The sequence below is a fragment of the Humulus lupulus genome, chromosome 8, assembly GCF_963169125.1.
Source record: "Humulus lupulus chromosome 8, drHumLupu1.1, whole genome shotgun sequence".
Taxonomy (NCBI): domain Eukaryota; kingdom Viridiplantae; phylum Streptophyta; class Magnoliopsida; order Rosales; family Cannabaceae; genus Humulus; species Humulus lupulus.
Window position 1 is genome coordinate 135,492,120 of NC_084800.1, and position 72,089 is coordinate 135,564,208.

General features: G+C 40.8%; 2 protein-coding genes and 1 long non-coding RNA gene across 5 annotated transcripts; 2 read left to right on the plus strand and 1 right to left on the minus strand.

Annotated features, from left to right (window-relative positions):
• The first annotated feature begins 32,282 nt into the window (after window positions 1–32,282).
• Window positions 32,283–32,669, plus strand: LOC133796088 (dirigent protein 10-like). Its single transcript, XM_062233571.1, has one exon. It carries the CDS (start codon window positions 32,283–32,285, stop codon window positions 32,667–32,669), a length of 387 nt encoding a protein of 128 aa, XP_062089555.1.
• Window positions 32,670–33,147: 478 nt separating this feature from the next.
• Window positions 33,148–37,177, minus strand: LOC133798485 (uncharacterized). Of its 3 annotated transcripts, none has more exons than XM_062236768.1 (4): window positions 37,000–37,177; window positions 34,704–36,333; window positions 34,041–34,209; window positions 33,148–33,944 (listed from the first exon to the last, which is right to left on the minus strand). In XM_062236768.1, exons 2-4 carry the CDS (start codon window positions 36,192–36,194, stop codon window positions 33,313–33,315), a joined length of 2,292 nt encoding a protein of 763 aa, XP_062092752.1. In that variant the 5' UTR covers window positions 36,195–36,333; window positions 37,000–37,177; the 3' UTR covers window positions 33,148–33,312. The 3 variants fall into 3 exon arrangements, with proteins under 3 accessions (XP_062092752.1, XP_062092753.1, XP_062092751.1); XM_062236769.1 differs by having other exon boundaries at window positions 34,704–36,196; window positions 36,897–37,177; XM_062236767.1 differs by having other exon boundaries at window positions 36,897–37,177.
• A 4,570-nt stretch (window positions 37,178–41,747) lies between these two features.
• LOC133794252 (uncharacterized) lies at window positions 41,748–42,343 on the plus strand. The gene is made up of 3 exons (XR_009875151.1): window positions 41,748–41,838; window positions 42,069–42,167; window positions 42,252–42,343. It is a non-coding gene; the product is annotated as an uncharacterized LOC133794252 (long non-coding RNA).
• The last annotated feature ends 29,746 nt before the right edge of the window (window positions 42,344–72,089 follow it).

Below are 72,089 nucleotides of genomic sequence, written 5' to 3' on the forward strand. Positions count from 1 at the left end.
CAAACAATGCAGAATACAAAGAACCAGCACTAGAGATCTGACCTGTCACCACTGAGGAGCTAGCCTCAGCCTCAGTCTGTGTCAAAGTGAACACCCTGGCAGAAGCTAGACTATCACTCCGCTTCTGCTCCTCCTTCATTACTTGAGGGCAATCCCTCTTCAAATGGCTGACACTTCCACAAACAAAGCAGGCCCTGATCCTGCACTCACCCTGGTGTCGACGCCTGCACCATGGACACATAGGAAAACTCCTCCAACTATCACTGCCACCCTGACGGCCGGTGGTAGCACCCCGCACTCTCCTATCAGAACCAGGAGAAGTAAATGAATCTGGAACTCTCCTTTTCTGCTCACTGGGGCCACTGCCCCGACTGGTCCCAACAAAAGGAAGCACTGTCCTCCTGGCATCGTGCCTAATAGCGCTGTCCTTCCATATTTGATCCTCAGCCCTCTCAGCAGTAAGGGCCTTATCCACCGCTTGGCCATAAGTGGTAGTCGCTGGATCCAAGGTAATGTTCACATCGCGGGCAATCATAACATTCAACCCCCGCACAAACCTATCCCTCCTAGCTGCATCTGTCGGCACTAGATCTGGCGCAAACTTCGCCAATCTATCAAACTTGATTGCATACTCTGTTACTGTCAATCGATTCTGAGTTAGGTTGATAAACTCATCAACCTTCGCAGGTCGCACTGCCACACTGTAATATTTCTCATTAAAAACACTTTTAAACTCCTCCCATGTCATAACCGCAACATCCCTCCGCTGGCTCACCACATCCCACCAGATGTGAGCATCAGCCCTGAGCATATAGCTTGCACAGTCAACCCTGTCATGTCCTTCGACCCTCATAAAATCCAAGATCACAGAGATCAGGTTCATCCACTGCTCTGCCAGCAATGGGTCCGAACCACCCTCAAAAGTAGGAGGTTGCTGCTTCCTGAACCTTTCATATAATGGTTCCAACCTATTCTCCAGAGTAGACTGAACATGCACTGGCACTGCAGCCTGCTGCATTGGCAGCCCAGTAACCTGAGGCGGGGCCTGCTGCCTCATCTGTCGCAGCTCTTCCTCTGTTCTCTGCAGTCTGGCCTCCATTTCGGCCATAATCTGTTGCTAGTTCTGTGGGGTAGGCGGAGGGTCCTGACCCTGGTTGTCATCCTCAGCCCTACTGCCACGGAGTCTAGCTGATTGACGAGGCATCACAACAAATATGCCTGCAACCATCGACGCCGCTCATTAGGCAAGACAACAACATCCAAAACCACCTCCCAGGCACATCAGAAATCCACACAAAGCAGCTCATATAGCATATAACACACAACGGGCCATGCCCTAACATCATGCATATCTTAACTAATTCATCATGCTATATACAAAACATACAGGCATACAGGGCATTTAAACACGTATCCAAGCATACCAACAAATCTTACCAACCAACCCTGAGTTAAGCCTGTCACTGACTGCGTGTGTACATGTTCGATCAATCTCCAGAACCAATAACCTTGGCCGCTCTGATACCAAGTTGTAATGCCCTACCCCCTTAGAGTCGTCACTAAGTGTGTTTAAAATTGTGCCTCAACTCGCTAATCGAGGTTTTAAATCAAAAACGTGTAACTAAGACATAATTAAAAGAATACATTAGAGAAAGTAGATTTCATTGCTAATCATAAAAGTTTACACTTGGGATCCCAAAACAAAGTTTAGAAAATATTTACAACACAAAACTGATCAGAGTCGACTAGACGACAAAACCTAAGTTCCCTTACAAACATCTCCCAAAATCCCCTAGCTGTGGCAGCCAGGCTGGCCGGACATGTACACGCCGCCTCACGCCAGCTGTGCTCATGGTTGGTTGATCTTCTCTTTACCCTTACCTGCACCATAGAGCATCTGTGAGCCGAAGCCCAGCAAGAAAACCCAAAACAGATAACATATGCAAAATACAAGACAAACATATAAACAGACCACCAATGGCTAAACACATACGGCCTAGCCGCCCAGGCGTTTACCAAGCCCTAGGTTCGCGGACCACGCTGTGAGGATATCCCAGGTATCCTTTTAGGGACTCGCCCTGGCAACTCGCACCCCTCGTGCTCAACGCTGCTCCCGGCCCTTTCCCGTTCTCGGCCTTGCACTCAACGTGTCTGATGCCGTTCCCAGCCCCACGCCGTTCCCAGTCTACACCGTTCCCGGCTCTTTCCGATCACACATATAATATCAAACACGATATAGCAACAAGCACATAATTCAAACATATACAGACAAAGAGCCATGCTCAACAATTCTAGTATTTAGGGCTCGGCCCTGCATGTCATTTCCATTCAATATACTGGGCTCAGCCCTGCACACAAGCTCTAAGGGAACAGGGGTTTTCTTACCTGAGTTCCAAGCTTCCTGAGCACCGATACCCCGAGCACAGTCCGCTAACGTGAGCCTCGCCGAGATCCTAGTCACAACACATAATAATATCCGACCATCAAATTCCAACCCAACAAATAACCACAAACCGTAACCCTAACCTCCGGGATCTTGAATTCTATCAATCCGAATGATAAAATCCATCCCGAGCCTTCCCCTTAAAGTTCCCAAGTCAAAAATATCATTAAATTCCTCACTGACACTAAGGGTCGCGGCCCCACCCCCCTAGAGTCGCGGCTAGCCTCAAAACAGAGGCTAGCTCTCCACTGACCAACACGCGGGCCGCGGCGCGCCCGAATTCCTTCAGCCTCCCACGGCTGTGCGCGCATGCGGGCCGCGGCACACCCCTCCTAGGGCCGCGGCACTAACAGCAAACCCAGAATTTCCATCAACTTTTCATCCCTTCTTCAAGCCAATTATCACCAAAACCAAACTAAGACTCCTAAATATTCAACACAGTTACTCCAGCACAGAAACAACATCAAAACCTCATCAAAGCATGCTCCAAAACTTAGCTAAAACACCCAAAGATTAAGCAAGCTTAACTACATGCAAACCTCTAAACCAGTAGAAAATTAAAGACTAGACCTTAGTGTTTAAAGCTTACCTTGCTGAGCTTAATCCCAGAATTTTGATCCTCAATCCCAAATCTTAAAGCCCCTAGAGTTTCCCAGCAGAACCCCTTCAATTTTCCAAGCAATTCCTTTAAGTTTCTTCAAGTTTAGCCTTAGAGGGAGTGAAAGAGAGAAAAAAAGCTATTTCTCAGTTCCAAGGAAGATATGAGTCGGTTTCCCTCAGTTTCTATACAGTTCCATTTCATTTATTTGTTTTATATGACTTAAGTCTAAAGGTTACCTCAAGGCTCGGGGTACCAAAACGTCCCCGAGGGCAAAAATGGTAAATTCCCCAAATATTCCCGCCTAGACATTCTATCCTCAAATATATCTCCAAATATTTATTTCTATGTCCCGAAAATCCCATAACTCAGCTAATACCAGAATTACCCCTCAACTTGCCCCGAGTCCGAATCTCAACCCCGTTGTGACTCCCTGGCTAACTGCTCCCCAGGACTGTCTCGGATCGTGCTGTATAGACATATCACACATATACAACATATATTTCATTTGTCACATTTAACTCAATTAACATGCATCATAATCATATATACACATAGATTCACATATAAGCATTTCTAAACCACTTATTGCCCTCCAGGCACACTAATCAAGGCCCTAAGCCTGATTAGCAAATTCGGGTCGTTACAGTAAGTTCAAAATAAATAAAAAAAAACTCGAAGTACTTACTAGGAGCTGAGTGAAAGTGCTCACGAACAGAAAGGGGACCTTTCACAAAGAAGAAGTCCTGCTTCCAGGTCCCTGGGTTGGACACAGAACCCTCTATCAAGGCGACCTGAGAATTGGCTTTTTATAGGAAATAAAAGCCTTTGGATCTAGGAGTGGGCATGAGGTTGTACATGTAATGCAGCTCTTGAGCCGAGGGAGCACACCCATTAAGCTTCATATACGCCATAAAGAGGCAGCTCAAAGTCAGCCAGCTGTTGGGTGCCAACTGGAGCGAAGCAATGTCAATATGGTTGAGAACCATGACAAAAAATGGGGGTTATGGAATTGTACCACCTGCCTTCAAGATGTTCTCAGTCATGGCCACATAGCCCTGAGCAAGGTTATCAGCCCAACACTTGTTCGAATGAACATATAGCTTGTACTCCTTGCCAACACTGTATTTCTCTGCTAATTCTAGTAATTTGTTTTCAGACACGTGGGACACTAGGGAAGATGCCAACAAGGGACCAGGGTCTGGCTTCTCAGGGGCCACATGTCGCCGTACTCTCTTTGACATATCTAAAAAACCAAAAGAAAAATGTGAGGTAGAAATAGGGCACTTTACCCTCCATTTTTTCTTCCTAGCAAGGGTCTTCCACCAAGGCACTGAGTGTGGAAGCGCTAAGCAAGGGTAGGCTGAGAACAAGGGTGGGATGACCCCATGGCAATCATAAGGGGAAAACAGGGTAGGAGGTTCAGGCGAGAGATTTCCCTCCATAAACTCCAACTCCATCTGCAGATCTAAAAGGGTCACCCTAAGGTTCACTATATGGTCGTTAAGGTCAAGGGTGAAAAATACTCCGTCGCCCCTCAGTACTGAGTCTATTTCGCTCTCCACCACCCAGATTTTACGTCTAAGTTAGCCATATGCTCAAGATGCCGTATACGGGCCTGCCTCAAAGTGTCATAGTCTTGGTGAGAGTTGTCTTTGGGGGACTCTGAGTCTAAAGATAAGTCTACAAACTCGATCCCCGGAGGAGCACCAGATGATCCTTCACATGCCATGGGACCTCGTCTCGTAAGTAAATAGGGTTCATGTATAAATGAGAGGATTGCTACAAAAAACAAAGGAATGGGCTCAAAACCTCTAGGCACAAGCGCTCTAAATGACCAACTACAAGGTATGAACAAGGGCATGTAACTAGGTTAACTCACGACGAGCTCTGGCCAAAGCACCCCATCCCGAGTGGTGCTAATTTAGACCCAGTAAACATAAGGGAGAAAGAAAGTATACCTCAAGTAAGTAAAATCGGTCGCTGTCACGGTCAAAAGGAGGTCGAGGGTCAAAAGCACCATCACAATCGAAGATAAGCAAAGGGTCGAAAGTACGCGTTTGCAAAGACAAAGGAAAAAGGTGTTTTAGTCCTCAAGTACCTACATGGATAAAGACATACAAGAAACAAAAAAAAAAAAAAAAAAAGGAGATAGCAAAAGTGAGGTTGTGGGGGATTGAACCCCTTACCTCTTGAAAGGAGCAAGGATCCCAAAACCACTAAGCTGAAGATGTAAGATGTAAATAATAGGCTAGATATGAAGGCCTATTTATAGGAGCCACAAGCTCATCTTAACCATCGAACCTAAGGCTTGATCAATGGCCAAGAAGGGAGCTTGGAAACTACATTGGGATCCATGAAGCAAAATGATAGGCTCACGTTCAATCTCAAGAAATCACAAGGATCACCATTAACACCACCTATGCTTTGAAGACACCATACCGAAAAGTCTACCAGAGCGCCTAAAGGCCCTCTCCTAGACTGGGGGGCAAGTGTGGATGCTCAAAATTCCATACTTGTAAAAGATCCAAAGCACGTGCTAAGGTCCCATTAATGCCTAAGTACATACCTGTGCCTACGTCCCTAGGTGTGTATTGGGAAGCCTTGCCGAGCGAAGCCCCAGCAGGTGTGCCACATGGGACCCCCGTCCTGCGCCTCGTGAGCCCAAGAGGTGTGACACGTGAGGCCCTCATGCACCTCCACGAGGCCATCACCCCCACGCCTCTGCAAGGCCGTTATGCCCTCACCTCGCATACCTAGGTCCATACCGTAAGAAGGCATGCATAGCAAGGCCTCTCACCCTTAGGGGTCCCGCAAGGTACGATTTTGCCAAAGTACCACGCGCACCTAGGTCCATGGTTGAAGAAGGCAAGCATCTTGTGGAGGCAGCCGCGTCCCTAGAGACCTCGCAAGAGATGGCCTCGCCACATCCCGTGCATCCAGCCACGTTCCTAGGGCCTCGAGAGAGACGGCCTAGCGCCTTGCGAAAAGGGCCGTCTCGCACGCCTCGTGCCTGCCTCGATGGCCTCACGCCTCACAAAAAGGAGTGTCTCGCATGCCTCGTGCCTGCCCAGACGGCCTAGCACCTTGCGAAAAGGGGCGTGTAACGCCCTACTTCCTTAGAGCCGTTACCATGTGAGTTTTAAGACAAAACAGTGTGCAAAGAACTCGCTAACCGAGGTTTTTAAAATGAAAGTGTGACTAATCAAAAGTTTAAGGCTGTAATCTTTGAAAATGCGTTTCTTCATTAAAACATCTAGTAATAAACATTTGGGATCCCAAAATAAGGTTTGAAAACTAATTACATCTTAAAATCAGTTTACAGTTGATTAGTTATAAAAATCATAGATTATTACAGCCATTTTTTGCATAAACCCCCAACCAAAGCAGTCGGGCAGGCCAAACATGTACGCGTCGCTTCACACTCTCCGTGCTCATGGTTGGTTGACTCAATCTATGCCTGTTATCCAGATTTCCGGATAGCGTTTAGATTGATGTCCTCGGGGAAGCAGAATTATCGATGTCTTTCACGGTAGGTGACCAGAGCTCGCGGATGGACAAAAAGGCTTCGCCTCTCCTGTGTAGTATCCGGATTACTCTTCCAAGCAAGCACAACACGGAAACTCGTCGACTCTCCCGGACTCCCAAAGGATACCCCTCGGGGAGGCCCCTTCCAGGAGAGGCTCTTCGAGTGGTCTCTGCGGAAACAGTTCCGTGCCTCGCACAGAACAAAACCGAACGGTTGAGTCCGGGAGAAGGCACATTTGGAATGATATCCGTCTGACACAGGATCCGGCCTGACACGCCCGTCAGGTCAAAGCCGCACACATCCCAGCACGCCTAAGGATACCTTTTCGCCTACTGTTCCGCTGACAACTTGGAAAAGACGGCTGACTTTGTGTGTTCCCCATACTTTCACGTAAATATACCCACATAGAGTCTTGTAGCCATGCTACTACAGTAATTGTATCCCCTATTTATGGCTGGTGTAATTAAGACTCATGTACGTAGAGAAAAACCCTAATCCGAAACCCTAGCTATAAAGACCCCTTCATTTTACAAGAAGAGAGAGGACGAACAAATCATATAGCAAAAACTCTACAAAAATCTCTCTAGCTTCATCTTCTTCAAGAGAACCCGAGAGAAACACTGTGAGTGTGTGAAGTTCTTGTGCACCAGCCATCTTACTGTAACCTTTTCCAAGTATAATAACATCGACTCGTGGACTAGGGCTTGTTAACGCCTGAACCACGTAAAAACACTGTTTGTTTAGTTACATTTCAGCATTTCTACAGTTCTTATCTTTTTATTATTCTGTTAGTTATTCGTTTCCGAAAAACTCGGTAAACAATGCCCTTACCTGCAACACAGAGCACCCGTGAGCCGAAGCCCAGCAAGAAAACTCATGCAGCTCATAACATATGCAAATTATACAATTAATCATATCAGATAGTCCACAGATAAACAGGTCAACCATTAGACTAAGCAAACACGGCCATGCCGCCCTAGAAGCCTTACCACAGCCTGGGGTCTCGGTCCTCACCGTAGGGATATCACACGTATCCACTGGGTCCTACCCTGACCATAAGCATCCCATGTGCTAAGTGTTACTACCGGCCCCGCTGCCGTTCTCGGCCTTTCGCCGTTCTCGGCTCCATTGCCGTTCTCGGCTCCGCGCCGTATCATTCCACTATAATCACGTATAGTATAACTCAAACAACATTCAAACAAATATCAATTCATTTAAGTCTACACCCTAACATGTAATGCAATATAGGGTCGTGCCCTGTAATCATCTCATCATGCAATGTAGGGTCGTGCCCTGCAATCACACTATGGGCCCATGCCCTATCCTACGGGTGTTATAGTTTTCTTACCTTTCAAATCGATAGCTTCGATCACTTGACTCCTTGAGCACGATCCCACTCGAGCCTTAGCGCACACCTAAGCACAATCATAGGTCAAAGTCAACACCGAACCCCAAGTCCGAAAACCTAGTCTCGGGACCAATCCCGAGCCCCCGGGAAGCCCTAGATCCCCAAAACAAAGTGGCGGAATCGAGCCCCGAACCCTAGGTCAAAATCCCACTCAAATAGCCCAAAAACCCCTTCTGTGAACAGTGCAGCGCTACAGCGCTCTAAAGAGGGCGCTGTAGCGCTACAAGCAGAACCACACCCCCAGGAACAGGGGCTAGCGCTACAGCGCCCACTGACTAGCGCTGTAGCGCTAGTTGCAGACCAGCACTACCCAAAATCGCCTCCTGCAATTTCCTTCTACCATTTCAACCCCAAACTTGTCCAAATCATTACCAAACTCAAAACCAAGCACATAAACACTCTCCATTCATCCCAAGCATCCCCAAATCTCAAAACCCAAGCACACACATCCCAAATCTCAAGATTCACCATAGATGAACCCTAAACCTAGAAATTCAGTCAAACAACATAGTTAAGGACTTAGAAATCATACCATTGATGAAATTTCGACCTTGATTCAACCCTAGGCCTCCTTAGCTTTCTCTCCCTCAAAGCTTGCCTAGAAATTCCCTAAAATTCCCATCAACTCAACTCAAAACACAGCTCAAACCAGCCAAACCCTTAAAACAGAAAAATCTAAAAACTTACCTCAAACATTGATGTGTTCTTGCTAATCCTTGCCAAATCTTCAAGTCCAACTTAAGATCCTTGATGCTCAGCCTATCCTAGCACTCCACTGAGCTTTGCCCCAAGAAATTTGAAGAGAAGAGGTGCTAGAACCCCAAACCGATCCTTTGGAAAAACCCCTCTGTTTTCTCTCTTTTCTTACTTTCTCTCCACAGCCAACACACTTTCTCTATAAATCCCACTAAGTGTATAAAGCCCCAATAATCAATCTCTAGAAATCCAATTGACCAAAATTCCCTCCCTATTAATTCTAAACCCTTTTGTCCATGTAGGGCCATTTTAGTCAATTTACCCAATTCCCGCTAATCCTCAAGTGTCTCTAATATTTTCCCATTGCTTTCCAACATCTGATAAATCACCAAATAAGTATTCCTCGATATCAAAGTAAACCCCAATATACTCATTAGCTTCCTATTTATACCCCCAGGCTCGCCCCGAGCCGGGTATAAATCTCTGCCTCGACTTTCCGCTAGACTGCTCACTGGGATCGTCTCGAGTCACAAATCACAGATACATCCACATCACAATGTGGTCTCAACAATCATCACATATCAATACAGTTATGCCCAACATGGCCAAAATTACAATTATGCCCTTCTAACACAGTCCGGGCCTACATGCATACTAATATACATAGTCATGCATCTCAAATAATCAAATAGTCATATAACACGCTTTAAATCATAATCATGCATTTAACTCATAAAATCACACATAAATCCCATCATGCCCTCCTGGCACGCTAATCAAGGCCCTTAAGCCTTATTAGCGAATTTGGGTCGTTACAAGGCGTCTTACGTGCCTGCCAAGATGCCCTCGCACCTCGTAAGAAGGAGCGTCTCGCGTGCCTCGTGCCTGCCCAGATGGCCTAGCACCTTGCTAGAAGAGGCGTCTCACGCGCCTTGCAAGAAGGAGTGTCTCGCACGCCTCATGCCTGCCCAGATGGTCTCGTGCCTCGCGAGAGTGGCATGCCTTACATAGCCTCGCACCTAAGATCCTACGTGATAGATTCGCACCCAAGCTCATCCGCGATTCGGCCTTGTGCTTAGCACCCCGCGAGACCTCTCGCACTTAGCCCCTTTAACTAAACCAACAAAGCTTACCACCCATATGTATCATTTTTCGTCAATAGGAAATCTGATGCTCGGATAGACAAAAATGGGCTAGATCAACATGCACATCTTTGGAAGGTGAAAACATCCACTAGGTACAGGGTACATGTATAGGTACGGAATGTACGTACCAATCAAGAGGTGTCTGAATTCAAGGACAACACCCGCCCAAAGCAATTAGTGGGAGTTCGACATTGTAGCAAGGAAGGAGTACTTTTGCAGACCCCTGACACTCATACCAAATAAGTTGTGGAGGCACCCCCACGGACCCTGACTATGTACTAGAGCTGACACCACTACTCCTGATACCACTCTCCTAAAAATGTGCTTGTGTATAATCTGGTCCCCTGGACCACAATGTATCAAGGACCATTAGAGCCCACTATATAGGGAACCCCACTTCAACATTGAAGGGGGTGGGAAAAAACACTGTAGCTAGACACAACAGAGAAATACAAGTTCTTTTCCCCATTTTTCTTCTGCAACTGTTTTCTAAGTTTCTGTTTAGATTTTTGAAGTTCTTCATTTATAATCACTATACTTTGATTTTTCTAACTTAACATCGTTGACAAGTTCTCACCATCAAAACTAGTCATCTCCCGCGGACACCGAGCCCGAGGAGCTCTGACCATGTCTCTTGATCTCGAGATGCGAACGGAAGGTCGAGTACCCATACTTGACCTCAGGAAATCCGTGATACGGGAAGCTTGGCTAATCGACGAGCGAAGCTCCCTTAGTATCACTATATCCCATATTTAGAAAAGCTAGTATAATAGTCAGGAATTTAGGTTACGTCTCAAGGACAGCGCGCGCCCGGAGAGTAATAATCAAATCCTAATCTGTACAATACAAATGGAAACACAGGCGGCCTATGCCTGGGCATCTCCATAACCTCGCCTCCCGAGAACACAGCCTAGAAAGTAGGCATGCACTCGGGGGGCAGTGTCGAAATCCACGGCCTCTCGAGTAGTGCACACTCGGGGCCAGCTGCTTTCGCATGCCAGGACCCCTGGAGGCCCAAGCCTTCAGGACATAGGGACTTGAGACAATGAATAAAATCCCATGGTGAATTTCATGTCAAGGCTACTTCTAAGACTAGACCTACAAGAGACTAAACGCGATAACCCGATGTCTAAAAATTTGAGTTCTTATTCTTGTGATATTCGTGTTACGTTGAATTTATAGAACCAAGTTTTTAAAACAAGTGTGAGTTCTTATTCTCATGACATTCGTGTTGCGTTGAATTTAATAGAACCAAGTTTTTAAAAAAAAGTGTGAGTTCTTGTTCTCGTGACATTCGTGTTATGTTGAATTTATAGAACCAAGCTTTTTAAAACAAGTGTGAGTTCTTGTTCCCAGGACATTCGTCTTACGTTGAATTTATAGAACCAAGTTTTTTAGAAAACAAGTGTGAGTTCTTGTTCTCATGACATTGGTGTTACGTTGAATTTATAGAACCAAGTTTTTTAAAAACAAGTGTGAGTTCTTGTTCTTGTAACATTCATATTATGATGAACTTATAAAACCAAGACCTTGGGTTATTGTTCTCGTGACCTTCGTGTTACACTGAATGTATAGAACTAAGAGTTTAAAAACAGTTTGAGTGCTTATTCGCATGACAATTTAAGTTGTGGTGAATTCATAGAACAAAACCAAATAAAAAGTAGGGCAAGAGGTTCGAGTGATTTTTTATACCCCACTAAGTTTGTGGCACAAAGGCACAAATGCAAAAATTATACTCAGTCTTTGGGAACCTCCTCCACCAGTTCAATGACCGGATCCCCGCTCGGGGCACCACTCGCTTGGGCCACCTCAGTAGCTGGGGTTGCTTCGGCAGCTTGGGAAGCTCAGAGGCGCTCGTTGAAAATGAACTTGTACTTCTCGAGCTTCCCGGTGAAGTCCAGGTTCATGTCCTGATATTGGTACCAGGCTACATAAAAGGTGTCCTCAGCTATAGACTCGGTCTCCTGCTTAAGCTTCTCCACCTGGCACATGGTAGACCTATTCATCTCCATGGCTTGGAGGGTCTTCCTCTCGGCTAGCTCAGCTCGATCTATAGCCTCCTTAGCCTGCTCCTGGATTTGAGAATTCTCCAAGGCCACCTGGGCAATCTCAGCAGTAGCTTTCTTGGCCTCCTCCTGAGCTCGTTGCATGCCGTCAATGACTGCCTGTTTTTCCCTTTCGGCCTATTGAAAATCCTCAGAGGCTTTATGTAGAGCTCTCGAGAGCGTTTTCGCTCAGCCTCGAGAGCAGCGCTGGCTCGGGCAAGTTCTTCTCGAGAACCCTTTATTTTCTCCTTGAGGGAGGCAATCTTATCCTGGGATCTCCAGAGCTCATATGATTTCTCCATCATAATGTCTCCCAGACGTTGGCAGGCTAAGGCGGACTGGGAAAAAAATAGAGTAAGACAAATTTGTTAGCTCAATAACATCTGGTTAAGTTGAATCCAAACATGGGAGTAATTAATTTACCCAGACAGAAGCGTACCGACACGAGGCCACAAGAGACGCCTCGTTACTATCGCCAAGTTGTGAGAAGTTTCGGGCGGTCAACTTGTACATGGTGGAGCTAACCCCCTGAAGGAGCTCGGCGACGAGAGGGGCAGCTATGTCTCCTAACTTAGCAGAGAACAAGGTCTCCAGCTCAACCCGACCAATTGGGGGGACCATGGGCCTCTCTCGATGTGGCTTGATTTGCTGGAGGGCCTCGGCTGTCTCGTGCAAGGCTTTTTTACCTTCTTCCAGCCTAGCTTCAAAGTGTTGAAGCATCCTCTTATACTGCTCCAACAAGTCCCCCTTGTACTTCTCAAGATACACAAGGAGACAGATGTGGGGTGGCACCGCCTCCTACTCCGAGTCGTGGACCGCCCCTTGGTCCAACTCGGGTACCTCCTTCGGCCTTACCTCTTGTACCACCTCCGGCCTTACATCTTGTGTCACCTCGTCTGACCTGGGCGAGGAGGGGATCTCCACCACCCGGGGCAAGTCAATTGTATGGGACTCCACGAGAGGAGTGGAAATTCTCTGCTTCTTGGCTGGAGGAGAAAGACCAAGGCACTCCCGAGGATGTGATGACCCCTGCCTTGCTGAAGAGCCAGGGGCGCTCCTAACCTTGGTAGACCGAGCAATGTCCGCCAATCCCATGTGAGTTGCAGGAACAAGGCAAACGAATAGTATACATACTACACAAGGATAATACAATAAAATAAGCTACTCAGAGGCTCACCATGAGATGAGCCTCGGTGCAAACAGTGAGGGTGTACTATCCTATTCCTTGCATCACAGCTCATATTGGAGCCACATTGGCAAAACCTGCTTGAGGTCAAGGATGTCACTTGATCTAAGGGTACGAACCCGCGAGAGGTAGGTTGCCTCCTAAGGTGGTGGTGGTAAACATTTATGAGATCTAGTTAGTCTTGGAATTCTTCCCTAGTCCAACGTTGATGTGAGATTTGACCAAAACGGAGGAGTGCTGGGGAAGCCCAGACATGCCCGGGACTTATCCTATCACCCACTCGGGAAGCAGACATCAGAATGAGAGGTGAGTTACCTGAGTCCAGGTGGGGAGCTTCCATCCCTACCTGAAGCTCTTCCTCGAGCTCCTAGTCCTCTTGGGCCTCTCGCATCTCTTCTATGGCCTGAGCGTTCACCATCCTTTCCTCCACCAATCGTCTATGAAATGCTTTTTTGGCCAGCCCTTCTATGTAGTTGATATAGTGAGACGCCAACTCCCGAGACTTTTTGGATTGGCAGTATTTGGTCAACTCCAGGTTTCTTATTCATTGTTCAACGCTGAGAAGCCCCAACCTAATGAGACTCATCTCTATTACCAGGGTGCTAAGGTCCAAATCTCGGTTGGGGAGAGCCTTCATTGCCTGGAGATGATCATCGAAGAGCTGGACATATTGGGTTCTATGAAAGGGACTTATTCAAAGTAAATGACTAAGTATCGAATACAGAAAGGCCCTAGTGAGGCAAAGAATAAGTGGGTTCGGAAAGATACTCACTTACCCAAGCAAAGTCAAGAATTAGGGTCGGGTCATTACGGGTCAGGAAGTTGTCCGTGAAGAAGAAGGCATCCTTGTAGTCCCTAGCGTGATTCTCATTATGATGGGGAGCCTTGTAGCTGAATGACAAAGCTGGGTACTTGTAACGCCCTGGATAGCCATGACCGCTACAATGTGTACTTATAAAGGTGCAGGACTTGCTAATCAAGTCATTTAGTCAAAACGTGTCACTAAACTATAAATGTGCTAAGGTTAAAATGGTTTTGGCCTCAAAAGATGCATTTCATATATATTCAAACAAATTTACATATGGGATCCCAAAAAGGAATAATGTTTAAAAGTTGGTTTACAAAATTTCCACAATACAAACTACCGTCAGCCACTCTAAGGCAAAACAAATATTTATAGCTCTTCTGTTCCTGTTATCCTCTCAACCGTGGCGGCTGAGCAGCTAGTCATGTACATTGCGCTAACAGAGCTCTCCAAGTCAGGGCTAATCAAGTTTGTCCTTGCCTTTACCTGCACCACGTAGCACCTGTGAGCCAAGGCCCAACAAGAAAACATAATACACATCTCAACAATCATAACAAAAGAGTAATCCTTTAAGCATGATCAAACACTTAACATTCCACATTAATCACATAGCATGTAACCGGAATCAAAGATGCAACCAATCATTAATAACAGTCAAGTCACATAATAACTAGGGCCGACAACTTAGGTCGCACCCTCTGTTTACCCCACTGACTCCGGCCCGCTTAAATTGAGATCAGTGTATAATAAGCTGTCCTCGGCTACCAGTGGCCGAGCCACGCTCTGTGCGCTAGTGTAACCTTTGGCACTCTTAGGCCGTTGGTTTACTATTTACATGACATAATACCATCCTTTCCAAAGCATACATATTAGGGAACCCTTAGTCCCATTACAAATACACAACCTGGTGCAGTTTTCTTACCTTTGGCTTCCAAGTGTACTAGCTACGAGCGATGCTCCTTGAGCGCGATTCGATCCCCGAGCCCTAGCTTAGCACCTAGTCACAACCAAGATAAAGGATACCATCAACAATATTAAAAGAGCTTCTAGACAAAGTTCTAGTCTCCCGAACATTGACCTTCACCAAACATGGTAAAAGATTCAATCCCGAGCACCCTAGGTTAAATTCCCAAGGCTAGAATCTCAAAATCCCAAAAGCTCTTAAGGGTCGCGGCATTAGCACCCATGTCGTGGCATGGCCCCAACCAAAGGCCTCCCAATGCCCAAAAACAGACACGGACCGCTCTCCTTCCTCAGAACACTTCAGCTTCGAAGGGCCACGACTCACCAAGAACTATGTCGCGGCCCGACCCCTTCGAACCTAGAAAAACCTCCATTTTTGACTCTCAAACCTCATGCAAACTCATCCAAAACTACCCCAATTCCACAACTCAACTATCCAAAAAATTCCAACAAGATTCCAGCGACATAACCCAATTGCAACCTAGAATAGAAACCCATCAAAAACCTATTTTAATCACTGAAACTATCTAACTCAAGAACGCAAAACCCATCCATGGAAAAACTATAATTCAGCCATTAAACCTTGAATTCGAGCTTACCTCAACTACAGAACCACTCCTCCAAGAGATTTCAGGGCTAACTTCCAAGGTTCTAGCTACAATTTAATCTTCAAATCAAAAAACCCAAAACCTCTTAGAACACACTCAAAAACACATAATTTCAACCACAGAAAATGGGATTCAATGCTACCTCATCCTTGATTAAGTTCCTTTGATAATCCTTGAGCTAATCCTCTAAATCCCAACTTTAATCTTCAGAATTCCAGCCACAATTCTATGTTCTATTGTTTTTTCCTTTTAGAGAGAAAGAGAGAAGGAAGGAGAGGGTCGGTCTATTTTATGTTCCACTATTTTCTAAAATTTTATTTACGTCTATCCTTAAGCAATAAGGCTAATCCCAAAGCTCGGGGTACCAGAAACGTCCCCGAGCCAAAATGGTAAAATTCCCCAATGTTCCCACCTAGACTTCCTAACCTCAAATTTATCTCCAATTATTTATTTTCATAACCCGGTAATCTAAATTACCACCCGATACCTGAAATACCCCTTGACTTATCCAAAGTCAAACGTTAGGCCCCGTTGTGACTTTTCCGCTATCTAGCTCCCTAGGATCGCGTCAAGTCGCCCGCTACAGATTTACCCACATAATAATGTGGTTCTCACAAATATAACATTTAACCACATTTACATATATATAATCATACAAGCATGCTTATCATGTAATCACGCAGTAAATCAATAAATTCACACATAAGCCAATTATGCCCTCCTGGCATACTAATCAAGGCCTTTAAGCCATATTAGTGATTTTGGGTCGTTACAGTACTTCACCAAGGAGTAATATCCATCTCACTTGGGGACCTTTTTCCGAGGCGTGGTTTTGAAACTGTAGAAGTAGAGAATCTCGGCTGGTGAGGGCTTGACTATTTCTGCTTCCAGTACAAAATGTACTGTTGGGAAAACTTATACAAGATCTTTATTTATTTTCATGTAAATCTAATATTAAACAAATTAATATGAGATAACCTAGAACATGTTTCTAAAATTGAATTCAAAGAGAAACAACAATAAGAATACTTGAATGAATGAGTCCTTCCTTCAGTTTCACTAACCCTTGTATCATTTCTGTCGCAGAGTATTATCAAGAAACTGAACCATTCTTCTAATTTCTTCACAGTCTTCCATTGCATCCTTAGAATCACCTAGACTAGTATGGGAAATTATCAACACATGAGATAGATACAGAGAGAAGAAGCGAAAAGAATAATAAGAGACTTAGAAAAGGACTTGTGTTTAGAGAGAATCTAAAACCTATTAGAAAATTTGACTTCTGAACTTATGAACTTGTCAGAACTTGTGTTTTGACTTCTCTCTAAGCACTCCTTTTATACACTCAATTAGGCCATTTAATTTAATTAAAAAATCAATAAAATAATAGCCAATTTGAAGCCCTAGGTCAAAATTATCATGGGCTTTAGGCCCGTGAAATTTCCCATTTGATTATAAGGCCGTTGGACTTAAAATCAAGGCCTGTATTATATTCTATTGATTTAATTAATTAAATAGTTATTTAAATCCTTTATCAAATTAATTTTTTATAATTTGAACCTTGATTTAAACTTATGTATTAATTTAGATACCAATTTATCTCAATTAATAAATCTTCCCTAATTTATCTTTTCTTTTCAAAATTACATAACTCTGTGAAACTATCCAAAATTGACCTGATCAACTTTGATACTTCTAATTGATAATTAAATCAATTAATTGAGACTATCTAGATGATTTTATCCAAGGTATAATGGGGACCATGGGCCTATGAAATCAAGCTCCAATAAGTTATCATAAATCTAACAAATAAATTTACTAACTTATTAATTCCTAGTGACTCCACTATAGACTCGGAATTGCACTCTTGAATTCATAGAACGCTCTATCAAAAATATAGATACGCTATTAATTATCCATTGTTACAACCATAATTGTCACTCAATCCTCTATAGACGGTCTACAATGAGATAAGACTAAAATACAGTTTTACCCCTCATTGTATTTTATCCTTAAAACACTTAGTCACTTGTAAATGATATTTCAGTAAACTAATTTAATTACTAAAATGAGATCTCTATCATTTAACACCTTGAACCAAACTAAAAGGAAACCATTGTTTCACTTCTTCATCAGAAGCTATAGATGTTCATATCTATGATTAACACTCCCACTCAATTATACTACCGAGTTTCCAAGATGTAAGTAAGGGCTAGTCCGTAGGGTAAGCTGGTAACAAACAAGTCAAAGAAGTCAAATAATACAATCAGTTAGAATACTAACCACTCAGAATTAAGATTGAATTGACCTATGGTCAACTATATGATATGACTAGAATAGATAATAACTGTATGTTTACTTATCTTATCAACTGTCAATATCGGTCCAGTCTGATGTAACAAATACATCTGATCTTATCTACTTTGCTAATGTTCTGGAAAGAACATAACACTGTAATGTGTAAGTGGATCATATCGTAGATTGGCAAGTCAGTGTAAATCCTGTGCACTGACTAATCTTAGGACTAACTTATTTTGAACATATAATCATATTTATATTCCACTGTGATTACATCAATATAAATAAGATTAGCTATATGCTCGGGATTTAATAGAAGTTTATATTAAACAAATAATCATGAAAATAAAACATGTGAGCAAAGTGATTGACCAAGTCAAAAAATGATATCTTATTCTTTTATTGATAATAAAATGAGATTACAAAGAATTTGGATTTTAATTAGGGCATAAAACCCCAACATGTACATCCCCGCGAGCACTCTGTAGCCATTAGGGGAAAGCTGGAAGGGTGCTATCCCCACGAACTTCAGGAAGTTCGCGAAGTATTGTTTGAGGGGTAGGGTAGCCCCTGCCATCAAGTGGACTTGGCTCCAAGCGCCTAGGCCATAGACGTTGCGATGCACACTCTCAGACTCCCGATAAAGGCGGATGAGGCATTTTTCTCCGACCGAATAATACCTCATGATCACCTCCAGAGCGTCAGGATGTTGGAGCAGAGTGCAATAATCCTCTGCTACGAATGCATCACCCTTGTACCTTTGCAAAGGGTATGGGATAGGGGCTCTGTTTACCTCCTCCACGATGAGCCCTGAGTCTTCGGATACTACGGGCCTCACCACCACCTGGAGATTAGGACGGATGACTTGTTCCCCACTCTGCTCTTGGGGCCCCATCCCTGCACTGCCTTCAGGAGTGTCTCGTGTGTGGGCCATTTCCGTGAGTTCCTGGTCTAAGAGATAGAATATGTGTTCGTGTAGTTGTTGGAGTTCCTCGGACATCTGAGACAAAAAAACCAAGCAGTTAGCATTCTGATCGAAGGAAAGATGGCCAAAACACAAATGACTCTAAGAATATTGCTCGGGAGGAAAAAGAGAGTTTTGGAAATGCAAGGATTCTGAGGCGCCTAATAACAATGATGGACCCAAAACAGGTATGTTTTAAATATTTATACTCGCAAGCGCACAAATCGTATATGGAATATAGTGCTCGTGTAAGCACGAGATCGAACCCAAAGGAGTTGTATAAAATCGAAAAGAAAACTATTTCAAATCAAAATTAATAAATTCTAACCTAGCTCCAAAGATTGATGAAAATTTGTAACAATAAAAATAAAATAAAAGATAATAATAAAGATATTAAAGACAATATATATAACTAAATTAATAATTGTAAACAAGATGGTAGAAGAAAGATTATTAAGATAATAGAATCCACAAAATATAAGTTCAATAATATTTATCAATACATTGATTCCCAAGTTTTAGTAATAGTATAAATTAATCAAACTATCACTTATTCAAATTAGATATTCTATTTAAGCACAAGTTTTTATAAAAATATAGGATCTATCTTCACTTTTCAAAAAGTATAATTTCAAAGCATTTAGTGTAAATCAATCTAATGAAATAACAAATAAATCAATGAACATTATTTATAAGGCAAAACATAATATTTTTGTTCTGAGCATGGATGTGTACAATTTAATGACACATCTTGCACAAAGAATATTATGTTTTTGCACTAATGAAGAACAAAGTGTAAATATGTGCTAAAAATAAAAAAATACATGATATTTAAGATGAAAGAAGATATTTGAAGAAGAAAAACCATAAACTTTATTGCACAAAATGGGAAATCAACACACAACATAAATACTATCTAGTTACATATTGTTTCATCATCACCTTAATAATCTTAAAAAGATTAGAAACTCATAACTAAAATAGCAAATACAAACTAAAAATTACAAACATAAATAGGAAAATTTGGAGGAGAAACCTCCAAATTTTTCCTCTAAAAACTCATAGGAAAAATGACGAAAAAGAAGAAAAAGATGAAGAGAATTGAGAGGTTTTGAAAGTGTAGAACTTGTGGTATGGTAACCTTCTCCAAAATTAAGCACACCAAATGGTCTTCAAAACTCTCTATTTATAGCCAAAATGAGAATATTAAAATAATCAATTTAAATTAATTAAATTGATTAAATTAATAATAATATGGCAAATAGGGGTAAATTACAGGGTGTAATGATAATTTTGGGGTAAAATTTGTAAGAAAGTGTGGGTAAAAAAATGGCATATTTGGACATAAGGGGACAAAGTGACAAGGGGACATTTTTTGTTGGGCTCAAGGGGAAAATAAGGTGAAAGTGGTTGTGGGTGTTGGGCGGCTTTGGGCTTGAATGCAAGCCAGGCGCGGTGTGGCAGGTGGGAGCTTCTGCTTACGGCTGGGCAAGGAAGCTGCTTCAGATGGAATTTGGGTCGACTGGTGAGGTGGCTTGGGAAGGCAGTGGCTGGATGGAGGAAGTCCCACGGCTGCTGGCAAGCTGGGAAGAGGCAGGGAGGTGATGGGCCGCTGGGCTTTGAGTGGGCCGTGAGGTGGCTGACGGGCTGGGCCTGACGCGGGCCCAGGGGGGCTGGTGGTGCTTTAGGCCTTTAATTTTTCAGTATTGCCATTTTTTTCTCCTTTCTTCAACTTTGATTATTTTCTTTTCTCTTCTTTTCAAAGTACCAAAATGCACATTGTTTCCTACAAAATAATCATAAACTAAATTAAAATTAATTATTTTCTCTAATAAAATATACCATATAACTTCCATGAAAATATTAATTAAAATTTAATTTACATAACATTTAAGCTCAAAAATGCATGTTTTTACTTTTAACTTAACAATATTATTTTTAAATAATTAAACTATAACATTTTTCAATAATATAACTATAAAAACACACAAAAATATATAAAATCAAAATAAACCTAGTAAATTCAAAATTACTTAAAAACTTAATAAATCAATTAAAAACTCAAGGATTAAGCAACAATTAGCACATAAAAGTGGCAAAATAACTCTATTTTGTAGAGTTATCAGACAAGCCGGAGGAGATGAACCTACCGGAATTTGGAAAATTCCCAGATTCTGGTCATAGGCCCAGAAATGCAAAGTTAACAGAAAAGACTCTTGAAGGTCATTTCAAACTAGCCTAATGTCAAAATATGCCTAAAACGACTCGTGAAAACAAAAAATAGACTCCAAAATTCTACATCACTGCCATTCCTAAACATATATCGAAAAACACCAAACACACACCAAGGAAAGTGGGTCGAAGATACTTACTCGAGATAAAACGAAGGTAGGTGCTGAGGCGAGTCCTAACCTCGAAGTACTGCTTGTCGTTTGACCAAAAGTAAAAAGATTCACGCCAGTCGTCCAGAACTCTAGGAAGGGGTTAAAGATGAGAGAGAAGAGAGTGCGCTGAGAGGGTTCATGATTTTCGAATAGTTGTAGTATGATACTGAAGGTTTTTTTGGGTTTTTATACCCAGTAAAATGTATCAGAGAGGCAGCGCTCCCACAACCGTCAGATGAGTAGATTTACTAAAATAATCTGACAGTCATGTTTCAAAAGGCGTGGATCACAATCATTGTTTTCTTTGGGATAAGACACCTCGGGCTCAGAGTAGATGTTTGGGATATCGAGGTGACCCCTAATTAAATGCATGGACTGATGGGCCCAACAATGGGGCGTGGACACGTGGTTCTACTTTTCAAAGTTACATTAGCGGAAGTCCAGACGTTTATTATCCGAGGATTCTTTGAAATATTCCTCAGTTGGAAGTCTCTATAGTCCGAGGACGAGCAGAGACTTGGGGGGCAAATGTTGTCCGTATTTTTCACCGCCGACACGTGGCAACCCCCAGTGGTTGGCTAGGATGTTTGTGGACATCCTCGGGGCATGTTACTGCCCAAGGCCTATAGTCGGAGAAAGGGTCTTCATAGATAAGGTTTTATCCAAAGGGGGCAGTAGGTGTCTTGGTGAACTACTTGCTGATGTTCGGTCTTGAAGATGGAAGTTCTTTAGCTCAGATAGTTAAGGCAAGGGGTTTTGTATCTCCATCGCCTCCCAGGTCCAAGGTGCTGGTTCTTGGATCTAGGAGGTGGAGCAACGTGTAAGTGGATGCGGGTTTTCAGAGTCAGAGGATGTACAACTCGACAATTCACACAACTACTTCACTACCTGACACAGGTGTATGTACAACATGCCCTGACAGTCCCAGGGGCATGTTTCCCGTAAAGTAGTTACCTTTATGCAATGGGCCCCACAAATCTCACCTGGGTTGTAGCCTCTATTCAATGCAGCCTAATGCATTGAAGTGTATTAATCCCCCAATAATGGAAATAATGTGTATTAATTATTTATGATTAACATTAATGACCTCAGCCTCTATAATAAGGGTTGGGAGTCTCATTGTAGAAGGTTTGATTTTTTAGAGAGAAAACTACTTGTACTCAGAGCAATTTAAACGCTACCTGAGAAGACAATATAAAAGCTTGCAACCACAAGCTTGCAATCTCCCTAATATTAGAGACTCGTGGGCTAGGGTTCTTTCATAACCTAAACCACGTAAAAATCTTTGCGCTCTTATAGTTATTTCTTTAACCTTTCTTACAAAAGTTGATAGCGAAAAAAGCAGTCAACACAAATAAATAATAGTAAAATAAATATCGACAACGACTTGGTTCCTTGTAATGATGAAACAAATTGTAATTCAAAATAGATATTTATCATGTTTATTCCATGCTGCATTTTCGAGCTAATTTAAACGCGTGAAATTCTATCAAGCTAAATTAGAAAATACACTTCGAGCTGAATATTTGTTGACCAATGACGAACTTGAACTTATATCTGTGAGCTGTTATCACGTCTTTATCGAGCTCATTCTTCAGCATAGTGATAACTCGTGAGCTGATTTATCCTTCTGAAAAATCGAGTACTATCGTAACAACTAATAAAATAGTAAGTAAAGTATCGTTCCCACGAGGACTGTTACTAATTACCAAAAATTAATCTTTGATTCTAATTCATTGACAATTAATAAATTCTAAATTTATAAAACTAAAACACTAAAATAATAAAATAGAACAATAGAGAACTCTATACTAAATATTAATTCAATGGATCAAGAATTAGGGTTATTAACTTCATCAACTATCCACCTATGCTTCTCGAAGGTGAATTTAAGAATTCCTATGTCTATTGTGATAATGGATTACAATTGTAAATTATATTCTTACTATGACTTATAACTCTCTATAATAAGCAAATCTCCTACATCTCTTTGGTAAATTAACATATTGCAGGCCTTAAACATGTAATCACTAAGCTGCACAAATCATACAGGTAGTCTCGTCTAACATAAATTTATGATTATTTGACTATAGCATATTTATCCTTCACTTCTCAGATCTCAGGTTAAAATCATATAGATCCTGCAAATTGTGATCAAGCATTCACAAGCATTAAACACAAGTCAAAAAATTCACAACATTGATAAGAAATTCATAAAAAATTGTATTAGATAGTCATAAGGTTCCAAGAAGAATCCATTAACATCCTAAAATGAAAATTAGTTCATAGAAAGGAATAGAAAGAGAAGAAAGAGAGAAAGAGAGAGGAGTAAGAGAGATGAGAGAAGAGAGATAGAGATCTAAAATAATCTAAAACATTCTTTTTATAGTGATAAGGTTGTGAAAAGAATTTTCTAGATGTTTTCACTTGTTACTTCATAATGCTCCAAAAATATATTCATTTGAATTTCAAATCTTGTAACTCTAGCTAGCATAATCTTGTAGCTCAAATATCACCAGGTAAACGTCTAAATTTGACTTTTCTTATGAGACAAGCTTTCGTAGGACATTGAATAAGCTTTTCAACACCACCAAGAACACATAAATCATATATGTGAGTAAGGAGATATGATCAAAATACTAAAACTATCTCATATTCAAAATATCTCATATTTTTTCTAACAATTTAAGTTTGAATTCTCCATTATTCTCTCCAATCAATTCAAATAAACATAAATTTTGAAATATTTCTCAAATATCCATGTAATAAATAACAATCTAAAAAATACAACAACCACACATAAAAATAACTAAAAATATAAAATAATAATAAAAAATCTAATAAAACTAAGACTAAAAAATATTAAAAATCTATCAATTCACCTTCTCAAAAATCGGGTATAACAAATGTTATTCACGTAAACACTATAATGTTGCACTTGCAAAGCACATGCTTTGCTTATGCGGTGTAATAGTAATATCTTTTGTAGAAAGAATAGTTTTTTTTAAACAATAATAATAAGTAAATAGGCAGTTCTATTACACTTTATCTTTTTTTTTCCTCTATTAATCCCTTTCAATTAAGTATTTATTTATAAATTTATTTTTATTATAGTTGATACAAAACAATTATATATATATCAACATCTTGTCAAATTTATTAATGTACATATTTCATATTATAATATTTAAATAGTCTATTTTAAATTGAAAGAAATAAAAATATAATGAAAAACTTTTATATTTGAAAATAAAAATAAGCATATGTTATAAGGACAATTCTTCTACAGGGACTTCACTTTAAGCTTTACTGGTGGGACTCTCAGTGTTTCTCGACCCATGAACAGTTTTCGGCGCAATTTTTTTCTGACCGTGTATATTGTAGTTATTTACAGCATCCTGCAAATTTTCAGAAAATTCTGAATAGTTTACAGCACCAAAAACTAGGTTCAAATATGTTAATTTCCACGTGAAAAATAAAAATTAGTCACGCGTGCAACAACATTTTGAACTTAGTTTTCGGTACTGTAAACTATTCAGAATTTTCTGAAAATTTGCAGGATGCTCTAAATTGCTACAATATATACAGTCATAAAAAAAATCACGCCGAAAACTGTTCACGGGTCGAGAACACTAAGAGCCCCACCGGTAGGGCTTAAAGTGAAGCCCCTATAAGAGAATTCCCCAATGTTATAAATAGAACTAAAAATTTTATTAAAAAGAATAAGTAGATAAATTTAGATTATATAATCCTCAAATTACTTTTTAAAAATAAGTGTAGTTTAAAAACAAACAAAAAAATATTAAGAAGGATTTATGGGTATATCTAGGTTTAAACCCCAAAACTTTTTTTTTTCTATTTCTATTTTTTCTGTATCAATTAATAATTGAATTTTACTATGGAGTAAATCAAGATATATATCATTAATGTAATAACAAATTACCTTTTCTTAAAAGGAATATTTACACATATGGTTTGGTTGTTTTTCAAAATTTATTTACAAAAATCACTAGGAAATTTTATTTACAAATATACCTTGCTGCATCATCAAAATATATTTTAATTTAAAATAATACTACCTGAAATTGGTAAAGAGAAACTTTGCCAACTCAACATGGAAAAAGAGGCACCAACCTTGGTCGGGTTCCTCTTCTTGGTCATTTTCTTAGGCATTTTCTACATCATGCGTTACAAAAACATTAAGTTCTTTTCTTTTGCATCGATGCCCCACAAGCCCAATATCAAATCGTTCTTTTCCTACATCTAGTTGAGATATTGACTGAATAATTCCTCATGCTCATTAATTTTGAATAAGGGAATATATACATAATTGCCTTACACAGGCCTTAACAAGAATTAGTTAGAAAATAAAACAACCTAACTGATTTAAAGAAAAGAGAATAACAAACTAACAGAAAGTTTAACTATCTTGTACCTAATCCAATTCATGGATATCATCTTATGATATATGCCTAACAGCCCCCCTCAAGCTGTGATTAGAATAATCTAAGTGCAGCTTGTGATAAAGAAACTCAAATTGAGGAGATGATATAGGCTTGGTAAAAAGATCAGCAGGTTGTTCATTGGAAGGCACATATCGAAATTCAAGCTTTCTCTCACAAATAAGTTGTCGAACATACTGAACATCAATTTCGATGTGTTTCGTTCGTGAGTGAAAAACTGGATTGAGAGCCAATGCTTGAGCACCTTGATTGTCACACCATAAAACTGGTGTTATAGGAGAAACTTGAATGTCGATTTCAGAAAGCAGTGAGTGAATCCATACTAATTCGATGGCAGCAGATGCAAGAGCGCGATGCTCTGACTCAATGCTGGATCGGGCGACTGCTTGCTGCTTTTTAGATCCCCAATTGATGAAATTGCCTCCAAGAAAAAGGCAGAAGCCACTTGTGGACTTACGGTCATCCAAGTTAGAGGCCCAATCAGCATCTGAATAAGCTTCTAATGTCATGACAGATTGTGGGGAAAAATGTAAGCCAAGATGTATTGTTCCTCTGATATAGCGAAGAACTCTTTTACATGCATTCCAATGATTTACTGTTGGAGATTTGAGAAACTGGCTGAGTTTATTAACTGAGAACGAGATGTCGAGCCTGGTTAAAGTAAGGTATTGAAGTGCACCAATGACACTTCGATACACTTGTGGATTGGCAAAGAGTGGATTGTCACCGAGGCATAGTTTGTTGCCAAGTATCATGGGTGTTGGAACTTCTTTGGCGGTATGAAAGCTAGTTTTCTGTAGTAATTCAGTAGCATATTTTGATTGAGTAAGACATATACCAGAGGAAGTTCTTGTTGCTTCAAAACCCAGAAAGTAGTGAACCGAGCCAAGAGATTTTAGTTCAAACTGACTATGAAGTTGTTTGATCAGAGCAGCAATGAGATCATTATTTGGTCCTGTTATGAGGATATTGTCCACATAGACAAGGACATACAAAGAAGTAGCCAACTTGTTTTGGTAAAACAGAGAAGTATCTGATGTAGAACATTTGAAACCCCAGTTGAGCAAAGTTTGTTTGAGCTGTTCAAACCAAGCTCTAGGTGCTTGTTTGAGGCCATAGATAGCTTTCTTAAGCAAGCAAACATGATTAGGAAACTCAGAGTTGATGAAGCCAGTAGGTTGTTTCATGTAGACTCTTTCATGAAGAATGCCATTGAGAAAGGCATTATTTACATCAATTTGCTTAATGTCCCAACCATAGGTGACTGTAAGCGAAAAAATTACTCTGATTGTAGAAGCTTTCACAACAGGGTTGTATGTGTCTGAAAAATCAAGGCCTGGTGTTTGTTGGAAGCCTTTTGCTACCAGTCGAGCCTTGTATTTGTCTAAGGACCCATCAGCCTTGTATTTAACCCGAAAGACCCATTTGCAAGTGACTATATGCATATCATCTGTAGGAGGAATTAGAACCCATGTGTTGTTTCGCAGGAGTGCAGTATGTTCAGCAGTCATGGCTTGATTCCAAGCAGGTACTTTTAGTGCTTCCTTGACTGAAGTGGGCACGGGTTCAATGTGAGATGTAGCCAGATACACTTTGGGTTTATAAATACCTGATTTGGACCTTGTTTGCATTGAATGCCCTGAAGGAAGAGGTGGTTGCTCATGAGGTATGACATCAGAGTTTGCGCGGTCTTCATCAGCAGGATTTGAAGAAGGAAACATGTGTGAACTTTGAGCAGAACTGGAGGTTTCAGCAATAGACTGTGTAACAGTAGGCGGTATGGCAGCGTGTGCTTCAGGTGCTACTTCAGGTAAATTATTTGTACCAGCTGAACAAGAAGAAGAAGATGCAGTAATAGAGACTGTGGGTGAGTTGTTAGTGTTAGTTGGGACTGAGGTGGGTATGATGAAAGAAGGAGCATTGAGATTTTTGAATGTTGAAGGTGTAATAGTAGAAGGAAAGAGTTTGGAGTAAGGAAATTCAAACTCATTGAAGTTTACACTCCTAGCTATGCAGATTCGACCACTAGAATGGAGACACCTATACCCTTTGTGAAAGGGGCTGTATCCTAAGAAGACACATTTGGAGGTTTTGAATGCAAACTTTTGTTTATTGTAGGGTCGAAGAAAGGGAAAAACATGAACACCCAAAGACTTTTAAAAAATTATAATCAGGAGGATAGTGATACATGTTTTCAAAGGGAGTTTTGAATTGGCATGTGGTAGTAGGTAACCTGTTTATGAGATAAACGACTGACACAAAGGCATCCCACCAAAAGAATAATGGTAATTCGGCTTGAGCTAAGAGGGTGAGACCGATTTCTGTAGCATGTCTATGTTTGTGTTCTACTCTTCCTTGTTGTTGGTGAGTGTGTGGACAAGGATGTCTAAAAAGAATGCCTAGATTTTGAAGGGGTTTTTGGAAAGAGCGGAATTCACCACCCCAATCTGTTTGGAAGTTCTTTATATGAAGATCGAATTGTTTTTCAACCATTGTTTTGAACTGAAGAAAAATAGGAAGAGCTTCTCCCTTGCTGCGTAAAGGATATATCCAGGAATATTTGGTAAAATCATCTACAAAAAGAATGTAATAATGATATCCTTCAGGAGAGGGGTAGGGAGATGGACCCCAAAGATCCGAACGAACCAACTCTAATGGTTTGACAGATTTTAACGTTGAACTCGAAAAATGCATTAAATGATTCTTGCCATATTGACATGCATCACAGAATTGGATAGAAGATTTTGAACATGAAACATTGATTTTATTTAATACTTTGGACAGAATTACAAATGAAGGATGTCCAAGTCGGTTGTGCCATAAGGCAGCAACACGAGAGGACAGATTACATGATGAAAAAATTACAAGATATTGATGTATTTGTGGCAGGGGTATCGGTCTGTGATGTTGATGTATCACTTAGGTATGCTTGAGGAGAATGATGTGAGGAAATAGAGGGATGTTGCAGCTGATACAGTCCATGTCTAAGTATTCCCTGAAGTAGTACCTGTTTCGAAGCAAGAACCTTAACAAAGCATACGTTAGGTGTGAATTCAATGGTTACATCATTGTCCAAAGTAAATTTAGAAATGCTGAGAAGATTTTTCTTGATTTCTGGTACATGTAGTATATTCTTTAGATGCAAATATATGTTTTCAGTGGGAATAGACGAATCACCTATATTGTGAATAGAGAGTTTAGAAACATTACCTACTACCAGTTTGTCCTTTCCTTTGTAGCTGGTTGGTGTAGTGAGATTGGTTGCTTCAGAGGATATGTGATGCGATGCTCCACTGTCCATGTACCAGTGTGGATTGGAAATAGCAACAGGGGTGGCAAGCAATGCTTGAGGAGAAGTGTTTGCAGTATGTGTTTCAGTGTCAGGATTTGATGCTTCACCTTGATAGCTGAGATCAAAACGGTGATAGCATTTCAATGCAGTATGGCTGGGTTTGCTGCAGACCTGGCAGATTGGTCTGTTGTTGGAGGTGTAGTATGCACGGCCACCATTGGTACGGCCACAATTTTGAGTGCCTCCACGTCCACGACTCCCTGAGTAAGAGTTGTTGTAGGACGGATTTCCAAATCTTTTGTTGGAAGAGGCATAGTTTGCCGATGGATTGTGAAGATCCACGGTTGCAGCAACTAGTTGCTGTTCAAGTCTCATCTCATGATTCTGTAGAACAAATTGAAGCTCAAAGAAAGTTACAGTGGTGCGAGAGGTGAGATTCACCACAACAGATTCATACTCAGGACCTAAACCTCCAAGTATATACAAGATTACTTCATCATCAGTGATGTATTAACCAGCAACCATTAGAGCATCGGCAAGGCACCTCATCTTGAGAATGTATTCGTCGACTAGAGTAGAACCTTTCTTGGTCATTTGAAGATTGATTCGAAGCTGGAGAATACAAGCTCGGGAATGATTGGAGAAGAGTTTATTCAACTCAGACCAGATGTGAGCCGAAGAGGTGCAGCGTGCAACGTGACCTAACATATTTTCCGAATTGGAATTGAACAACCAGCTCATCAAGAATTGATCGAGGCGAAGCCACTGTCCAAACTCAGGGTTAGGGATTTGATGATTTGGATTGGCTGGATCAAGAATATGAAGAGGCGGTCGAGGACGATCTCCAGTGAGGAAGCCTTCAAGGTCATGTGCACGAACTGTTGGTAGCACTTGGGAGCGCCAGTAAGGATAGTTGGTTCGGTTTAGTCGGAGATTGAGTGCCACCATGTTCGCCAGAATTGAGAACTGTGGAGCAGAGTAGGTCGCCTGAGATGAACTGCCAGAGTGAGAAGCCATTGCTGAACTTTCGAGGTCTTGGAAAGGAGAACAGAGGAGCTTCAAGAATCGTTGAGAGAGAAAAAGACAAATACTGGCTAATCTGATACCAGTTGAGATATTGACTGAATAATTCCTCATGCTCATTAATTTTGAATAAGGGAATATATACATAATTGCCTTACACAGGTCTTAACAAGAATTAGTTAGAAAATAAAACAACCTAACTGATTTAAAGAAAAGAGAATAACAAACTAACAGAAAGTTTAACTATCTTGTAACTAATCCAGCTCAGGAATATCATCTTCTGATATATGCCTAACACATCTCGAACTCAGTCAATTTTGGTATTCTCATTCTTTAGGACCACCTCTATAGTTTGGTTTAGGGTGTTCAATTCAAAAAGCACGAGTCTTCCCTGATATTTCACTAGAGCCCATTCAAGAATTCGGTTAGGGTTATGATGTCTGAGACGGTTTCAAAAGGAGTTAGCAATTCAATGAATTATCAGCAGCAAACCAAATCTAGCCAATAATGAATATTACACATTGATTTGCTAGTGGATTTGCTCAACTTTTCCTAATACAAGTGTAGAGAATACATTTTAGTTGGCTTTTGTCGTGGCAATAAAGGAGATGTGAAGTTAGTTTTTATTGTTGGTGTAGCTTGTTGGAAGTTATAAATGACCCGTATAAATGAAAAAAAAATACTTGAAACTATAAAATTGAAAAAACTTGTTTGACATTATTTTATGTTTTTTGTTTTCAAAATTGTATATTCAGAAATGAGAACAGAAAACAGTTTTTGTAATTTAAAAAAAACATGTGTTTGGTTAATGTTTTCTAAAAATAAACTTTTAAGTTTTATTTTAAAAAAATCTTAAATAAAAAATTAATAAATATATTTACAAAGAGAAAAATCTTTTAAAAGTTTGTAATGAATAATGAAATAAAGTAATGTGAAAGAAAAAATGATGAAAAATAAGGAGAGAGAAAGTAAGAAGATAAATTTTGAGGAAGAAAAATTGAGAAAAGAAAAATTGATACAAGAAAAAAAATGAGAGAGAAAATGGCAAGATAGAAAAAATGAAAATAGAGAAAATGAGGATATAAAAAATGATGAGAGAGAAAATAATGAGATATTAAGTGATGAGAAAGAAAATAAGGAGATCAAGAGTGATGTTATAGAAAATGGTGAGAGATAAATTAATAAAAGAGAAAGTAGTGTGAGATAATAATAATTAAAAAGCTTATGTGAAAAAAAAAAATTAAAAAATTTTTTTTGTTGTTCTCAAAATTTTATGTTTGTTTTAACTTTGATTTTAAAAATTATTTTCTGAAAATAATGTCAAACATCCATACTTGTTTTTATAAAATAATTTTTGGTTTTAAAAACAAAAAATAGTTTTTTAGTCCGTGAGCCCAACACACTCTTTGTCTCACCCTGTAAATATAATTGATTTATTAAAAAAAAGTGTAATTTTTGTAAATATCTCTATTTTTTCTTTTGTCGCTTTAAATTTCTGAATGCACGTATGCAATTCGGTCTAAACGACACTAGAAACAACCACTATTGTCAGTGCATATCGTTTATGACATTATGTTACTAAAGAAACCAAAAACCATTGTCTTTTTATTTTAAACAATTTAAAATATAAACGACTAGCCATTTATTTTGAGGTAGCTAGTTAGTTTTTGGTTTTGCATAAGCTGAGGCAGGGCTTTTACGCATAATGACATAAATAGGTTTTTTTTATTGATAACAATACATCAACTTTTCGAAGAAGAAATGCCATGTCAATTGAACCCAAACTCCTTTATATAGTCAAAAGACTTTTATTTTTATATACATGTTTATTTCAAGGCAAACACTTGTACATACATACATACACATATATTTTTATAGTCTTTCACTTGGTGGTTCGCATACTAAATCCTCAAGAACCAACTAATACCTAATCAACTACTTATCCCAAAACATAAACAAACTATATAAAGAGGGACCAAACCACTACATCTAATTTCAAGTCCCTAGCTTATTGTTCAAATTCAACCTTTCATAAAATCAACACAACTCCTAAAACACAAATATCTCACAATAGAATGAGTAAAGAAATGGTGAAGCTTCCCTGCATAGCCTTAGCTTGCATGATCCTTCTCTTGATCGTCAACCAAGCAAACTCAAGCCGTACTCTCGGCAACTCAACTCCAACCCCAACTCACCATCACCACAACCACAACCACAACCACAACCCCAACCATCACAAGATCACATTCTTAATGAGGGACATTTTCAATGTGTCAACCACTAAACTCACAAGCATTACTACTACTACTAATGATCTGCCATTCTCCAAACCACTAGGCCTAATCCCTCCCAAAGGTGGAGTACGTGTCCCCCTCCCGGCCACGACCGGATCGTCCTCTCCGACGCTAAATTTCCCTGGTCTATTCTTCCCTATGGCCAGAGCTACCCTCGAAGAGTTGGAATTTGGGACAGTCACCCCAATTGAGGAGGGAATATACCACTCTCACTCTGTACATAATAATGGTCCACGAGTAGTAATTGGGAAGGCACAAGGGATTTATGTTGCCAGCTCTGAAGAAGGGAGTAGCCACATGATGGCCATAACGGCGAGTTTTGGTGATGAGGCTAATGGTTTGAGGTTCTTTGGGGTGAGAAAGAAGGGTGTCACTGAGTCTCATATTGCTGTTATTGGAGGTGTTGGCAAGTACCAAGGTGCCAATGGTTATGCCACGTTGAAGAGAGTCAATAACTCACAGTCCGGGAAGGAAGAGAACGAAGATTCTAAGCTTTTTAAGTTTAGTGTCTATCTCAGATATTAATACACCAAAACAAATAAAAGACAGGCACTCAAACCTGGTTGAGTTAATTTGCTTTCATTTTTTCATGTTCATATGTTCAATTGAAGAATAATCATAATAGAAAGTAAATGGATACGTCATGTAGACAAATTACGATCCTCTTATTGTTAACCTCTATCATATAATAAACATATAATATATATATATATATATACCATCCTTTGCTTTCGCTCTAGTTCATATTGGTGATCATCAAATTCTGCGAGTTTCAATTGGTTCTATTTTTTAGGAATATACATGAATAAATAAATGTACGTAGATATTATAATTATTGACCTATTTAATTTTAGGATAATGTAGTAATCATTAAAGTGAATCTTTATATATATATATATATATATAAACGAAGCAAAGCTAGGAGGGTAATGCACCAGCAATATGCCTGGAAAAGAAATGAAAAAACGGTGCGAAAGACCCAAGTAAAAACATGAGCAAAGTCTAAAAGAAACATTTTCTCACTATATCAAACTTCTTTCACTCTGATCAAAACTTTTGCAGTGACTGTACACATTTTTTTCTTTCTAACAGGTTCTTGTTTACAAAAATGTTGTGCCAAAACAATATCTAAAAATAACCCAGCAAAAAACTGCTTTAAAATAAAACTCTACATGCTAAAAAGCTCTGCCGCAAACTCATCAAACAACATCTGCTCAATTTCTATACCAATCAAATAAATTTCATCTCCTAAATCTAACTTTCCTAATTCACTTTCCATCACTGTTTCTGTCGAATTCTTGGTATGCTCTTTTTCTTGGCTAACAAGTAACTTCCAGAGATCTTCCACAATCATCTCCTCATCACGAATGGGGCTTAACCTTCTCGACACAGTCTTTTCCCATGTTGGCTCAGCAATGCAGGGCAGGAGCATCTTCACCAGCTCTGCTTTTATGCTGTCAAATAAAAGTAGTCTCTCTGATCTCTTCCAAGACATCTGATCACCATACTTCTTTTCTAAGGTCTCAAAGACTGAGACACTTATTGGGCATTCTGAAGAATCCCAGGTACTAAATTCCTGTAAGTTCTTTCCAAGAAGACCTGCCTCTGTTAGCAATTCGACAAGATATGAAAAGTTCCTGCTCTCTTCAACTTTGAAGACTTTCATAAAAGCATCATTCTCTTTAGAATTGCCGGGAGACCCTTCCTCAGTTTCATCATCACTTGAGACCACCATGCCCGAACCTTCTTTGTACTCTTCTGAGGCTTTTGATTTTAGAAGTTGGAGTTGTCGCTTCAAGTCTAGGAAAAAGAAGAATGTGACGTTTAAGAAGTAAAATTTTCAAAATGGAGTCAATGTTATTAGTGACGAGATAAGGTTTAATTTAGTTAAATTACCACAGATGTCATCCTTGACTCTCCCTAGGCTTTCAGAGCTAAATGGCAGTTCCAGCACAGAAACTGGACTAGGCTGATAAGTCTCCTCAAAACTCATCAGAGATTCTAGTTCAGTGCTGGAGCAATGTGAAAAAACAGAACTTTCTTCTTGGAATCCATTTGATGAATCCTGCAGTTACATAACAGTTTTTAAAAGTGTCATAACATTGGGAACATAAACATGTAAACCTACGAATTATCAACGTTGTGAAGAAATAATAATTGTGTACAAATAACTAGATGCATCAGAAAAAGAACAAAAGGGAAGCGTGTAATAAAAGTTCCTTCAAGAACCAATCAAATAAAGAAAGGAAAAACAAATACACTTTCAAAGACGTTCAAAATAGATATAAGAAATTTAAATTACAAAACAACTAAAATACAAATTAAGCAGGGTAACCAATGGCGCAAATAAGGGCAAACTAAAGTATACAAATACGAAATTCTGAAAAGAAAATTCCGTTTAGTCAATATACATTTAATCATTCATATATGAAGCATCACTTGGCTTTAAAGTTGAGATTAACAGACTCATAGAAAGAGGAATCCTAACATCATAGTTAAGTAAGCCAAAAGAATATCCTATGGAAAAGAAGTGTTCTTATGATAAAAGAAACAACAAACCTGTTGAACTGAAGTATCCGTAGCTAGGCTAGAGGAATCACCATCGTCTTCCTCTAAGCAGATGCACATGGTTGATTCTAATTGCTCACTCTCAGATTCTCCAGAGGGTTTATCTGCAATCTCAGTCTCTGTGTCAACTACCATATCCCTTACAGAGTCTGAATTCAAGTCATTAGATTCTGAACCCTTGTCGATAGAATCATATCTTATCATCTTACTCCTTGCTTGATTAAGGGACTCTTCTAGCCCCAAATACCACCTGTTGCTATAAGCTTCATACCTGGATTGTTGTTTTGCAAACTTACTGAGGACCAGACCTCCCAGGCCATGCCTACCATTACCGGGCTTGCGATTTCTAGGCCAGGAAATTGAAGCTGGTTCGACTTTGCATTTTTCACTCAACAGACACCTTTCAGGAAGCTGCTTTTTGGATTTGATGCTTAAATTTGATTTATCTGAGGACGAAAAAGACTGGTATTTCTTTCGCAAGTCAGAAGAACGAGTGGAAGGAGGTGACAACATCTCAGATTTTATTGCAGAAGGGTCACCACCGCACAGTCCTAAGCTTGAGTTCTTTGTTGAAAAGCCTAGATTTCTCCATATTTTTCTTCTTTTAAGCTCCTCCAAGATTTCCCTTGAAGCAGTAGATCTTTCTTTAATGGATTCCACATTGCACTGCACATTTTTTACTTCATTTGGTATTGTCCCACTTCCAGGACTGGGAAACCCTGTGCATTTGCTATCACCTAAATGAGAACCTTCTTTAGAACTTGGTGAAAAGAAATATCCTTCAGAACTCTTAGCCTCCGCAGATAACGGTTTAAAATCAACAATTCTCATATAGGAAGAACTTGATTCATATTGTCTTCTTACCAACTCAGATCTCCCAAAGTCATGAAAACTAATGCCAAGTTCTTCTTGATTGGAACATGTGATAGTGTCATTCTTATGTTTTTGAAATGATCTAAAAGATATTCGTTCAGATTTACTCTTTGAATTCCTGCAGATATCAACATCTCTACCGGCAGAATTATAGGACTTCAAAAGTGTCGTGTCATTGGAATGAGAGAGGGCAAGCGAACCTTGCATATCATGAAGACGATTGGAAAACAAAGAGTTTCTTTTTGGGATACCCTTTTGAAAGTAATCCAACTCTGATGAATCTTGAAACTCTTCTCCTGTGACACATTTTTGAACTGACAAATCCAAGTCTCCTTTTCTCTTATTGACTCGCAGTTCAAGATGCTTATCACCTTTCAATATTTTAGCTACTTGAAAAAAGTCCTTGGATTCTTTCTTCTCTTCAAAAGTCGGTCTCAATGAATGACGCTCATGAAATGAACGCTTCTTCCCAACACCAATAGAAGCAACTTTTCTCAGATAATTCTCAGAGAGCACTCTCTGTGGCTTCTGGACAGCTTCCGGAGGTTGGTGTTCATCAAGGCCCATTAGTCTTGCAATGACACTTGGTGTACTTCGTTTACCTTCCATTTCTGTAAACAAAGTTTATGCTAGTCTTAATAAAAGCCTCCTCACCTTGAGTTGATTTTACAATGTGACAGAACTCATTTGCACCAAATCAGAGAAAAAGTTAAATGAACCCTTTTCGAGTACCTAAACTTCTCAGTTTCTGGAAATTAAACAAAATTTCAATAAATATCCCAAGATATATATATATAGAGAGAGAGAGAGAGATTCAAGCAAATTATTAAGCAGATTTCTAACCAAAAACTGATACATATATATATATATATATATATAAACTAATTAAAAACATTAATTCTAAAAAAATGGAAACATAAAAAGACTAATTACATAATTATATATACATATATAGAACTCAATAATTTTTTTAAGAGAGAGAGAAATAAAGGGAAAAAATTAAAGAAAAGCTGGAGAACCCCATTTAAGGGCCTTTTCCCATAGAAGCAAATAAAGTTTCTAAAAACAAAACAGTAAAGTTAGCAACACAGACGAAATCATGAAACATCTTCTTTTTGGCATATGCAATCATTGAAAGAACAAAGAGAAAGTAGCACCGGAGCGTGTTGAGATTAATGAATACAAAACCAACAAATACAACATTATAAGATGAGGATTTCAGACTCTAAAAACCTCATAGACACTATCACAATATAAGACATCAATAACAAATACAACAACCTCAATTTCTATGAAACATGCTGAACTCACCAAAGCTTGAGTACCAATACTACTATAAACAAAATCCCGTTTTTGACGAAACCTCATGCAATAATAATAATAACAATAAAATCTCGATTTCCATTCAATTTACCGCCAAGGAGAAAAACCCAGATACAAATTCAAAAAGGTCAAGAAAAACGCTTGCCTTGACTTTAATGGCTCCTCGGATCAAAACATATTAATGGTTCACAGATAAGTCAATTTATGTATCGGCGTATAAGAAGGGTCCTTAATTCGAATCGGGTTCTGGTGTTTAATGCCAGATCGACAATTATTGAAGTAACATTTTTCTATTTATGGGCCTTTGATTACGAATCCATTAAGATAATGACACAAAGACAAGTTACAGATCTTGGTCAGGTAAGACTTTTTCTTTTTGTTTTTTTCCTTAAAAAATCAAATAGTGATACTAGTAATAATATTTTTTAAAAATTAAAAATATTTCCACCTTACTTGGACAAAAATTGGTCGGTTAGGTGGCTAAAAGAATGGGGTTCAAGTTTTTATTATCGAATGTGTTTTTTTTTTTTTAAAAACAAGAAATTAAATTAGAGACGTCTTTGATCAAATTTGTTTTTTTATTCATCATTATTATTTTATTTTAATGATAACTGATAAACATGTGAAAAAGGCCAATTAGTGGATCTGTTCGTTTCTTTCAAATTACGCGCAAAATAATTGTCTTTAAGCGAAACTTGCGCCAAGGGAAATTGGGTCCCATATTTTCTAGACTGGCTAAACAGGGTTTGGTCCAACACCACTACTCCAACGGTTATGATGGGCCAATAAACTGGGTCGTGTATTTGAGTCCAATTTTTAAGAGGAAAAATTTGATAAATGTCCAATTTAATATTAGGGGTTTTATCATTCACATTGTTATTTTGATATTGGAGGGTTACTTTGATATTAACTATTTATTATTAGATTAAGATTAATAGTCTATATTTGTAGATTTTAATTAAATTTTTTAAAAATAAATTGTGATTTTTTTAAATTTTTAGAAGAGTGACCTGATGATATATCGGTCACATAATTATTAAATTAATTAATTAAAAAAAACTTACCTAAACATTAAATAGGAAATTTGCATTATAAATAAGCATTATATATGTAACTCATCACTTTGTTTAAAATCACAAAAAACCAACATTAATATAAAATATATTAATCATGTTAGTACGTTAATATATATTATCACTAGCTCATATTAAACTTTTCTCCTCTTTCACTGTAGCAAACTGACCTAATTTTTCTTTATTGGAAAACCATCCCAAACAATTAAAAAATAAAAAAATATATTAAGGATAAAAGTACTTTACTTCAATGTTCTTTACATTTTAATAATATCTTGGATTATTGCCAATGTTCAATTTTCCTGAATTGACGAAAACGTTCCTAAATTCTTTCTTATTTTTACGAATTTTAATATTCATGCAACAATATAATAAAATGTCTTACCCTATGTTTCGTAGAGTTAGAAAATATGAGTGATAAAAAAATGTTAATAAGAAAGAAATTGTGAAGGGAACGAAAGAAAAATATCGATGAGTAGGGGTGTGTAAAATCAATAAAAAAATTAAAATTGACCACAGAAAATTGGATTTCATCTAATTTTTGAAGATCTAAATGAGATTAGTCGATTGACGAATGGTATGTGTAAAAATCCAATATAATCTACTAATCGGTTGTAAAAATTAAACATTCAATTAATAATTGGATTAGATGGAATATGTCTAAAATTATTGGATATGAACCATGAAATGAATTGGAAATGTTATTTATTTGATTTTAGATTAATGTTATTGTGGTAAAAATTATACTCTTACTTTTATAAAATTACAAGAGCCAACAATTACATATTTTTTGTTTTAATTAATTTTTATTATTATTTTTAAATAATACAGAAAGTAATAATATCGTGACAATGTAACTTTAACTGATTTATAAACTCTATTATCGTCATCATGTTTTCTAACGGTATCTTTTTAAGGATTTATAAATGAAATTGATTTCTAGGGTTTTGTAACTATGATAAGGTTTTGTTTTAATAATTATTATTATCATTGTTAATATTAATTGATGATTAATATAATAATAGAAATAAAGAAAACAAAACCGCTAGTTAGCAAGTTACATTTGTGTCAACTATGTTTGTACGCCCTGATTTTCCCACGGGCTGATTAGCAAGCCGAGCTGCGGACTAATCATGATTATCTCATGGACGCCCCCAAGACCGGAGCTTCTGTCATTAGCTCGAGGAAGCCCCAAGGGCTCGCCTTCATTGCCCAAGACTGGAGCAGGGACTCTGAAGGCCAAAGGTCGAGTCAAGTATGCAGCTCGTGGTACGAGTTGGATATGGAGGCTATGACCCTTTATGAAGTCAACACACGCAAGGTAAACGTGCATATATCAGACATCACGTGTCTGATATGCCCCTGACTTCTCGGACACGCAGCAGGAACGTGCGTATTCAGACACCCACGACTGGGTTGGGCCGTGCGGCCCATTATCTCCTTACCTATCGATTTGACCACACTTATGTGTCAGGTTTAGGAATTAATCATGAATGTCACAGAATTGATATGACAGGTAAGAGGGTCACGGGATGACCTTCTTACCAACGTCCAGGTGCCTTCTCCTATAAAGATGGAGACCCTGGGAGTTGATAAGGGGTTGGTTGAATGATCTCTTGTAAGAAACACTCTGTAATCAAATACCCAGTATATATCAATAATATTGACTAGTGGAGTAGAAGAATTTTAACCTTTGAACCACTTAAAAACCGTGTCTTGAGTCACCTTTCCATTTGCTAAGATCATATATCTGTTCCGGTTCATTATTAGCACTAATATCTTTCTCTTCTTCTTTTAATTACCTGTTGGCGAAGAACCGCGTCAACAATGTTATTATTAGATAAATATAATTTAAAATTTGAACAAATCAAAAAATTGAGAAAGCAAAGAATAGTTAAAAGAAGGTCATACAAGCTGCCACGACACCTCCTTTAAGCTGAGCTTTATATAAGTATATAGATAAATTGAGTTGTTAGAACAATTGAGAGATAGAAACACATGCATGCTAGCTCATTATTTGTTGTCCACCAAGCTTTCATCATTTTGAATTAAAAAAAAAAATGCTTAAGGTTGTTGTATTATTATTTTTTTCGCAACTTGGAGTTCATATATAAAATAAATATTTTGATCACATTTTAAAAGTTTGTTAGAATGGTTCGTAAGTTGTCTTGAGAAGTTGCTTTTCCTCTTTTAACAAGTTTAGATCCCCAAAAATTCAAGTAAGATTGTCCATTGTGCAACTTTAGGTTGGGCCCATTCTTCGTGTATATGAACATCATCATCCTCAGTACCTTCTATATGCAAACCCTCCGCATCGACTTCCACTTCATGTTCAGATGATGCATTTTCAATATTTTTTTTTCATTTTGCACATAATGTTCGTAACTAGCCATTACTCAAAGCAAAATTTTCTTGTAGATGTAGAATGTGTATAAATGATAAATGGACTATATTAATGTCAAAAGTCAATCCAAATAAGAAGAAGATAATATATTTGGAAAAAAGATAATTATAATAAAGATTTATTAATAATTAACTCAATTACAAGTTTGCAGCATGATTTAGTTTCTATATATAATTAATAATTTTAACATTATTATTTTAAAATTTTAATTAATGAAAAATCATAATTCTATTGGTTTATTCAATACCTTTCAATAGTTAATGAAAAATTATAATTCTATTTGTTTCCAAAAATAAAAATGGTGACTGATATATTTAATAGCATGTAATATACATTAAAAAATAATTTATTCATTAGCATATCATATATAAATATAATATTTATTAAAAAATCTTTTCATTATTTTGAGTTTTTATTAAAAATAAATAAATATATTTTTAATAATAGGTTTTTTCTATGATAAAACATTAAATAATAAAATATACATAAATATTTATTTGAAATAAACTATCACTTAATTTTTTTGGCAAGAATAATTATTGTGACAATTATCATTCAAACTAATATTTATTACCTAATTAAACTAAAATTTGAAATTCTTTGTATTTATTTTTTTATTATTATTATTTATCATCTTTATCACTTGCCTATTTAGTATTATTTTTTATTTTTTTATATAAATAAATCCACAATTTCAAAATTAATTGACACTATAAAAATTTCCAAATTTTTGGTTTTATATATTTTTTTATTTATTTTCATCATCTTTATAACCATTCCTCATGAAAAATCTTGTTTAGTGTCTAAGTGAAGAAGCTTCAATTTCAAAGTGTTTCTTGTAAGATATTCAATCATTTTTTGTTGTTTGTTTTTCTTTCTTATAGAATTTTGAAATGTTTTAATTGTTAAAAAAATTGTAACATATTTATAGCCTTTTTTTTTAAGTAATAATCTTCTTCTTCATCTTTCTAATAGAAATTCTTGATGGAATCCGATATCAAATGGAGGGAACGAATCGATCGTGAGTTCAAAGAGATGAGAAATGAATTAGAGCTCTCAAAAAGGCATTTAGAAAACAAGGAAAATTGTAAATGCACATATGAGAAAAAAATAAAATTAACAAATGAAGAAATAAAAAAAATCTTCACCATCACTATCTCTTGAAAAGCAAGTTATTAGTCTAGATTAAAGTGTGTTGTTTGAACATTTTAAACTCGACAATCATTTCAGACCAAAAGATAAAGAGCTGTTAGAGTTTTTTTTCTCAAACTCCAATCAATCGTAAGTTTGCTATCTTTATGTTTTTTTTTGTAAGTGTTTAAAATATTTTTTTTATGTCCTACATTTTGTTTTTTTTTTTAAATATAGGGATATTATAGTTGATTGTGGTTACAGTTTTCTACGACGGTCCGACTTTCGTTACCTTGGACCTAATATTGAATTGGAGACAGAGGTAATATGTCCTTTTTTTTACACTAACAATGTGAATGCGATTTTTTTTATTTGTAAATATAGATTATTACTATGATATCTTCATTGTTGACTTAAAATGAGAGATTGAAGAATGGGAAAGAGTGTAAAATTTGGTATTTTCCTGTGATAATAATGGTGAGTCTTTTTAATTGTTATTTGTGTCAAGTAACAATTCATGTTTGGAGAATTAACTTTTTTTTTGTATAATAGAAAAACTTATTGCCCGACCCACACTTACCACTATATCAAAGTTGGAAGAGAATGCATTACTACGAAAGATTTATGGGTTCCCTTGACCATTGTAATGAAGTATGAGTCTAAGTTATATGTAGAACCTATTTTTTTATTTATTATTAATTATTATGAAATTTCTAACTTTAATTATAGTTGTAGATATATATTCCCATTTTCATCATGAAACACTACATGCTTGCTCGAGTAATTATAAAAGAAAGAAAAGTTGAAGTTTGGGACTCACTTGCTCATAAAAAGTTTCCTATATTGCAATCATCTAAGATTGTCGAGATTGTAAGATTTTATTAGTTGATTTGGAAGAAAAAAATAATTTCAATTTTATTTATTCTTGTTATCCCCATTTCATGCCTTGGGCCCGGGACGGTGGTCCAGGCCCACTAACTGGGCAATTGGGGTTGGGCCCAGCCTAAGCCCGTTTGGCAGGAAGTGATTGACATCGACGTCCCAAGTGTGGGTCCAGACCCAAACGGTGTCCAGGAAGAATGATCCGGGACGTTCATCCAAGAGACGTACAATTGTTTGGGGTTACGGTTGAGATGTATGCAAACGGTCCCAGAGCCTAGTAAACGGTCCGGGCTCTAGGTAGATGATCCAGGCTTATGGTAAACGAAGAGGGACAAAGGTAAACGAATCGGGTCAAGTCCTCAGGATTGGCAGGATAAAGCATCTGTAACCCTGACTCCGCCCCATGAAGTGTGGGGGTTGTCCCCACGTTTCACCTGCGGAAAAGGCCACCTCGGGATTGTACGTTGTTGGTTTAGACTTGTGCCGCCACTACTCTGACTGATCTTGTCCCCTGAATCTGCCTTGTAACTCGGAATGCCCAGACCAAAAGCCCCATTTTGTCGGGTGATAGATAGGCTTTGGGATGCCCCAGTGGGCTCTGGTCATTGTTTGTCTTTTATGTTTTTATCCTCTGTATTGGGCTTCCGATAGAGAAGCCAGTTGTATTTATATCTTTGTTGGGTCCGGGTCAGCCCGACCCAAGCCCAGTGCTCCTATGAGCCTATAAATACAGGTGACAGAACACTGGAGAATGGATCTTTTTTGGCTTGTATACAGTTACTCTGCTAAAACAAAGAGAAAAACTCCATTGTTATGGACTTTCCAAGCTTTAATACAACTGTCTCGTGGACTAAGGCTCATTAACGCCCCAACCACGTAAAAATCTTATTTATACCTTCTAAATCCCTTATCATTAATCTCACTTAATTTTTATTAATATAGTTTCCGAAAATCTCGGTAAACATTTTGGTGCTTTCGTTGAGAGCCTGAGAAAGCTATTGCTAACATCAAATATCTACAACAATGGTGAATACAAGACACACCACTTTCGACCCTACTAACCCAGAACAGGGCAATGGAGAGCCACTGCCCTCCCAACCTCTTCCTTAAAGTCCACCTGAGGACGTTCCTCATCAGACGTCCCACCCTGACGAGTCACAAGACCACGAAGGTGGACTAGAGTATGAGGAGGACTATTACGAAGAAGAGGAGGGGAATGAGGGGGAATACCATGACGAAGCTGCGGATCCCGAGATCCCAGGAGCGGACCCCAACCAGGAGGATCTAGAGGTGACTAGACTGAGGCAGCAAGTCTTGGACCAGGAGGCCAGGATTGCTGAGCAAGCAGAGGCATCTCGGCGGATGCAGGAGTCCCTCCAAGCCCTGCAGACATTCATAGCCGTGCAGGTCTGGCGACCAATCTTCCAGCTGGCCCGCCTCTAGAAGCGCAACAGCCCGCTCCGTAGGCCAGAACCGGAGCCCCTGAAGATGTGAGGCTGGCCCCTCCCCCGGAGCAATTTCCTGAGCCAGTCCCAGGAAATCCAGACCGGGAGAAAAAGAAGGTCGGGGGAAAGACCCGAGAGAAAAATACCCCGTCCCGAAAGTCGGGACCCGTCCCCGGCCGCTCCCTAGGAAAGAGAAGGTGCGCCCCGTCCCAGGACAGGACCGCCCAACCAATCTGCAAGGGATGCGGCCGCGGGATGCTCGGCCCCAGCATGCCCCAGGGCAAGCCAAATGGGAAAGGCCTTTGCACCCCAGTGCTTCGGTGAACAAAAATCGTTGGGAACGCCCACATAGCGGGAAGCATCATGCCCTTAGTTTCGGGGGTGACACATCCCAGGTAGACCTACGCGACGGAATGAACGCTCGGAAAGAGAGGGCCCGTAAGGAAACGATCCTCCCCTGAGGTGGCGACCTTAGGAAAAACATCAACGACAGGAGGAACGAAAGAATCCCCCTGGAGGATGGCATGGCCAGGCAGCTCATGGAGCAGCTAGCCGCTTTGAAAAAGGTCACGGACCGTTTGGTCCGCAAGCAGGAGGGAGCGGATACCGACTCCGATGAAGAGAACAAAGAGCCCTGTGTGAGGCATATCCTAGACGTTGTGCTCCCCAAGGGGTTCAAGATGTCGAGCCTCACTGCCTATACCGGGAACACCGACCCCAGGGATCATCTGTCCCGGTACAACCGGCTTATGACCGTGGCCCACGTTAGTGATGACGACAAGTTCCTCTGTTTTTCAATCACTCTAGGTAGTCCCGCCGAGGAATGGTGGAAAAGACTTAAGCCTGGATCCATCCAATCCTAGTCAGGGCTACAGTCGGTGTTTGGCAAATAGTTCGTGGCCACCATGAGGATGGACATGCAAATCAGTGCCTTCGCCAACCTTAAACAGCTCCCCGCGGAGACATTGAGGGCCTACATCCAACGTTTTACCGAGGAGGCCTCCAAAACCAAGGTGGACGATGGGCAGCGCTTGGTGGCATTGCAATCCGGAATCAGGGCCGGGTCCCCCCTCTGGGATGACATGCAGCGTAGCAAGGCGACTACTTTAGAAGAGTTCATAAGGAGGGCCCAAGGTTTTATCAACTGGGAGGAGGCTCAGATCCAGGCGTTCGGATGGCCTCTGGCGCCTCAGCCCAGTACCCACGCGTTCCCGGGGCACGGGGTACAATTCCTGGGCGCAGCCCTACGTCACCCCTCCGATTGTCTCAGGTTCGGCGATTACGCCCAGGGTCACCTACACCCCTACGGTGTATGGTCCTACCTCTTCGGGGTATGCCTCAGTCCAGTCCGCCCCCTTTTCTGAATACCGAGTCGCGCTAGCAGGCCACAACGCGGCCTAGCAATCGTAGGCGGGGGGAACGGAGGCAAGTGTAAACCCTTCCTGAGGGAAGAGATCCGGCAAAGGCCAAAATCGGTCTGAGCTGGCTAAGAAAGGAAAATGGGGCTATGAGCCTCAATATTCAGAATACACCAATCTGGTGGACACCAGGGAGAACATATTCCTGGCCACAGAAAGGGCGGTTCACTACCGGAAGCCTGCCCCCATGTTCAAAGGAGGGAGGAATCCAAGAGATACCAACAAACGGTGCGCTTACCACAAGAACGTGGGCCACACGACTGAAGAGTGCCGGGAGCTCAAGGATGAGATCGAGAATCTGATCAAGCTGAGGTATCTCCACCAGTGGGTCAGGATGACCGTGGGAGTCCCGGGCCTGTCAACAGGTCCCGGACAACTCGTAGTCCTGGGTGCCCCCAGAGCATATCCGCCTCCGGGAGGATATGCGCAGGGCCCAGTGGCGCAAACCCCTCAGGGGGTCCCCGTTGTGCAAGAACTTAGCCCTGGGATGCCCTATCCATTCGGAGCGGCACCCCCTCGCGTTGACGGACATGTGGCTACCATTTCAGGCGGGCCTCACCTGGGAGGACCATCTAGGAATGATCAGAAGCGCTACCTGAGTGAGCTCGACCACGATCAGGAGGTGTGCGCTCTGGTCTAGGCCCCGGCTCAGCGCCCGAAACTAATGAACCTCCCTATCACCTTCACAGAGGACGATGCCCGTAACGTCCATTTCCCGCACCATGACCTGCTGGTCATAGATGCCCAGATCGCCAACAAGTTGGTGTTCCGGGTGCTGGTAGACGACGAAAGCTCCGTCAACATCTTGTTCAAACCCGCTTTTGCCGCAATTGGCTTGACCGAAGCAAATCTGGCATCGTGTCCAACCCAGATCTATGACTTCAACGGAGACGCGTTACTCCCCATGGGAAAGATCCAGTTGCCTGTAACATTAGGGAGCGAGTTGCAGCACTCGTTCAAGTTCTGCACGTTCATAGTGGTGGATTGCCCCATTGCTTACAATGTCATTTTTGGCCAGTCCGCACTAGTCGAGTTCGGGGCGATCACCTCCATCCGTCATCTTTGCATGAAGTTCTCTTGCGACAACGGAGGGGTGGGGACAATCCGGGGAGATCAGAAGAGTGCCTGGAAGTGCTACCACGTGTCTGCCCAACCAATATACATGGTCCGGGAAGAACCCTTTGAGGAAGTCATCGACTCGGTTCCTCCTCCCCCCGCTGGAAGAGTGATCCAGGAAGTAGATAAGCTGGACCCGAGGATAGGAGATGATCGCGTCCTGAAGCCCATGGACGAGATTGAGGAGGTGTGCATTAGTGACATTGATTCGACCAGGGTAATCCAAGTCGGGAAAAATCTGCTGGCAGAGGTCTGAGCCGCCATAATCGCCCAAGTTAAGGAGAACCAGGACATTCTGGCCTGGTCTCACTCAGATATGATAGGGATTGACCAAACATCATTAGCCATGCGTTGAACATTGACCCGAACGCGACCCCAGTCCGTCAAAAATGAAGGCCCTTGGGAACGGAGAGGGTCGAGGCCCTCATGCTGGAGGTAGAGAAGCTGTCATCAATCAATTTTATTCGTGATGTTGTATACCCCGTGTGGCTTGCCAACCTCGTTCTGGTGCCAAAGCCAAACGGGATGTGGAGGACGTGCATCGATTTCACAGATCTCAACAAGGCTTGCCCGAAGGATTGCTTCCCGCTTCCCTGGATCGACTAAATGGTGGATGCGACATCCGGGTACGAGATCTTAAGCTTCATGGACGCCTACTCCGGCTACAATAAGATTTCCATGCATGTGGCAGATCAGGAACACACCAGTTTCCAAACCGACAAGGGGATATACTGCTACATCGTCATGCCCTTCGGGCTGAAGAACACCGGGGCCACCTATCAGAGGATTGTTAACCAAATGTTTTGGGCCCAGCTGGGGCGAAACATGGAAGTATACATCAACGATATGCTGGTCAAGTCCAAGACATCCGGGAAGCATTCGGACGACCTAGCCGAGGCCTTCGCGGTCATTCAGAAGTATGGGATGAAGCTGAATCCCAAGAAATGTACTTTCGGCATGACCTCCGAGAAGTTCCTGGGTTTCATAGTGAGCTTCCGGGGAATAGAAGCCAATCTGGATAAAATCAAGGCACTGATTGATATCCCCTCTCCCCGGAAGCATAAAGACGTGCAAAGTCTGACCGGGCGGATAGCCGCCCTAAGACGTTTCATCTCCAAGGCCACGGACAAGTGCATCCCTTTCTTCAATGTTCTTTGGGGAAGCCAATGTTTCGAGCGGTCGGCCGAGTGTGAAGAAGCTTTTCAAAAGCTGAAAGAGCACCTGGCCCGAGCACCGATCCTGGCAAAATCGGTGGACGGGGAGCCTCTGTACCTCTATATGGCAGTGATCGAGCACGTGATCAGTGCCGCATTAGTACGGGAGGAGGAAAAGACCCAGCTCCCGATATACTACGTGAGTAAAAGATTATTGGGGGCTGAGTCTCGATATCCGCTAATAAAAAAGCTGACTTTTTGCCTGCTAATGGCGTCCCGAAACTCCGGCCTTACTTCCAAGCCCACGCCGTAAAAGTCCTGACCAACCATCCCTTGCGGCATGTGTTGCAGAAGCCCGAGTCGTCGGGAGACTCTTAAAGTGGGCCATGGAGAAAAGTCAGTTCGATATAGCCTACATTCCTAGGGTCTCCATCAAGGGGCAAGCCCTAGCCGACTTCATCGTGGAGTGTTCCGAGATCACCAAGGGGGACGATCCCGCGGCCCTTGCGGCGCTTGTATGGAAGGTGTTCATGGATGGGGCCTTGAATGAGAATGGGGTTGGGGCTGGGATCATCCTGGTATCGCCCCAAGGACACTAGTTGCAAAACGCCCTGCGTTTCCAGTTCAAGGCATCAAACAACGAAGTCGAACACAAGGCCATGCTAGCCGGGTTGCGTCTGGCCCAAGAGGTAGGGGCCAAAAACCTGGAAATCTACAGTGATTCCCAGCTAGTTGTCAAGAAAGTCTCGGAGGAATATCAAACCAAAGGGGAGAGAATGGCGGTTTAAGTGATTCAGACGAGAGAGATGTTGCAGGCGTTCAAGAAGCACTCCATCCGCCAGATCCCCAGAGAGCAAAATGTGTTTGCGGACACACTAGCAAAGCTGGCCACCGATGTCGAAGTAGAGCTGTCCGGACTGGTCCCCGTTAACCATCTCCCCATCCCTAGCATCTGAGTCTCCACGATCCATGACATTGACCACTCCACGTCTTGGATGGGACCCCTTATCCGCTATCTGACAACCGGTGAGGTGCCAGCAAACAGGGCCGCAACCAGGAAGCTTCAATACCAGGTCCACAGATATGTCATGATGGACGGAAAACTCTATCGCTGAGGGTTGTCCATGCCTTACCTCAGGTGCGTGTCCGGGACAGAACTGAGCGCCATCATGCACGAAGTGCACGAAGGCTTCTACGGAGACCATACAGCCGAACTCAGTCTATCCAAAAAGATCCTACGCCAAGGATATTTATGGCCAACCATGAAGAAAGACTGTATTGACTATGTTCGCAAGTGCGAGCAGTGCCAAAGATATGCGAAGGTCCCGTGGGCCCCACTGACAGAAATAACCTTGATGACTAGCCCCTGGCCTTTCGCGGTGTGGGGGATCGATCTGGTAGGATCGCTCCCGACCGGGAAAGGAGGAGTGAAGTACGCCATCGTGGCCGTCGACTACTATACCAAGTGGGTTGAGGCGGAGCCCATGAACGCGATCACTTCGAAGAAGGCCCTGGATTTTGTCATCAGCAATATAGTGTGTCGGTACGGCCTCCCTTACAAGATTGTATCCGATAATGGGAAGCAGTTCGACAGGGTCCACTTCACAGATTTTTGTGAAAGACATGGTATCGTCAAAAGTTTCTCCGCGGTCGCCAAGCCCCAAGCAAACGGGCAGGCAAAAGTCGTCAACAAAATCTTGAAAGGGATGTTAAAGAAAAAACTCCAAGCCTGCAAGAGCAAGTGGCCCGAAGAGCTGCCCCGCGTGTTTTGGGCTTACCGGACCATTGAGAGGACATCCACCGGGCACACTCCTTACTCCATGATCTATGGATGCGAAGCCGTCATCCCAGTTGAAATGACAATCCCGTCTCACCGAAAAGACACGTATGATCCTGCCTAGAACCACACTTTACTCCAGGAATCACTAGATCTCATCGAGGAGATCTAGGAGGAGTCACAGGTGCAGCTGAAGATGTACCAGGGCAAGATCGCTCATCATTTCAACTCAAAAGTAAAAAGCCGAAGGTTCGAAACCGACGACCTAGTCCTGAGAAGAGTCTTCCTTACTACCCAAGATTTGGGAGTAGGGGTTCTGGGCCCGAATTGGGAAGGGCCGTACGAGTTCCAACACGAAATATGCCCCGAGACATATCGTTTAAAGTGGCTCGATGGCACAAAAGTCCCAAGAGCCTGGAACGCAGAACATCTCCGTAAATACTATCAGCAGTCAGGAGAGCGTGTTCCAGTTTTGTATTTTCGTTGTAAATAATGTATGCCTCAGGGTGACCCCTTGAATAATAAAAATGGCGTGTGCAAAACGCCATAAAGAAATGTTATCAAACAATGAAAATTCTACTCAAGTGACCCCAGACCAATCTCCGCTCACTTGTGGGGGGTATCCCCGGTATGAACAAATACCAGGCGGGGCGCAAGGCTTAGTCCTAGTCCTGACCCAGACCGACAAGGTCCGGGGGGTACAAACCCCGTAGGACCAAGCCTCAGGCTGGTCCGGCCCCGGAGGAATGATGTCCGGGTGTATAATAAAAAAGAGGACCAAGCCTCAGGCTGGTCCCTCCCTAGACGAACGATGTCCGGAGGTATAATAAAAAACAAGACCAAGCCTCAGGCTGGTCCCGCCCCAGACGAACGATGTTCGGGGGTATCCTAAAAAATAGGACCAAGCCTCATGCTGGTCCCGCCCCAGACGAACGATGTCCGGGGGTATAATAAAAAAGAGGACCAAGCCTCAGGCTGGTCCCGCCCCGGACGAACGATGTCTGGGGGTATAATAAAAAATAGGACCAAGCCTCAGGCTGGTCCTGCCCCGGACGAACGATGTCCGGAGGTATAATAAAAAAGATTATCAAGCCTTAGGTTGCTCCTGCCCCGAACGAACGATGTCTGGGGGTATAATAAAAAAGAGGACCAAGCCTCAGGCTGGTCCTGCCCCGGACGAACGATGTCCGGGGGTATAATAAAAAAGAGGACCAAGCCTCAGGCTGGTCCCGCCCCGGACGGACGATGTCTGGGGGTATAATAAAAAAAGAGGACCAAGCCTCAGGCTGGTCCCGCCCCGGACGAACGATGTCCGGGGGTATAATAAAAAAGAGGACCAAGCCTCAGGCTGGTCCTGCCCCGGACGGACGATGTCCGGGAGACAAAAGCATCCGTTATGCCCCAGGGAGGACATTGCCCACGACTAGTAGAGAGTAATAGTCTAGTCCAGGCCTTTGGAATCGGGACTGAACCCTCAGATCAGTCATACATGGTGATATATATATATATATAAAAAGAGGAATAACAGAAATAACATAAAATGGGTGAGGCACTACAAATTGTCTTGGACGCGTACGCGTCCGTAAAAGTTATTACAAAAAAAAAAAAAGAGGTGAGGTGAAGATCCGGGTCTAGGCTTCATCCTCCAGGAGCTTCGCATCTTCTTTCTCCTTGGCCTCGAATTCAGCTCTCTTTGAGTCCGTGTCGGGAAAGATCAGGAGGTTCATGCTTTTGTCTTTGCACCAGGCCATGTAGATGGCCTCCTTGAAGGTGACGCGCAGCATGTCGTCCGCCTGCTCTTTTCTGCGGCAGGTCTCATCATGTGCCACCCTCTCCTCGCGAAGAGAGCCGTCCAGCTCACGGACTTGGGCCTCCAAGCCTTGGACCCTCTCCTAGTCCCGGACAAACTGAGTCACAAATGTCTCCTGTGCGGCCTTTTCTCTGAGATGCTTCGCCTCCAGAAGGGCTACCTTCTCATTAGCCTCGGTTTCTTTCCGGGACATAGCCTCTTCAAGCCAAGCCTTGACTCGGTCAAACTCCGCGCGGTCTTTGTCGGCCTGAGCAACCGCTTTGTTCAAGGACTCCTGCACCTGAGCTATCTCCCTGGCCAGGGCCTCCTTGGCGGCCTCCCTTTGATTCATGGCCACCTCCAGCTCCAGCTGGAGCGTCTCCATCTTCATGGCCACCTCGTCCACCAGGTCAACATTCCGATAGGCAGCAGAGCGTCCTGGAACGAAGCAAAGTTAGAAGAATCCTTACTAAACAAAAAAGAAAAAAAGGGGAAGAAAAAGATGCGAAGCAAACTTACAACGGTGGCCTGATGGCGGAGAGCCTGGGAGATGAACAGCATGTCCGGGTTGGCGATGGTGGCATACCATTTCAGTTGAAGGTTGGACATGGTGTTCCCCACCTGGTCCAGCAGGTCCGCCGCGAATGGGGTCGTGTCCTGCCCCAGCTTAGGGCGAAAGCCCGTCTCGACGGCTGGCCGATCCACAATCAGCTGTGGGACACTGAAGGCCGCCGGGCGCTCAGCGAACTCAACCTGATGACGAATCGTTAGGGCCTTGTATGTCTTGTCCCTCCTTTCCCGGCCACTCTCCCAAGTCTGGGAAATGAGCCTGGATTGCTTGTCCCGCAAGACAGCTTCCCCCTCCTCAGGTAGGGCCGGATGAATGGGAAGGGCCGGTGTTGCCAGAATCTCCTTCGCGGTGAGGCGACTTTCCCTGAATGACTCTCCAGCTGAGCCAGCCCGCCTCGTCCAGGGCCTCTTGTTCCTGGTTTCGGTCTTCACCGCGCCCAAATTCGTGGCCCTCTTCCCGGAACTCTGGCTTACCGCAGGTTCCGGCTCTAGATCGATTAGTGGGGGTTGGGAGAGGCCGGGGACAGTGGCTGGGTCCACAAACGTAACAGGAACCGCGGCAATTGCGACTTCACCGGGTCGAGGATCCGCCCCTGGTGTCTCCTTGTTGCGGGAGAGGTCCGGGCCCAGCGCCTCGGGTGTTTTCTTGGCAGGCTTTTTTGCCGCGACCTTGGCCTCCCTCGCGGCCCAGACCTCAAGAAGCTGCCTCATCTCATCCACGGGGTCAGACATGTCGGGGGTCAGCTCCACGATCTCCTTTACGGCGCAGAAGACGCGCCATCCCGCAAGCAATTGGTAGGCTTGGGGCAGAAGCTGGAAGGGTGCGATCCCCACGTATGTTAGGAACTGCATGAAGTAATCATGAAGCGGGAGTGTAGCTCCCGCACTGATGTGGCCTGCACTCCAGGCCCTGAACCTGCTCATGGAGGTGTGCGCCCGCTCCTCTTTCCTGGCCAGGCGGTTGGGGAAGAGTCCGGGAGTGGACTCTACACCCAGGAATTTCTCGAGGACATACATCATCCGGTAGTTCCGGAACAGATTCGGTACTGTGTCCATCTCCCATTTGTTGCCTTTAGGGGTCCGGGACCTGGGAAGGAGAATGGGGCCCCTGTTGACTTCCTCCTCCGAATGAAGGGTGATGATTTGGGAGCAAAGAAAAGACAAACCAAGCAGTCAATAACAAAACCCAAGAAAGTCGGTTAAGGTACGGGGGGCCTCCTACGGACTGCTTGGAGTCCCCTCCGGATCAGGTCCGGGTTCACTAGAGAACCACGAGACCCAAATCGGGAACGAAAAGTGGGCTACTAAATAAGTTCCACCTCTGATTCGGGAAGCATCCAGACCCAGAGCGACCCAGACCAAGCAGTCTTCCTAGCACTAGTCCTAAGCATAAACAAGCTCTAGCAGCCTAAACAGATGAGCAAAATAACAACCTACGTTCATATATATATATATATATATATTAAGGCAGAGGACAGAAGGACTTACTGTGAATAGATGGTCGTGAAAAATGGTGGTTGTTTGGCGATAAGGACGGCATAATCTCGGTCTTGAACTGGCAAAGGCGGTTCAACAGCTCGTCGACAGGACAGGCTGAGGACGTGCACTCAGGCAGAGGTGCAGATGCCAGGACTGTTGGGAAATGGCGACGGCGCAGAGTAGGCAGACGGTGGAAGATGTCGTCGGCAAGATCGGACATGAACAAATCCTCAGAGTTCTTACAATGGCTCGAGAGTGTAAAAGTTTCAAATGGATGCCTGAGGAGTATTTATAGAGACCCAAATCCTGATCTCTGATCCAGCGGATAGGAAATCCCCCATCGGACGGTCCAAGATCGTGCAGAGGCATTAATGAATCCACTCGAGTGCTGGTTCCGTTCCATTTCGATCCGACACCCCAGGAGAGGGGAATTTCAAAGGTCGCCCCATTCTACGGTCCACCTCAGCGCAGAAACATTAATGAAGGACCCCTATGCGGATGGGACGTTTCAAAATCCATGCTGACGCACTAGCCTAGGCCTAGCAACCCTTGAGGTGGTTGGTGACCTTTTGAGGTCAAGTGCCATCGTTGCAGCAGTCACTAGACGACACGTGTGTCCCTCGTCATGGAACGGGACTTTGGTAAATGGACCTGGACATTGGTAAATGGTCTGGGCTTCGTGTGCGCCCTACGTGCACTGCCCCTTGCCACGGACCCACGATTCTAAGCAGGAACTGGGAAGATAACCGTGGAGTATCCGGGAGCAAGGAAAGCCTCCCCCTCGCGGACCCAGGTGAAGGCTTGGGGGGTAAATGTTATCCCCATTTCCTGCCTTGGGCCTGGGACGGTGGTCCAGGCCCACTAACTGGGAAATTGGGGTTGGGCCCAGCCCAAGCCCGTTTGGTAGGAAGTGATTGACATCGACGGCCCAAGTGTGGGTCCAGACCCGGACAGTGTCCAGGAAGAATTATCCGGGACTTTCATCCGGGAGACGTACAACTGTTTGAGGTTACGGTTGAGATGTATGGAGACGGTCCCAGAGCCTGGTAAACGGTCCGGGCTCTAGGTAGATGATCTGAGCTTACAGTAAATGAAGAGGGACAGAGGTAAACGAATCCGGGTCAAGTCCTCAGGGTTGGCAGGATAAAGCATTCGTGACCCTGACTCTGCCCCATGAAGCGTGGGGGTTGTCCCCACGTTTCACCTGCGGAAAAGGCCACCTCGGGATTGTACGCCGCTGGCTCAGACCTGTGCCGCCACTACTCTGACTGATCTTGTCCCCTGAATCTGCCTCGTAACTCGGAATGCCCAGACCAAAAGCCCCATTTTGTCGGGTGATAGATAGGCTTTGGGATGCCCTCTGATCATTATTTGTCTTTTATGTTTTTATCCTTTGTATTGGGCTTCCGATAGAGAAGCCAGTGGTATTTATATCTTTGTTGGGCCCGGGTCAGCCCGACCCAAGCCCAGTGCTCCTGTGAGCCTATAAATATAGGTGACAGAACACTGGAGAATGAATCTTTTTGGCTTGTATACAGTTACTCTGCTAAAACAAAGAGAAAAACTCCATTGTTATGGACTTTCCAAGCTCTAATACAATTGTCTCGTGGACTAAGGCTCATTAACGCCCCAACCACGTAAAAATCTTGTTTATACCTTCTAAACCCCTTATCATTAATCTCGCTTAATTTTTATTAATATAGTTTCCGAAAATCTCGGTAAACAATTCTAAAAATTGATTCTAAATGCAGTTACGCAATCTTGATTTGGGCTCGGAGAATCAAATAAAAAATACCCCTTGTAATTTCAATTTTGCTAGCTTTCGTATTGTTCGTGCAACTAATGTCCCTAGACAAACAAATTTGTACGATTATGGAGTCTTCGTCATATTATTTATGAATCATGGTTGCAAGCTTGATTCAAGGTCTTTCATGGTTAGTTCTCTTTGTGATAATAGTTTTTATTATCTTTTTAAAAGAGTACACTTGACTTTGTTTTTTTTATTGTAGTTTGACTCTAATGAGGAGAGGTGTTACATAACTACGTGGCTTGCAAGTTCAAACTACAATAAGAATAGAGGATAATTAATGCAGAAAGCCTGAGATTACAATTCAAGAAGAAGATAATAGCATGTTTGCAATTATTATTTTTATTTAAAATATTAATATTTTGAATAAAGTTGTATGAAGGAAAAACAACCTTATTTTATTTCAATTTTGTAAATTACAACTTGATTAAATGTCTAATTATTTTATTATAGAACACATTAATTTTAAATATGTTAATCATTTAAAAAAATGAATGCTATTTGTAAGGTAAATTTAAGAAGTTATTAATTAATCAATTACCAATCAAAATTTAATGTCTATTATCTCAACAATCACAAATTATTCACTTTTCAACTTAACCATTTAGCAACTTATCCAATGAAAATTAGTGCATGATATAGGGAATTTGAATGGATTATATTTTTGTTTTGATAAACTTCAACAAATTTATTTAATTAAATAGATGGTATATTTTTTAAACATTAAATATTTCTTTTAAATCATTAAATAATTTCGAATTTAGTCTAGCTATTTATTTTTGAGTTTTTTTTATTGAAAATTAATTTCACTTGCAAAAAGTTTGAAATTAAATACAATGTTGACTTTATTATAATTTTAAAATGTTATTAATTTTGAATATATTAGTTAATTAAAATCTTTGAATGCTATTTGTAAAGTGAATTTCATTTATTTTTTAACAAACCAATTACCAATAAGAAATTAATGCCCAATTATCTCAAAGATTCATAAATTAACTTATAAAGTTATCTATTTAGACAACTTATTGAATGAAAATTACTGCTTGATTTTGGGAATTTGAAAGGATTCTATTTTTGTTTTGATAAATGTCAACACCTTGATTTAATTGATTAGCTATTATATTTCATAAAAATTATTAAAAAATTTCGAATTTGTTGGAGGCATTTATTTTCAAATTTTATTAGAACTGTAGATGGGCTTAATCTTGAATTTAAATATTTAATATTATTTTCAAGGTGAATTTCTGAATTTATTGATTACCCAATTACCAATAAATAATTTATTATCACAAATTAATCACTTATCAACTCAAAAACTAAATAGACGAAAAATTGTGATTCTATACAATTGAAGTGACAAAATATGTAGTTTAATTGATAATAGTCATAGATAATATTTTTATAATAGCAAATAATATTTTTCCATAATACTATAAAACAAACTCTCATAACCATACAGTACAAATAGAAAAAAATGCACCGAAATTAGTTCTCAAAATATAAATGAACAAACTATTCATTATTCATTATTAATAATACATAGAGTGACATCATTCTTCTTCTCAATTATCCTACAAAGAAAAGTTAAATATTGAAATATAACACATATATTGAAAATAAAAAGAGGTTAATCGCGCATAAATTAAATTTTTTTAAAACAACATACCTTATGCTTGTGATAATTATGAAGACTTTTATCAATTTTCATCTTTTTGTCTCCTTTAAATGGGATTTTGATTACAAAATCCTCACCAATAGCATTCAAGCATCCCTTTTGCAACTTTCTGTTAACTTTCTCAAAATCATTTTCTATTGACTTGACAATATTTTTCAATTTTAACTCTAACTCTAGTTCCTTAGCATCAATTTCATCACAAACTTTTTCTTTATTTCCCTCTGCTTTTCTCTTATTAGTAGCACATATTCTTCCACATATTTTTCTAACACTAATGAGCTGAGTTGTAATGTTCCTACAATGGAAACAAGAGAACTTATCTCTTCTTTGATGGACAATATGCTATTATCAATACGTTGGATTGCTTGAGGAAGATCAAATATTTGATCGGGTGTAGGCATCAAATCTTTGTCAATAGACATCTACAAAAAAAGATTAAAGGTAACACAAAAAGATTAAAAGTAAAAGATGAAAGACATACACATGATCAAAAACGTAAAATGAAAAGATACAGTAATATTATATGTGAACCAAAGGATCAAAACATATATCTTTTCAAAATTTGTTGATTCTAGTAAATGAAGATTGATGGTTAAAGAAAAAAATACTAATTATTTTACGAAGTAAGGATGTAAACTATTTTTCTAGACTCCATAGTGTAATCCTTGTTTTTGAGATTTTACAATTTTTGATTTTGTAATATATATAATTTTCAAACATTAAGTACTGTATTATTATCATAAATTTAGAAAATGATTCACCTTTGAAAGTTGATTTGTTAATGATATTGTGTAATAAATATAGAGACAATTTTGTCGAAAAAATATGCATTAGTTGTTTGGTGTTATGAATATATATTGTTCGTATTAATTAAATATACACATTAACAATTTAGGCAATAAATATGCATTTTACTTATTAGACATTACACGAAATAAATGCATATATATTATAACAAATACGAAATTTAAAAAAAAAGAATTAAAGGTATAACAAATTTCTATATAAAGAATAATATTTCTATATAAAGATTAATTATGACAAAAAAAATAATAACTAAATTCAAAATTAATGTACCAAAAAAAATTACCTGTTGGTGACTTGCAATACCAAGTCACTATATTGCCACATCATCATAATTGTTAGTACCCATTTATGGGTAGTAATTGTTGACCCTCAAATTAGTCAACGATATGGAGTCAGATAAATGATATGAAATGAGATGAAATCAAGAAGAAAAATCAAATGGAAAAATAAGTAACACTAACGATTTATAGTGGTTCAACCCCAATTGGATGATAATGACCTACGTCCACTTAATGTTCTTATTGATGTAGAATTCCAATACTGTGATCAATGAACTAGGGTTCACAAGTTTCACCAGCCTTGGGAAGATTACAACTTTAGTGAATAATCACCCTCTACTTTTCTCTAAGAGTACAAAGACAAAAAGTTCAAAAGTCTCTTTCCTTGAGCCTTTTGATTCTTATTTATAGGCTTAAGAAGATTACATGGGCTGATGGGCCTTAATTACCATTAAGACTTGCGCATCTAGGTAATAAAAGAAATTACAATTAATACATAATTATAGGTTTGCATGAATAAAGGAAGTATGCGATCAGGTTGGTCGCATATAAGTATGACACTTGACAAATCAACAACATTCTGGTCGAGGGCCAATTAGGATGCATCCACCTAAAGCTGCCTTGTGCCTTCCACGTGTAGGTCAATCCTGCCACATCATCAGGGGTTGTTTTTGGGTAAACATTTGCCCCCCAAGTTTATTTTACTGCGACCAGCTAAAGTAAACTTAGACAATCGACTTTTCGTATACCTTGTCAAATCTGTCAGAGCCATCCATGCATTCTTGAAAAAGGCAACCAATCATATCACTGCAGTTTCCCAAAAAGGTGTTGGGCGGCTATCACATTTTCCCATGCCTCGAAAAATAACGTCCCATCATTACCTTGGTAACTGCACTACGACCAATATAAATAACCCCTAAAATCATTTTTTACTTTTTACTTTCTCCTCAAGAACACTGAAGAACAGAGCGTAAAAAACCTAGAAACTCGGACGATCTTGACGACTACGGAATTTTTGCCCAGCCACTTAGCGTCTCGGAAATTTGCTCCAATTTTTATTCAAGTAAGTTTCTTGAACTTTTCAGTCGTCGAAATACCATATCTGCTTCATATCTGTTTCGGCCTTTGAGTTCTTGCATGTTCTTGGAAAAAACCATTTTGGGGTAAATGGGTATGTAGATATGAGCAAAAACACTACAGGAGGCCTAGGAATTGGCTTGGGAGTTGGAAATATAGATTTAGGACGTAAAATCGAAGTAAAAGTTCATTTTTTAAGCATGTAGAAAAAACTAGGTTTTTCCCGCCCTTTCAGAGTCGAAAAGTTTTTCTTGAAATTTTTTTCACTTCCGTTCTTTAATCCATTTTCCAAACTGTTCACATAAAATTTAGTGTTTTTGTTAGAATGTTGTTGGTCGTATAAAAGCTTAACTTTTATACACGAGAAACGTTATTCCAACTTTTCCACTTTCTTGGTCTTTTGGCCGTAGATTCTCATCTTCCCTTCTTTGTTCGCAGATTTTCATGCACGACCCGTGGGGAGGTGAGAGGCCGAACGACAACAACTTGCTCGCACAATTACTCGAAGATCAGGAACAACCTTCACTGCTAATCTTGGAAGTTCATTTTTCTCATAACCCTTTGAATAAACCTTCGATCAGTCCAACAAACATGGGCTGAGTAAAATCCATTTCTCAAATGAGAAAGAAAACAACCACTACTCCTATTGAACAGCCTGCTCCTCGGGCTGAAAATCCTTCGACCAGTCCACAAACTGAAGACACTCCTCAGCCAGAAATTCAAACAAAGGCCCAACCTTGGGACACCCTTCGACCAGAGGTCGAGTCGTACGTTGTACCTCCTAGCAATATTACAGCTAGGATGGTAGGGAATTACCTTAAGAAGTACGGACTTCTTGGGTTCCTGGGGTAACCCTAATCAAACCATCCATTGACCAGCGGGCGAACTTGCCTGGGGGTGCCTTCAGCGCCTGGTCTAGATATCATATTAAGGCAGGGGCAACCTTGCCTCTTCATCCATTTTTCCAGGGGGTGACCAACTATTTCGAGGTCGTTCCCTTTCAAATTACCCCAAACAGATATAAAGTGCTTTCTGCTTTCTATATTCTTTACAACCACAAGAAGTAGCCTGTTCCTATGCCACACGAGATCAATTATTTGTTTGATCTCAAATCCAACCCCAACCAAAACAGCACGAGGTTCTTTCACTTCTATCACTAGGAATCTGCTCACACTTTCCTGAGTGATTTTACCCACAAGTCCAACGTGGGAAAGTACTTTTAGGAGTACTTTTTAACAACGGATCTGGTTGCCAATAACCTAGCCTTCACTGAAGGAGGTAAGTTATTCATTCACTGGTCATTCATTTCCTTGAACTTTTATGCACACTCCTTAGAACCTTGGTGTTATTCAGGTCCATGGCAATGAACAACTCCTACTCTAGAGATGGAGATACGAGCAGCATCCCTGGCCAGTATGACCAATATAGAAAAAAGCGTCAAAGAGCTGGTCACAGAGAATAATCTAAGGTTGGTTGGCCTTTTGGCACCTCACCAGGATGTGAGGGAGTCAACTGCGGGAAGTGCTACCGGCGGAGAAGTTCCCGAGCAACACCACGATGTGTCACAACCTTCGAGGAGGAGGACAACGGGAGTGACTATCAGGGAACCTTCCAATACCCTGCGAGCAGCCGCTGCCCCTGCTCCACCAGGAAAGGGAAGGCAGAAGGCTTCTGAGCATCCCAAGCCTACTTTAGAGTCTTCGAATGAGAATGGTATTGACTTCTCACTCTTAGACAGTTTGCCCATTCCCTGTCATTTATTTGTCGAGGACAACAACTTTAAATAAATGCCTAGTTTAAATTCAGACTTCTTCAAGGCAGAGAGTGAGTGTAGCAGTAGTACAATAAATAATGTAGCGACCATTAGTTGTAGCTCGGGTATTTTACTTATGATTTCTTTTCTCTCTGTTTGTTTGTCTTTTTTACATGACAACTTGCCCTGATTGATCATATGCTTCTTTTTTGCAAACATGCCTGTCGAGAAAGCCTTCGATTTATACACCAACCCTACTACCTCCACTCCTGCGAGCAGGAAGAAATCGAACAGGCGCCAGCTAGGAGAAGGCTACAGTGACCTTTCTGCAAAGAGGGCTCGAAAAGAGGACCTTCCTGCACCAAATCCTTCCAAAGAGACAACTCCCCCTCTAGGCCCTACCGACCAGACTCCTCCAGCGTCCACTGACCAGAATCCTCCAGCTCCTGCCAACCCAAGTCCTGCTACTCAGCCAGATGAAACTCTGGTCAAGGCGATCTTGAACTCCGCTTGTACTTCGGCCAGTGACAGGCTGAAGAAACTGTCCAGACACCGGCGTCGTTTGGAATCCTTCAGCAACGCTCCTACCATGCTGATCGACCAGCTCCTCAGCCGCGGGCTGAATGAACTACTCATTGTAAGTTGTCGCTTCAATTATGGTTTGATTGTTCATTTCTCTGATAGATACTAACAACCTTTTTACTTATATTTTTTGATCGTAGCGGATTTTGAACGTGAGTACCAGTTGGCACCGCTCGGAGGAGGTGGTCGTCAAGCAGGCTGAAGAGATCAAGGTGGCTGATGAAAGGCTGGTCGAGTAGCACAAGGTGGTTAAATCCAAGCACACTAAAGAGTTGCGAGCAGCTGAGGCTAAGATCTCCAAGCTCGAGGAGGAATTGAAGAAGAAAGCGGACTCCGTTGCAAAAATGACTGCCTCCAAAGATAAGTACAAAGAAGCCTCGCTGATAAACTACCGGGAAGCCCACAAGCTTCAATCGGAGTTGTAAATCAGCCGTAAAGAGGTTGCTGACCTTGAGGAGGCCAACACACGCAACCTAGAGAAGTACGAGGGAGCAGCGTACCAGTGCTTCTACATGTTCTGGAAAAGCAACCCCAAGGATAACTTTACTTATCTACCTGACCCTATAAGGGAGGCTGAGTTGGCGAAGTGTGCTGCCCGCCTAGAAGAGGAGGAGAAGGCTCAGGGATCCCCTGAGATATCCCTAGCAACAGGCATTGAGGGTGTCAACGAAGATGCTGGGGCCACAATCGACCAGCAGCCTCAAGAGCCTCAGCAGAATCCCCCGGTTGCTTCATAATTTTATCTGTTTTTTTTTTTTTATATTTTAGTTTGTATCTTGGGACATACGAACCTCGGTTCGTGATGTCAAGACAATATATTTTTTGCTGCATGGGCAGCTTTTCCTTTTAATAGAGAATTACATCTGAGCAGTAACTGCTCGCGGTGTAAAGGATTTCTCTTTTGGTATTATAATATTTTCATTTTACTATAACATCTGTTCGTATGACCGAACTTAGCATAGCACTTTGGTTTGATTTAACAAAATTTAAACAAAATTTTGAAAAATACTCTAAGTACCGTAGCATATTTTCCCTTATTTTGCTCGTGTGTTTACATATACTTGTTGATATGCTTTGCTTGCCTGGTACCTTATATGCCCCCCAAGTGATTGAGGAGCTTTAGGTCCTCGGTCACTTTCCGTGACCAAGACCTGTTCGAACATTACTGCTCGTAATAAAGATATATGAAAAACGATAATATAGCAAAACAACACACGTAATGAGCAAATTCTTGTAATGAATACAATAATTGGCAAGATTGTCTGGCTGCGCACAATCCCTTTTATTTCTCGTAATAGATGGACAATCGTGTTTGTACGAGTGATCAAACTATGATCTAACACTTATAAGCAATCAGTCACATGGTTGACTAACCCTTGCTCATAAACTTGTAAAAAGTAAATTTAATACAAGCCAATTCTTTAAGAAGAATTATTTATTGATAGTATTTGCACAGGTGTTCTCCATTCCAATAGCGAGGAATGAAATCTCCATTTAAGCGAGCAAGTTTATAAGTGCCTGGATGGAGGATTTCTTCGATTTGATATGGTCCTTCCCAGTTAGGTCCAAGTACTCTAGCAGCTTGATCGCGGGTGTTAAGGAAAAATCTTCTTAGTACCAGATCTCCCACATTAAATTTTCTTTCATGTACTTTAGAGTTGAAATATCGGGCGACCTTTTGTTGGTAAGCTACTACTCAGAGTTGGGCTTGCTCGTGCCTTTCATCGACCAAAGATTCCATTAATAACTAGCTATTAGTGTTTTGGTCGTATGCCATCCGTCAATGGGATGGCAGATCTAATTCAACAGGCAACATAGGCTCATATCCATAAGCCAAGGAAAATGGAGTATGACCTGTTGCTATTTGATGTGACGTTCTGTACAACCAGAGGACTTCAGGCAACTGTTCTGGCCAGGCCCCCTTTGCTTCTGCAAGCCTTTTCTTCAGAGTATCCTTTAGTGTCTTGTTGACAGCCTCAACTTGGCCGTTTGTCTACGGATGAGATACTGAAGAAAAGCTTTTGATAATCCCATGCCTTTCACAAAAATTCGTGAACAGATCACTATCGAACAACGTACCGTTGTCTGAGACAATTTTTCTTGGCAATCCATACCAACATACTATGTTCTTGACCATGAAATCCAACATTTTCTTGGTCGTTATGATTGCAAGTGGCTCAGCTTCGACCCACTTTGTGAAGTAATCAACAGCCACCACAGCATATTTGACGTTGCCTTTTCCTGTGGGTAAAAACCCAATCAAATCTATTCCCCACACTGTGAATGGCCATGGGCTTTGCATCTACTTTAGTTCATTAGGGGCTGCTCGTGGTATCTTGGAGAATCTCTGACACTTGTCGCATTTTTGAACAAAATCCATAGAATCTTCATTCATTGTTAGCCAGAAGTATCCTTGCCTTAGGATCTTCTTTGATAAAATCTGCCCCTAGCGTGATCCCCGCAAAAACCTTCATGGACTTCTCGCATTAATTCTTTGGCCTTTTCTTTTGAAACACACCTTAGGAGTGGCATTGAGTACCCTCTTCTGTTTAGAATTTCGTCGACCGGAATAAACTGAGTAGCCTACCTCTGGAGGGCTCTTGCTTTGTTTCTGTCCGTCGGCAACACTCCATGTGTCAAGTACTCAATGAAAGGTGCCATCCATGTATCTGCTGCCTGATTACCAGAGAGGTTTCTTCTGCTTTGATGCTTGGTGCCGACAGGCGCTCAACAGGCACTATATTCAGGGTGTCAGCATCCTTTGCACTTGCTAATTTGGCCAAAGCATCAGCGTTTGACTTCTGGTCGCGAGGTACTTGCTGGAGAGTATATCTTTCAAACCGCGTCAACAAGTTCTTTGCTTTGTTAAAATAAGCAACCATCTTCAGACACCTGGCTTGATATTCTCCAGTAATTTGATTAACCACCAACTGAGAGTCACTATAAATTTCAAGTTACTTTATGTTCATGTCCTTGGCTAATCGTAAACCTGCGAGCAACGCTTCATACTCAGCTTTGTTATTAAACATTGTGAAATCAAATCTAATTGCATAGTGGAATCGATGTCCTTCAGGTGTCACTAAAATTACTCTGGCGTGGTGTTCATTAGAAGAGCCGTCTGTAAACAACTTCCAAGAGGGAGTTTGGCTTTGAGGCTCAGGCTCTGCTATCCGTTCATTGTCTAGAAGCCCAGTGAGCTCTGCGACAAAGTCTACTAGAGCTTGTCCTTTTACTGCTGCTTGTGGTGAGTAAGAAATTTCAAACTGCCCAAGCTCAACTTCCCATTTTAATAATCAACCAGCAGCCTCTGGTTTCTGTAGAGCTTGCCGTAGGGGCTGGTCGATTAGCACTGTGACGTTGTGAGCTTGAAAGTATGGCCGCAACTTTCTGGAGGCTAAGATTAAGCAGTAGGCTAATTTTTCAATGGGCGGATACTGCAGTTCTGCTCCTATTATCCTTTTGCTTATATAATATACCGCTTTTTGCACATTTTCCTCCTCTCTTACCAAGACAGCACTAGCAGCACATTCTGTGACCGCCAAATAGATGAAAAAAGTTTCTTTTTCAACCGGCTTAGATAGGATTGGTGGCTGCGACATATGATACTTTAAGGCCTGGAAAGCCTGCTCACACTCCTCCATCCACTCAAATTTCTTATTGCCCTTAAGTAGATTAAAAATGGGTTGCACTTGTCCGTCGATTTGGAGATAAATCTACTTAGAGTAGCAATCCTCCTGGTCAAGCTTTGAACATCTTTTATCTTTGTTGGCGATTTCATATCAACCAGGGCCTTGATCTTTTCGGGATTAGCTTCAATACCTCGTGAGTTCACTATAAATCCCAAAAATTTCCCTGATCCAACTCCGAAGGAACACTTGAGGGGATTCAACTTCATCTGATATTTGTTCAAGATGCTGAAGCACTCTTGCAGGTCCCCTATGTGTTCTTCTGCCTTTTTGGACTTAACCAGCATATCATTAACATAAACATCCATGTTTATACTGATCAGTTCTTTGAACATGTGATTGACTAATCGCTGGGAAGTCACACCAACATTTTTCAAACCGAAGGGCATTACTTTGTAGCAGTAAAGCCCTGTATCAGTCTGAAAGCTAGTGTGATCCTCATCAGGTGGGTGCATACTGATCTGATTGTACCCAGAGTATGCATCCATGAATGATAGGATCTCATGCCCTGAAGTGGCATTGACCAGCTGGTCGATCCTTGGGAGCGGGAAGCAATCTTTTGGGCAGGCTTTATTAAGGTCTGTGACATTCACGCATGTTCTCCATTTTCCATTTGGCTTGGGTACTAGTATGGGATTAGAGACCCAAGATGGATAAAACACTGCCTTGATGAATCCATTCTCCTTTAGCTTCTCGACTTCGTCTTTTAGAGCCTTCGATCTGTTTTTGTTGAGCAGCCTTCTTTTCTGTTGTACTGGTGGAAAGCTTTAATCTATTTTTAGGACATGGCTGATAACTGTTGGGTCAATTCCAACCGTGTCTTTATGCGACCAGGCAAAGACTTCTGATTTTTCTTCAAAAATTCCACCAGCTTTGGCTTAATTTTCGTCTCTAAGTTTTTACCGACTTTTCACAACCCTGGTCGGATCTGCCTCATCGAGTTGGACCTCTTCGAGGTCCTCGATTGGTCTTAATTCTTCATCAAAATCCCCAAAGCAAGGATCTAAATCCCTTTCCTCACTTTGGGCAACACCTTATTTGGTGACGTGCTCACCTAATTGGGCTTGTATTTCATCGGCCAATTGCAGCTCTTTTCTGGAGACTTCCCTCGATCCACCTCTCTTTGCCTTAGTAATCGAGGAATTATAGCATTCCCTCATTTCTCGTTGATTTCCCAATATGCATCCTACCCCTGCATCAGTTGGGAATTTCATAGCAAGGTGCCAAACCGAGGTTACAACTCGCAGGTCGACCATAATAGGTCTTCCAATTAAAGCATTGTATGTGGAAGGGAAATCAACTACTATAAAAGTAGTGAGTAATGTCCTATTCAAAGGCGCGGTTCCTACTGTAATCGGAAGCCTAATCGACCCCGTTGGCGCGAGCCCTTCGCCAGAAAAACCATAAATGGTTTGGTTGCATGGCTCTAGGTCCTTTACTGACAACTTCATTCTCTCCAATGAAGACTTGTACAAGATAATTACTGAGCTCCCTGTGTCAACTAACACCCTTTTGACCATCATGTTGGCTATCTGGACGTCCACGACCAGGGGGTCCGAATGAGGAAATCGGACATGTTGAGCGTTAAACTCAGAGAAGTTATTAATTCTTCCTTTGTTCGAGCCTTCTTGGGAGTTCGCTCCTCCACATTTAGCATTTCGATGTCCTGGTCGTGGCGTAAGGTCTGAACGTATCGCTCTCTAGCCTTTCCACTCTCACCTGCAAGGTGTGGGCCACCACAGATGGTTAGCAATGTACCTGCCCCAGGAGCTAGCTTTAAAGGTGGCGAGCGTTGGCGTACAAGCTCTTGCTCATTGTCTCCTTGAACCTCTCGCTGAGAACCTCCCATGGCTCGTACATATCTCCTTAGGTGTCCTTGTATGATAAGGAACTCAATCTCATCTTTCAGCTGGTTACACTCATTAGTGTCATGACCATAGTCGTTGTGGAAATGACAAAAAATTGTTGTATCTCTCTAGGAGATATCCTTTCTTATAGGCGCTGGTCGCTTGTAAGGGACATTGGAGCTGGTCACTTGGTACACCTCCGCTCTGCTTTCGATAAGGGCCGTATAGTTGGTGAACCTGGGCTCGTACTTGTTGCCCTTCGGGCGCTTATTCTCAGACGTCAAAGGCTCATTATTTTCCCTCTTTCCACCATTTTTACCATTCCCATTGCCTTTGTCATTGCCATTGGGTTTATCCGACCCGTTGGTGGCTTTAGCGGGATCTTCCTTTGGTCCCTTGTCTTTTGCAAGTGATTTCCCTTCGTTGGCAATCACATCTTCAAGCTTTATGTACCGGTCCACTCGATCAAGGAATTCTTGGGTACTTTTTACCCCATTCTTCCTTAAACTGTTCCAGAGGGGAGAATGGCGCCTCACCCCAGCAGTAAGGCCCATCATTTTCCCTTCTTCACCAACTATTTTAGCTCCAGCTGTGGCTTGCATAAAATGCTGGACATACTCCTTTAAGGACTTTCCCTCCTTCTGGTGTATCTCGACTAGCTAGTTGGCTTTAGTCGGGTGAACACAACCAGCATAGAATTTCGCGTAGAATTCCTTCACGAACATTTCTCATGATACTATGCTAGCAGGAGCGAATTTAATAAACCACTCCTGAGCGGTGTTAGATAGGGTGGCCGGAAAGATCCTACACCGAGCATCATCCGATACCTTCTGGATGTCCATCTGTATCTCAAACTTGTTCACATGAGATATTGGGTCCCCATATCCATCGAAATTGGGCAGTACTGACATCTTGAATTTGCTGGGGGTTTCTGCCATTGCTATTCTCTGTATGAAAGGAGTGCCCCTTCTTCGATTATACTCGATGTGGGATGTCCGACTACCTACCAACTGCTGGATAACTTGGTTTAATGCATCGATTTGGACCTGCACGACGTCTGGGATCGCTGGAGCGACTAGTGCTGGGGGAGCATACTCATCTTGTCTTTCACGCCTGTCGTTGAGCACGTCCCTTAGGTCATCATCTCTGTGTCTTTGCTCGCTATCCCCCAACTGTTCAAAGACATTTGGCTGCCCCCAGTGTTCTGTCTCGTAGGCCTATTTTCTCTTGGTGGGGGATTTCTTTCCCCACCTCTTTCTCCTTGACCTCGACCAATATTCCCTCTGTTGGAATCAACTTCATTATAATCATGACCGTCCCTGAAATGCAACCGACTATGGCGCGACCAGCTGGTCGCGCTGTTACCTCCTCTAGCTGGCATCTCCCGAGCATTAGGGGGAGGCCTACGTTGGTCGGTGGGACCCCGGGCATTATTATGCCATGGGGGTCCCCTAACCGCAGAGCCTGAATTGGCGTGTCTTCTGTTAGCAAAAGGACATTGCCCCTTGCTCGGTGGATTCGGTTCCTCATCCATTGGGCGTCTAGGGCTTCGGGGAGGCTACCTGGCCTTATTCTGCCTTTGACGCTGGGGATTATCCTGACTAGCCCAAGAAGGTGGCTGGTTCTCAGGATCCTGACATGGGATATCATGTTGAGCAGCATGTGGTTGCTTTGGTCTTTGAGGGCTTGACGACTGAAGCGGAGGACTTGGGTTTGGGGCCTGTTGTTGTGGTGCACTTGGTGGCTGATCTAGTTGAGAAGTTGGTGCAGCTTGTCCCCGGGCCAACTGAATGGCTGCTTCCAGGACAGCAGTGGCATCTCATTGTCGGCGATCCATGTCCGCTTGCTGCTCATTCAATTCTTTGCGTTGACACTCGATTTCCCCTGCTGCAATGCCAATGTCTCAGCCGCATTCTCTTGATTGGCCAACTCCTCTTGCAACACACTCAGTGTTGTCCTCAGGGTTTCAGAATCCATTTCCTCCTCTTCAAAATCCAACTATGGTTCATCTTCAGCCACATTTGGTGGAGGAGGCTAAGTGGATGCAGCGCCAGAAGTCAGCCCCGTCTTCTTGGATGTTTTAGCCATTTGATTTTCTTGAAGTCTTGAGTTCGGCTCTCAATGAAAGCACCAAAATGTTGACCCTCAAATTAGTCAATGACACAGAGTTAGATAAAAGATATGAAATGAGATGAAATCAAGAAGATAAATCAAATGGAAAAATAAGTAACACAAACGATTTATAGTGGTACGACCCCAATTGGATGGTAATGACCTACGTCCACTTAATGTTCTTATTGATGTAGAATTCCAATACTGTGATCAATGAACTAGGGTTCACGAGTTTCACTAGCCTTATGAAGATTACAACTTTAGTGAATAATCACCCTCTACTTTTCTCTTAGAGTACAAAGATCAAAAGTTCAAAAGTCCCTTTCCTTGAGCCCTTTGATTCTTATTTATAGGCTCAAGAAGATTACATGAGCCGATGGACCTTAATTACCATTAAGACTTGCGTATTTAGGTAATAAAAGAAATTACAATTAATGCATAATTATAGGTTTGCATGAATAAAGGAAGTATGCGATCAGGCTGGTCGCATATAAGTATGATGCTTGACAAATCAACAACATTCTGGTCGAGGACCGATTAGGATGCATCCTCCTAAAGTTGTCATGTGTCTGCCACGTGCAGGTCAATCCTGCCACGTCATCAGGGGTCATTTTTGGGTAAACGGTAACCATTGAGAAGTCTTCCATATATATATATACCAAATAAAAAAAAATATATGTTCATCCTATTTTTTTCTTCATAGTAATATGGGTATAATTACTTTTATATGACTTCTTCAATAGAGGCTTCTCACATGAAAGACTAAAGCTCCAGTCGGCGGCAACAACTATAGAAAACACCATCAATATCGACCATCCAAGCTACGGAAAATCAACGAAAATCTAACCTACAAAGCTCAAAAAAATTCTATGAGACTCATTCACCGACAACTCGTCTATCTTCTACGAGACCCATTCACCGACAACAACTAGAAAAAAAAAATCAACACAACCTTGAAAAATTGTTGGCAGGAAAAAAACAGACAACCACCATAATCGCTGGGGAAAATCAAGAGAAATTCAACCAAAATACAAGTTGGTCATGAATAGGGAGCTTCTCCTTCGCTGATCACCCACGATAAAGAATCCCAAAGCAACGGAAAATCTCCATGGGTGCCAGCAATCAAGCTTTGCAAAGCAACAATACCTTAAACAACAACAAGATCTCAAGGAAAAAATTGAAATAAAAAATTCAATTCACAAAATTAAAACCAAAAAACTGGTAATAAATGAAACTCAAACATTCAATTTTGAAAAAAATGAATCACCAAAATCTTCTAAAGAACTTATAATAGACCAGTTTAAATTTGTAGAACCATTCAAATCAAATGAAAAATTGTTGATGGTCTGATTTATTCATCACATTTTGTTGTTGCTGGTTGATTCACATAGTTTAGTGATATTTGTTTCTGTACTTTTCTTGCTTTATGGTTATTTTCAAAAATCTGGAACGAAAATTACTGAATTGAAATTATGGGTAGTATAACGAGAATAGTGATAGTATTTTCTAATTTCAATTTAAAACACTGCTGTTGTCGTGTTGTTAGCATGTTGTGTTGACGTTGTTGTTAATGATTCTGGCATACAAACTGTATAGTCAACGCAAGATCAACACAAAATCAACAACAAGGCAACGTTGTCGTACACATTTGAAGAAGAAGAAGAAGGAATTAAAAAGATGGAGAGACAGGTGTTGGGCACAAGAAACAAAAAGAGAGAGAGAGAGAATGGACAGTGTATCATCAACACCATATTGTCTCATTCCATCTAAAAATGAATAATTTGTTTCTTGAACAGTAGGATCACCATTTTTATCATTTTCAACCTTAAAAAGGAAACAAAACAAACTTAAAAGATTAAAACAACTAAACAATAACAACAAAACATCTAAAAAGAAATATATCTTTAAAATATAAAAATGATATTGATACGCTAAAATGAAAACAACAATTAAACAACATCAAAAAGTAAAAAAAAAGAGTAAACAATACACATGTAATCTGCATAAAAACAACATTAAGATAACTAATAAACAACCCAACATAAACTTAAAAGCAACAACACGAGAGTCAGAGCTTTATTTGCAAATCGTGAGGTAGAACCAGATCTTGATCGAGTAGTAACCATTATGAAGAATTTAGATCAAAAAATTATATTTGATCTCTAAAAAAAGAGGGAAAATGGAGAAAATGAAGAGAAACTGAAATTGGTATGGGGTATGGGGTATTGGGCAATGTGTAAGAAAAGAGAAAAATGATTAAAAGGTGTAGGAAGAAGAAGTAGGTATGGTGTCCTTATTACTTGCTAGCTATTGAACATCCTTCTTTCTTTCAAATCTCACATTATTTTATTAAAATACATTCCACACATCATATAATAATAGAGGGTAACGTGTGAAACTGAAAAAAAAGAAACAAATGGAAAGGGAGTGTGGTAGGAAAATAAGTGAAGAGAGAATGTAAGAAATAAAAAATAGATTAAAAAATTGGAATAAAAATAGAGATAATAATAACATCTCACTCAGGAACATCAATATTATTGCAACTTGACTGCAACATTAAAATAACTAATTAACCAATAATAAATTGAACAACAATGAACCAAAAACTAATAAACAACAATTGTTCAACAACAAAATCATCATCTTCTTTAACCAAAAAATAGTTTTTGCCACTACTCTCCCCCTCAACAACATCCTCACAAAGTAACACATATAAAACATTAAAAAAAATAGAATTGAAAAAATAATTAATTTCTCTTTTTCAAATATAAAAAACTTAAAAGACATTAATAAAATAAAATTCATTAACAAATGAAAAGTTTTCAATGACTTCCTAACCGATTGGAAAATAATTATTGAACCTATTTAGTCATAAAAACATTATTGTGTGAGAGAGAAGGAAAAAAAAAGAAAAAAAAGAGAGATAGAAACGTGTGCTAGCCAAAATCGAAAAAACGTGGGGGTAAGAAAGCATAGTAGAGAAGAAGAAAAGATTTAGCAAAAAAAAGAAGAAGTGAAGAGTGGAGAAGAAGAACAATAGAAGAAAAAGTAGTTTTGGAGAGAGAGTGTTAGAAATAAAAAATATACATAATATTGAAAGCTATAACACTTGATGGAAAAAGTATTGGTGGTTAGAGAGTGTCAGAAATAATAACATGCACAAAAAATATGAAATGATGAAGCTAACGGTGGAAGAGAAAATAAAAAAAAAAAAAAATAATGATGATGACATAAGCGAAGAGAGTGTGGAGTGTACAAAAAATATTTATGTAATATTTAAACTTATATAAACATGTATAAGTTATTTGAGAATAGTAAA

What these genes read in the sequence shown, in the direction of transcription:
- LOC133796088 (XM_062233571.1), top strand. Translation starts at nt 32,283, where the DNA reads ATGGCCAGAGCTACCCTCGAAGAGTTGGAATTTGGGACAGTCACCCCA.
- LOC133798485 (XM_062236768.1), bottom strand. Translation starts at nt 36,194, where the DNA reads ATGGAAGGTAAACGAAGTACACCAAGTGTCATTGCAAGACTAATGGGC. An exon ending in CGGATACTTCAGTTCAACAG is followed by an intron (nt 34,210 to 34,703) that starts GTTTGTTGTTTC and finishes ATGTAACTGCAG; the next exon opens with GATTCATCAAATGGATTCCA. An exon ending in AGTCAAGGATGACATCTGTG is followed by an intron (nt 33,945 to 34,040) that starts GTAATTTAACTA and finishes TCTTTTTCCTAG; the next exon opens with ACTTGAAGCGACAACTCCAA.